Source organism: Scophthalmus maximus, chromosome 8, assembly GCF_022379125.1.
Source record: "Scophthalmus maximus strain ysfricsl-2021 chromosome 8, ASM2237912v1, whole genome shotgun sequence".
In the NCBI taxonomy this organism is placed as follows: domain Eukaryota; kingdom Metazoa; phylum Chordata; class Actinopteri; order Pleuronectiformes; family Scophthalmidae; genus Scophthalmus; species Scophthalmus maximus.
Window position 1 is genome coordinate 24,043,025 of NC_061522.1, and position 72,089 is coordinate 24,115,113.

The 72,089-nt window shown below is 46.6% G+C and overlaps 1 protein-coding gene and 1 long non-coding RNA gene across 3 annotated transcripts; one reads left to right on the forward strand and one right to left on the reverse strand.

Moving 5' to 3' along the window:
- Positions 1-27,026: 27,026 nt before the first annotated feature.
- Positions 27,027-27,574, reverse strand: LOC118313229. Its single transcript, XR_004794418.1, has 2 exons — positions 27,443-27,574; positions 27,027-27,265 (listed from the first exon to the last, which is right to left on the reverse strand). It is a non-coding gene; the product is annotated as an uncharacterized LOC118313229 (long non-coding RNA).
- A 24,656-nt stretch (positions 27,575-52,230) lies between these two features.
- pcdh18a (protocadherin 18a) lies at positions 52,231-60,460 on the forward strand. Of its 2 annotated transcripts, none has more exons than XM_035638105.2 (4): positions 52,231-55,181; positions 55,964-56,052; positions 56,723-56,895; positions 58,739-60,460. In XM_035638105.2, the coding sequence occupies exons 1-4, from the start codon at positions 52,692-52,694 to the stop codon at positions 59,572-59,574; spliced, it is 3,588 nt and encodes a 1,195-aa protein (XP_035493998.1). In that variant the 5' UTR covers positions 52,231-52,691; the 3' UTR covers positions 59,575-60,460. The 2 variants fall into 2 exon arrangements, with proteins under 2 accessions (XP_035493998.1, XP_035493999.1); XM_035638106.2 differs by having other exon boundaries at positions 55,997-56,052.
- Positions 60,461-72,089: the final 11,629 nt, after the last annotated feature.

Consider the following 72,089-nt stretch of genomic DNA (forward strand, 5'->3'; position numbering starts at 1 on the left):
AACAGTAATTAAATGGAAAATGTGAACAGATCCCTCTAAAAGTTTAGTTGTACATGTGTAAAGATGTTTAAAAAAATCATTTCCATCGGTAAACATATTAAATTAGTTTGGGTTTTTATTGAGATCTCTAAGGAACTTTATTTAGTGGACTAAAATGACATAAAGGAATATTTGTATAGGATAGTGTATGACTCATTGTATATGTTTTTTTGGTGTAAATATGTTTTTATGACATTAAAAATCATCACATCTCCCAACCACAAATTCCTCACTCACTCGCACACAGGATAAACCTAATGGGCTGCCAATGTTTTTCGTCTCATTCTCAGTACGCCAAAATCTATAAATGTTTATGCCAATGAGGACAACCAGCCAACCAGAGTGAAGTCTTTTGGGAGTGCGATGAGACAGACAGCCTTGGTTTAAAAAAGCGCCAGCCTATGCCCTTTACCAATTTCACCACAGCTGTTCAGCTATGCCGACCTCTTCCAAACCAACGTTCTCTGTAAATAAGCCTTGTGGCTAACCTAGCATCTCCGCCACCTTGTTGCCTCGTCAGAAGTGAGACAGGAAAATGGTCGATTTCCACAAAAAGCATTTGTTGTAGTCCTGTCTGAGCTCAGCACTGAGAGGTGGTAAGGAACAGTTCCCATGTCATTTTTTTCCAACATTTCATCCTTTTTTCTTTTTTTTTATTTAAAAGCACAAGCGATAGCAAGTATGATTAATTCTCACAGTTGATATTGTAGGCCCATCCTTTAGCCAAATCAGAGATTATGTTTAATTTGAATCTGTTAATTTTTTACTTGAATTCCAGGAGCCACTGACTTTTCAACAGTGAATTGAGGTCGACCTACTCTCTGGCTGCTTGTGACCGGTCTCCATGGTCCCTGCGAAATATAAAGTCCCTTGCCTTTCTCGTTTCATTTATTTGTTCATCACTGTGCATTACGTTCTACCAGTCCATATGCATGTCAGATGTGGATATGATTCAGAGGGTATCATGCAGTTTTGATCCACAAAACCCCCTGGAGTCGCTCACAAATTCTACCATATATGCCCATAATGCGTCCCTGGGTATAATTGGAGCGACCCGACCAATGACTCTTGGTTCTCTTTTATATGCTCTACTTGTGTTGTATATGTCTGGGCCACTACCTCAGATGACACAAACAGCACTTCCTCGCCGCCGCTCCAGTGATCACTCACTTTAAGAACCACTCCCCCCAGGTCTTGATGGATGTCTGTTAAGCAGGTGTCTAAGGACTGTGCTCCTTCTTGTTCTGACTTTAGGCAATGACTGCATCAGTCACACAACTGTCACTCAGACAGTAACCAAACTCTCACGGCAGGGAGGTTCTACCTCGGTTAATGTCTTCCTTTATTTGTCCCCAGCACCCCACGCTTCAGTAAGAGAAAGATCATTTTGAAAACTTTTGAGAGGTGCACATATCTGGTGTTTACTGTATCTGCTCTGATGGCAGAATTCACTGTGCCTGGTCTAAGCAGGCCTGAGCACATCACCTGACCTCATGCTTTCAGCCCATCCCTCTGCAGGTCCGTACGTTTGTGATTCTTTTTTTTTTCAGAATGCAAACAGAAGGAACAAAAATTAGGATGAATCAAAAGCTAGACTCAATTCATAGAAAAAAAATTCTTCACACTTCAGACTCCACTTTACAAAAATTAAAAAGGATTTGCAACTGAACCAAAGACTCATGAATTCACTCAGAAAATGGCCTTTTGACTTTAAATTCTTGATACGTTAAATTGTGCTAAGAACGAGGAGCAGCAGTAGCGTGATGTTACTGCAGCATTGTAAAAGTACATTCACATCAATCATGTCATTTACTGCTGTAGTCCATGTTTATTTCTGTACTGTTTTTGCATTCAATTTAACTTAGGAATGCATAACGCTCAATAAACAATTATCACTCCACCACCTCCATTGACATATAGGGGCTTGACAGTGAGTCAGAGGCAGGGGCAGAATGAAGGGGCACAGTGCAGAGTAGGGTCGCTGAGGTGAGTGATGAAAAAGATCAGACAGTGTAGAATAAGCTGTTGTGCAGACTGTCCTGTCATTATTGTACGGAAATCCGTGGGCATATACTGTAGCATATTGGTAACATGTCAGTCAAGATGGATGGTAATAAGTAGAGATGGATAAGTCATCAAATCACTCTCTTTACCTTTCGCTTGTTAATGCGCTCAAAGATGTTATCTGTGTCCAACACCTCCAACACCTTGTTGAAATTGCAAATTGTAGCCAATCGTTTTTCTCATGCTAGTACAGCAAGGTAAAAGTATTAGACTAAAAAGCACCAGAATACAGTAAAAGAGAATGGCCAGACCCCTGTTAACAATGAGATTAATAATTTCTGTAATTAGACAATTCATCTATTACGCCATCCCACCCATCCATTTTCTATACCGCTTAAACTTGAAGGGGTCTGGAGCCAATCCCAGCCCTAATACAGAGACAAAAATGGTCGATTTCCACAAAAAGCATTTGTTGTAGTCCAGTCTGAGCTCAGCACTGAGAGGTGGTAAGGAACAGTTCCCATGTCATGTTTTTCAAACATTTCATCCATTTTTTTTTTATTATTTAAAAGCACAAGCGACAGCAGGTATAATTAATTCTCACAGTTAATATCATAGGTCCTATTGTTTCAATGCCAATCTGTTGGGTAGAAATATAATATTAAGTAGAACATTGCTCTCTAAATTTAGCCAAATCAGAGATCATGTTTAATTTTTATTTGTTAATGTTTTACTTGTGGCAGCAACTGACTTTTCAACAGTGAATTGAGGTCGACCTACTCTCTGGCTGCTTGTGACCGGTCTCCATGGTCCCTGCGAAATATAAAGTCCCTTGCCTTTCTCGTTTCATTTAATTGTTCATCACTGTGCATTACGTTCTACCAGTCCATATGCATGTCAGATGTGGATATGATTCAGAGGGTATCATGCAGTTTTGATCCACAAAACCCCCTGGAGTCGCTCACAAATTCTACCATATATGCCCATAATGCGTCCCTGGGTATAATTGGAGCGACCCGACCAATGACTCTTGGTTCTCTTTTTTATGCTCTACTTGTGTTGTATATGTCTGGGCCACTACCTCAGATGACACAAACAGCACTTCCTCGCCGCCGCTCCAGTGATCACTCACTTTAAGAACCACTCCCCCCAGGTCTTGATGGAAGTCTGTTAAGCAGGTGTCTAAGGACTGTGCTCCTTCTTGTTCTGACTTTAGGCAATGACTGCATCAGTCACACAACTGTCACTCAGACAGTAACCAAACTCTCACGGCAGGGAGGTTCAAACAACCGTTCACACCTACCCCACGCAGACATGGGGAGAACATGCAAACTCCACACAAGGCCCTGACCAAACCGGGGTTCTAACCCAGAACCTTCTTGTTGCATGGGTGGAGGATGTATTCAGATCCTTTTATAACAAAAAAGTATTAATACCACACCTTAACAAGTTAAAGTTCTGCATTCAAAATGTTGCTGAAGTATAAGTATGTAAGTACACTGTAAACGATTTCTGTAAATTTACAGCAAGATTTCAACAGTATTAACCAGTTATTTGTTAAAACAGCACTTTACTGTTAATAGAAATGCTAATCTGTGAAATGATACTATATTGATGTGTTTTTTTAACAGCAAAATGCTGTATTGCTAAAATAAAGCACTTTACTGCAAAGTAACTTTAATAACAGTGTCATATAGTATTTATTGCGTTCGGGGGGGGGGGGGATCCATTGTTTTCTTCATTTATCCCCATCTGTCTAATTATTTGGTGAGTATCAATTTTATTTAATCCATAAATCTAAAAAAACATCTATCAGTGGTGTTTCCAGGTTGTTTGCACTATCAAATATGTGCATGTGTCATCATAGATTGATAAGGCAGCTAACTTGACTTTCATAGACTGCTATGTCAGACAACATAAGCCCATTTTTATGTCTAAGTTACCTTGTGAACACATATTTTGCCAGAATACAGCATAATAGTCTTGACAGTGTAAACCAATGAAAAGCACTACATCAGTTGAAGTAACTGAAAGCCTTTCATTCAAGACGTTTTGCACAAGTTCACTTTTACACAGAGTCTTAAGAAAACACTATAGTTTTTCAGGCACTTCATTGGAATAAACCCTGAGAGAGGCACCAAGGCTGGACGGGGCAGAGTCACCAACAAGAGTCGGTCCACGTGTCCACTCTGCTGAGGAGACTCGTGGATTTCGATTGGGACTTGACTGGCCCCATGACTCACTTACATGTGTGAAAACACCAGATTTGTCTTGTTTCTCTAATTCTTTGAACTCATTTCTTTCTCTTTCTTTCTCTCTCTTACACAGAGTCAGAGGTGGTCTGAGAGGACCAGAAGTCCGTCACTCCTCTGACATCGTTCAACTCTTGGACTTCTGCACTTACACTTAAGTTTACCTGTTAGAGCCTGAAACAGTTCATATTTGGAAATGATATAATGGTGGTGTTTGTTCAATTCTAGTTCTAATTTGAATTGTTTTTTCCAATGTTATTGGACCAATGCTTTGTCCCAGGTTTGTGTTAGTATTAGTTTAATATGCAATTGTTCTGCATGTGCAGTTTACAATGTTTTATGAAAATAAAAAGTAAAATGAAATAAGAGGTTGTGATTTATTTGATTGAAAAATCTGTGACTTAGCTCTGCACTTTCAAAGAACATTTTGTTGGGTTTGTGCTCTGTGCTTGTAGCCAGATTTTGGGAGGACTTAAAACCAGTGAGCTCTATTTTAGTGTCTTTCTTAAATAATAAACAGCCAGACAGTCAGTTCTCTATAAAATACTGTAAAAATAATAAAAAAACAAGTTCATACCGTATTTTTGAATAACAGTACAAAAATGTAAAATTTAGCGACGGTAGATAAATGTTAATTTGACAGTAACATAATGGCCACCCTGCTGCCAGCTGATTACTGTTTTTTACAGGGAAAATGTACTTTAAATGTTAAGTAAGTACTTAATGCAAAACAAATGTGTCATTAGATAATTATAATTTCATGCAATAAATTAGAAGCAGGCTTCACTTTTGTAGGTGTTTGAGGTGAAACTGGTTTTGAACTAATATGTGTCAGACTGCAGCTGATGATTATTTTTCCTTGTGGATTAGCCTGTGCTTTATTTTCTCCATTATCCAACCGATTGTCTGCAGTTTCTAAATATTGCAAGAAAAAGGCATAATTCCTCAGAGCTTCTTTTCTCCAACCAACAGTCCAAACCTCAGAATTATCAGAAAAACTTTGAAGCACCCGACAGCAACAAACCTTATTCTAACAAATAAATACAAAAAGTATGCTTCTCTATAACAATGACGGCAATAGACATCTGACTGTATATTAGGCCAATGCTGATTATCGAGGCCTTACACCTACACATACATTAAACTGATGCCAATCATGATAATAATCACAGCGCAGCAAGCATTATGGCCACACGGTCTGCAGTCCTCATCCGTCAATACACAGAACCTCTTCAAAAACGTGAGGCACTGGCCTCACTTTGGACTCCCTCGAAGCTGCAGGCAACGACGCACACAGGAAATTTAACAATGAACACAACATTTTAACACGGAAGTTCTCCGACATCTAAAACATTCCGTCGCATTATCGGGATAAGCAACGTCCCTTTCAGCGTGCCGAGAGCACGGTTTGAACAAACGAGGGGCTCTGCTGATTTAATCTGGACGTCGACTCGTATCTTTTCATTGCCAGAGTAACTTTAAGCATCGCTCTCAGTGGGGAAAACAATGTTAAGGCTCTTTAATTGCACAGCTGAAAGGGAAAATTGAGATTAATGCATCGCTTCTGTGGTGCAGGTCCGTTCAAACGTTCCACAAAGACACACAAGCACACGCACACACACTTTATTTCATGAGGCTATGCTTGTTTCATTCAAAATGCTGGTGGGCATGAATGGTGTGTGTGTGTGTGTGTGTGTGTGTGTGTGGAGAGGGGGATCGTCCTGTCTAAAGCCTTTGCTGTGTCATGCCATTCCTGCTCGGGGAATGTAGCCCTTCATGAATAATGTTGAATACAGACTGTGACAAAACCTTGAGGTAACCAAACAAACATCATGCCCCGCAGTTGAAGATCAAACCCGACACTGACACCTTCCAGAGTGTAAACGTGTGTGTGTGTGTGTGTGTGTGTGTGTGTGTGTGTGTGTGGTTATCCATATTAAGTGAGTTTAACCACAGCTTCTGAGTATGCACATGCCCCAGAGAGCAAGAAGAATAAAACTAGCATGACACCGTAACGCTTGCATGATTGTACCGGTCTGTGTGTGTGTGTGTGTGTGTGTGTGTGTGTCTACCCAAATCAAGCGACCGTAGCTCGGCTGTATTTGGGCTACAGCAACAAGAGATGAAAAGCAGGGCACTGGTCTCTTTGAAACGGCGCTATGCTTAAACTCTCCGAGGACCGTCACATACAAACCAGCAAACCAGCCAGTCATCAATAATGGATTAAACCCATTCATCTGAAGCATTATGTTCCTCGAGACTTAACCAGTTCAGTGGGAGTGCAACAGTGTGCATGCTCACAGGATGACGGCCCCTTCGGGGGGAAAGGATTTCATATTGAACAGCGAAACTTTCATATTGATAATGACGGTGCTCTGTTCTGAGCTGGGCTCCTGCGATGAGCTCACTCTCGCCCCCTCCCTATTTTCTCTCTGTTATCCCTTCAGCTATTCAATGAGTGTGCGTGGTGCGCATTAGTAGACAAATGTCATGCATTTGTTTCATTTGAAATAGATGGGAGGGTTGTGGGAAACAAGAACTTTCTAGACTCTGGTGGATTTTGCTCTCCGAGATGTTGCCCAATTGCCGTTGAAGCGTGAAGCCAGTCCTCCCTCCTGGTCCCAGAGTCACCACGCTACATGATATCACCAGAGGAAAGAAATGTGGATGAATTGCTGCACTGGTGAAAAGCCATGTCGCATCCCCTACTCATGTAAAGGAGTAGCAATGGTAATGCTAACCAAGACTGCACACAAAGTAAATGAACTGAACTCTCATTCTGGATATTGTATTGGTACTGTCAAGCATGTACTGTGTGTCTCCTCAAAATAACGATACACCCGATGTGTTACGTCAGAGCAATAGCTCAGATTAGATGACTGACAGGCAAGAACTTCACTTGTCAGAACAGGGTAGTTATTAAGTATTATCTCTCCGCTACACAGAGACTCTGCACACCCATTATTAAAAACATGTTACAATTCCTGTTACAGGAACACACAGGAACAGTGTGAGCTGTCCATAATCTTCAAACTTGCAAGTGCACCACCTTCTTTCAGTACTTTGCACCATATAAAATCCTAAAATCCAACCATCCACGCTGCCAAAGTTAATATCAAATAACGCGCTCCGGGCTACCAAGAGGGCATCCTCAGAGATAGTGAGTATTTTCCACCCCTTATTTTTTGCAATTACCGCAACTTAAATATGAATACTCACTGATGGTTGAAACTCATCTATACTTCCCCCCTTTGCCAATGAGAAACCGGGCTAACACAATCACGGTGTCGGGCCAAGTGGAGGAAGTGAAAGAAAATAGCATTTCAGTTAGATTATCAGTGGAGTGAAGCACTGAGAACTAAATCAATTTCAGCCAAAATGAAAAAAAAAAACATTTAATGGGAAAATGCACGTTTGTCAGAGAAAAATAAAAAAAACTCCCAAGATTTTAAAACTGTGACTGGTCAGTCTACATTTAGAATTCCAATTGAACTTTTTAGATTGTATGGTCATTCCTAAGAATGTGTATTGAATGATAACAATATATTGTGATTTGCTCCTCTCAAAACTAATTTCGGGAATAGTTCTCTACTTGGCCGTGACTATTACAGTATGAGACCTTATTCAACATGAAGCTGTTGTAACGTGCAGCAGAAGACCGAGGCTAAAAGGACGTGGCTACTTATCCTAATCGTGCAGGTATTTGCCAATTGTCTGAGCAATTTGAGGAAGATTACATATTCTGAAATTGTTCTGAATGTTGGCAGGACACTGGCGTTTTCTGACTTCTCTGCGGTTGAATGATTAAAGATTATTTGATTCCGTCGGGACCGACTGTGCAGATTTAACAGTGCCGCTGAGCATCTCCATTTCTCGAAAAATGTCCAAGTTCTAAGCAAACCCTCTTCAGTCGGCACACCGGCTATGGCCAACGGATTGGAGTGTGTGTCAGCTCGTTTTTATGCTGAGAGCGGGAGTATTTCCACCGTGCCCTTTTCAGCAGCACTGAGTTGGAGATAGACTGTCGCCAGTGGCTAGTCTTACCAAGGTGCGCGAACTCAGATTTGCCCTTTTCAATTTCTGTTCCCTCTATAGTAGAATAATGATGCTGTATGCATTTTCTTTTATGGCACACATCTCAGAGTGGAATTTCTCTCTCCTCTTCCTGCTTTTGGCCTTTTTTCCCCGTCCTCTCCATACCCTTCTATTTTTTCCCTCCCGCCATCTACCTCCACCACATCCGTCTTAATGTTGTCTGTCTCTTGTACTTTAATTGCCTCCGAGGTATATGTATGCACGAGGCGAATCAGGGTGAATTACATCCGCCGCCTGCATTCGATCTCGAGAGTTTCATTACGCAATTCTATATTTGGGGAAATGTTGCTCGCTCTTGTCCAATTCCAAGAGTGATCACATCAACTGGTACGTGCACAAGCGATATGTAAGTTTAATTTAAATGCCGAAATTGGCGGTTCTTGATTTTCCTGCAAATAACAATTTTAACTGAGTGCTTGAGATAAAACTTTTCATCTCTTAATTATATCCTAATTCTGCTAAGCCCTTCCTCTATGCCTGTTCTGCTCATCCTTTTTTTTTTTCTTCCATTCCACAGGCTTTTCTTAGAACAATTTCCTTTCTCCACCATTCATCTCACTCTGTTTGCCCGCCCCCCCTCCCTGTTCATCTCAGAGGCATATGAGATACAACACTGGACAAGTCCTCGCCGCTTTATTAATCCTTTAAGCTTCTGAGGGGAGGCACAAACGCAGCTACTCCCATTCAAATCAATGGCAGTAACTCCCAATTGCCGTATCTTTGGACTGCTTAAATGTGCTTCATTTTTACACACTCGAAAATAAAACATACAAAAACACACACACACACACATATGCTACCCCCCCCCCCCCCCCCCCCCCCCCCCCCCCCCCCCCCCCCCCCCCCTCAACCGCCCACCCACCCACCCCCCCATGGCCAGGGCTCTGCTAACCAGCCCACTGCAAGAACAATTCATGGGCTGCTCCGTCAAACGGAACTCTAACCCATGGGCCTTTGGAATAGCCCCGGTCATAAACTATCTAACACGCACATTCACTCAGCTTTGCCCCAACTGACACACACACACACACACACACACACACACTCACTCGCTGTCTTCACACGGACCATAAAATCACTGCGACAGTGAAGGCAGGGAACAGTGTTTTGGTGCTGTTTTGCCCGTCACAGATTTCCATTACAAAGTCTTGCCATGAGTCTGGGAGAGCGAGGCCCCATTGAAAAAGCGGACAGGCTACAAAACGCCGCTCGTCAGGGCCCATCAGCGTGGCGCTTTCCCAAACTCAATGGCTTGTCAGCGAAAAAGGGTGGAGATGAGCTTTGTGTAGAGACGTAGGACTGAGCTGTGTAGGGCCAGACAATGGGCGGCGAGCCGATGTCAACTTGAGAAAGTGCATTCAGGGTTCATCATCTGGCGTGTTATAAAGCTTCTGAAAAAAAAAAAGATTCCTTTCATCTCCTCCCAAGCCCTCCTCTTTGCCTCAGACATTTCAGCTTTGTTCTGCATTTTCAACCACCATTTTCCCCAATCAATGTCTTGTCGTTAGTCTTCTTTTCCTTTCTTATGTCGCTGAAAAGATGAACAGGGCCGTTATATATATTAAGGTTATTTTGCAAAATCTGAGAGCAAATGCAGGAATTCTCTGGCAATCTTGTCTCCTGAGTAGCAGGATTATATGAAGGTCTACCTTAGCTGTCTCTGATTTGTCAGTGCGTTTGATGGAAGCCGGGCGGGCTGAGGAGAAAATAAAGCATACACCTGAGTTTGAATGAAAACAAAATGTTTGCAGAATGGAGGGAGAGCAGGACAATGAGACGTCTCTAAACTCCCACTTTCTCACAAATACTGTGGAGGCATTCACAGACACACTCAGGGACCGTGTTATCCGCTGAAACATGACAGCATCGGCTTTCTGTTTGCTTGAGAATAACATTCAGGGTGTTTTTTTTCTTGGCGAGCAACTTGTTGGATGGAAATCAGTGTGAATGCAAAACCATCTGCAAGAGCAAATAAACATGCGCTTGTAGATTAGCCTAGTTTCCAGACTATGTTCACTGAAAAGAGCCTTGTTGAGGGGGCCGGGCTGGACCCTTGGCAAGGCACTTGCTCCGTTGAACTAGGCCGTCACGGGAATTCATTGTTTTCAGATGTTGTTGGGGTTACTTTATTTCATTTTTCAGAATTTGACTAACTGATTGATGTTTATGCGAGAAATTGCACCACTAAGACCCAATCCCAATTCCCCTCCTTGGCCCTATATTGCACTGGTAGCATGTCCGATGCCATTAAGGGTTTGAAGGGGTAAGGCTCCTGCAGCCTGCCAAATGAGCAGAGCATTTTCAGACATGTGTTACACGTGGCGTCCCAGTGTCGAGGTTAAGCTACGCTTCTATCTCCATTCTGAAAGGCCACAATCCAGTCGAGGGTGCTCCAAAACTCGGGGTAAGGCCAATGGTGGGAAAAGATGGGAATTGGGAGTTGTAATATCATGCTACAAAAATAGAAACAAAAAAACATATATATATATATATATATATATATATATATATATATATATATAGGGGTTAAGCTGAGCATCAACCCTTTGTCCTGATCAGCTTAATTTGCATGTTATTAAATGAATTATTGATTTATCTAAAGAAAGTGCACATAATGGACAAAGACGGGGGAGATGAAAGCCGGTCAGCCTTGGAGTCGCATGTGGAAATGTGGAACTTCAACAACAGATACTCTGGTTTGTATCCTGTCTCTTTTACCAACATGCTGTTTCAGTATTCTTTTTTTCACAAAAAACCTGAACCCAGTACTTGTAGATGCCTTAAGTGAAGAAAGCCTTCGCTGTAGTTGGGGCAAATGAGAAGCAGATGGGACATGTCTAAACAGTTTATCTGGTCATTCATATATGACGACCTCAAATGAAGCAAAGTAAACAACCCCCCCCACCCCCCCCACCCCACCCCGACATCCACAAAAGTTGGAAGAGCAGATCATTTGGTACTATCAGAGTTCCCTGAAGTCATAATATTTCACAGACATAATATTTTTGAAATCCTATTAACCCTAAAAAGGATACCTCCGTGTCAACTGTGGATGTAGGGTGCCAGGGAGGAAACAAACAACATAAATCTGTGTTCTGGATATTTATATATATATATATATATATATATAAATATTGTTAGCGCTGTCAGCTTTCAGCAAGAAGGTCCTGAGTGTGTACGTTGGCTCTTTTGTGGGCAAAAAGTTGCAGCTTCTCTCTTCAGGAGACTCTGAATTGCTTATACTGTATGTGTGAATGCAAATGTCACTGCCCGAGGCCCAGTGCATGCTGGGATAGACTTCCTCCTCCGTCGAACCCTCTATCGATATATGCAGATGGTTGTACTGTGTGACTGAGGGCAAAATCTCCCGATGATGGATGCATCGTGACATCAAAAAAACTAAACAGAGAACGCACAAAGAAAATATACATTTTCACACCGCTCGTCGACCCTGATTACCAATGCACAATAAAACTCCACAGGAATCAATGAAGCTTGTTTGGCTACAAAACACAAACACACACACGCACACAAACACTCCCGAACGATTAACACTCCCTCGGTCTGACATTTATTTGGTTGTCCATACCCAGCGCCTTCCTTCACTCTGTCACCACGCCTTGTCCGAGTGAGAAATGAGCAGCGACGCGCTGATCAATGGGACATTCATAGAGCCGTGTTACAGTCAAACGACTCCCCTAGATCAGATGACACAGCAGCCTGCGCGCCGACATGAATTTGCCTTGTTTCAACACTTTCACCTAATTCTTCTGGGAGGCCGGGCTCTTGTCCTTTGTGTGAGGGGAAACGGATGCGAGAAGGAATTGATGGAGCGACGTTCCCCTGTGAGCACATTCAAGATTTTTGGTGAATTTGTGTACTGTTGCTGGAAAATGTTTAACCTCTATGGTTGTGAGGACCTTTTTGCCTTGTTGAGGGTTATGGGTTCAGGTTAGGGCGAGGGAACGCAATATGTCAATGTGCATCCTCACAAATGTAGAATGGCAAGTGTGTGTGTGTGTGTGCGTGCGTGTGCTGAGGCCAAGACACATATGGAAACCATTCAGATGCCTACTAGACTGCCGACTTCTGTTCAGTAAGAACACTGTGCCTGTGTGTGTGTGTGTGTGTGTGTGTGTGTGTGTGTATGTGTGCCATTATATTTCTTTCATTAGAGGAACTTTCCCACCATTTGAGATTCACAGAGCACAACTGTCGTCCAGTTACATGAGCTGTATGAAATAGAAGCAAGCTGTGGATTATGGTGTTCTATGTACGGTCACTGGTAAGTAATGGTCTGGCCGCCGGACAGAAATATTTTGGGAATCGACAGTTTGCGGCTTGGGTGACTGTGACCGGCACTTACGGGTTGTGCTGCAATTGTGGGAACGTGTGGGAGGGATAATGGCAGCAGGACGGAGGGAGAGAGAATGTATAACGCAATGAAATTAGTGAAAAAGAAGGAAGGAGGGCTAAAGGGCAGAGATGTAGTGATGAGAAAATCGGAATAGAGGGCAAGAAGGGGGGCACTGTTTTTGGTTGCTCTCAGGGTCTTACATCCAAACAGGAACAAGACAGGAAAAAACCGTGAAATTCTTTTTTATGCATCCTACTCTGTGACTTCAAACCACAGTGGCTTCCACCAGATTCACTTTCATGCCTTGTGAAGTGGAAACCCAAAAAACCCCCAAAACCCCCACACTAGAATAATGCCACTGCGCGCCTCCACATCTGGGCTAATTCGAACAATATATTTCTGTCTGAGATACGGGCGAGTTCAAACAGAAGTTGGGGTTTGAAGACAAATAGCTTCAATTTACAGTAGCAAATTAAAAGTCTTATCGTGAGCAGTCAGGGCGTATTTCCATTTCCCTTTACACTAAAGACATTCCCTGAGAAGTTCTCCTGGAAATGGGAGAAGTGAAACTTTGAGAAGTGCAAGAATATCTGAAGGAGATTTGAATGGGGGGGCGGTTATGGGACCGGACACCTTCTAATCACTATGCTGAGGTTTCATATTCCCATTTTCCCATACCACACGCATTGACCCCTCTTCACTTGGATGAATAATTGATGTCTCCAGTTAAAGTGTCAGAGTAGAGGCCACTTATTTATCGTCTTCCACATCATTAACATTGTCCCTTTCTCTCTCTCTTCCCCCGGTCTCTCTGAGCAAACAGAGATTTGCTTTCACAATAAACATGCGGCCGTTTCACACTGACATGGCTCCCATCGGGAACTCGCAATAAATGCTCCGACGAGTCGTTCAGGGAAACGGACTTTATTTATAGCCGAGAGAGAGAGAGAGAGAGAGAGAGAGAGAGAAGTAACGATAGACACACTTAACATTTGAATTTTTGATGAAGTCTGTTGTTTGGAGGTCAATGTACTCCAAAGTTCTGATGCAGGTAAACACTGGATTATAGCTTGTGGCGATGGCTGAACACTCCGTACTGCGACCGATGTGCTGCAGAACTGTGCAGAAGTTGTCCTTGTGCTTTTTTCTTCTTCTTTTCCTGCAAACGGCTCAATTTCCTCCCAGATGCTTTTTAGAAACAGCTGAGTTGCTGCAAAATATAAATCAATCCTCAGAGACTACTTATAAGCATAAAAAAAAAAGAAAAAAACATTATGGACTGGGTGTTCGGTACCGACTCCATCCCCGTGTAATTCTCAGCGAGATAAGCATCACCGCGCCCGACACTGTACATCTTGGAGCCGACTTCACGCCGCGGATGAGGGTGATGGAAGGAGACGGTGTGTTAAATTTGGCATCGGCGCCAGGAGCTGGAAGCAGCGCGGCACAGGTGCAGCTGGCTGGACCGAAAGCAGGGGAGGGGGATACGTTTTTTAGCGAGCGGCCTGTATAGTCTGGAAGCCTTTGAGTGGCCATTTCCCAAAGGCGTTGCTGGGAGATGCACCCTCCAATTAGGTATTTGAATGGTCTGCTCTGCGACAGCGCGCAACATTTGGATCGGCCTATTGTGCCATGAAAGACTAACATGTATTTAACTAACATTAGCTGCCTGTGCCAAGTTGTGATATTGGCAAGACTGGCAGCGATGTAGTCCTTTAACCTCAACAATCCGGAAATGAGTTCATGATTTGAGTCGTGAACTGCGGTCATGTATGACATGGAGTCAACAAGTGGCGTACGTATTGCCGTTTAAATGGTAACAATAGTGGCTCCCCAGCCAGGTGCCTGCCTGAAATTAGGTCATAAACTATTTTAGTGCTCACCCACACGGCGGCTTTGACGTGTCAGCCTATTGCAAAAGTCACGACAACTGTGGGCTCTGAAGAAAAGTAAATAAATACATTTTATTTATTTTTTAGTTTTTATATATAGGTAAAGGTAAAAAAAAAAAAGAAAAACAAAAAAAGATAGTTTTTCCACGATGAACACGGCACGAGCTCAAGCATCCGCTACCTCCTGTTCTTTGTGCAGTGGAGAAATCCTTTGTGGTGTGCTTGAGAGGGAGGGAGGAAGGACAACGTGCAAAGGGGTAAGAGTCAAGGGGTGAAGGAACAGAGTAATGAAAGACGGCGTAGAGGAGAATGAAGCAGCCTTCAGCGTCTAACCTTCACCGAGCTTTGTGAGCATAAAAAGCAACTAAATAGGGGTACCTGACTGTGATATGAGAGAGACAAAAAAACATAGAAATCAGCTTTGACGTATCTTAAACTTCTACTTCCCAGCTAGTCCTGGTCATATACGTATGCCGTTTTCCTCCAAAGTTCACTCTGAAGAGATGAAAAGGGCCCTGATGCAACGCATAATCGTCCACGCAACCGCAATTTTTTCGAGCCCAGCTGTGCCCCCGTGCCATTCGGTCGAGAAAAAAAAAACTCCCCGTGCCAAGCAGCAATGCCGACCTTCTTTCGCGACCTTGAGGAATTGTCTCGAGCTTTTGACGCGTCCCCTTCAGCATTTTGAACTGAACACGTCATGATTAACAAAAGCATGCCTGTATAAAACCCAGCGGGCGTACCTTGGAGGGGGAGGGGGCTTGGCAGAAACATCCGCGGTCAGCACTTCTTCGTATCCTGAAAGCTGTGATGAATAACATCTTCAGCCCCCACTCCCTCCCGGTTTTTTTCTCACCTCCCAGCGGATTACACGATAACCCCCCTCAGACGCACGTGCGCGAGAAAGAAAAAATGTGTGGCATCCCTTCGTGCGCGGCTCGCGCAGACTTCCCACTGACGCCCCCCACTTCATCCCCTGCAACAACGCTCACACACTTTACAGCTCAGGTAAACGGCGATCTCCTAAGAGCTGCAGCTTTGACCCTGTAACAGGAAACTCGACTCAGAAACAAAAGCCCCTCAGTGAAGCATGTGAGTGTGCGTGAGAGATGGTTTATTGTATGAAGGGAGTGTGTGTGGGGGGGGGGGGGGGGTTGGTTCAACAGAGAGAGCAGAGAGCTGCATTTTTTTGAGCTTATTGAATAAGTCGTTGATTATGGCTGGAGCCAGTGGCTGGAGAGGGAGAGAGAGTGTGTGTGTGTGTGTGTGTGTGTGGGGGGGGGGGGGGGGATTTCTGCCCGTAGTTAATGTAATGGAGTGCAGCTGTCGGGCCTTTCTGCACAGAGCTTTGAGTCTGGGTAAGGTCCAGTGTAACGGCGTGTTTAGCCAAGACATGCTTACATAGGGAAACGGAGTGAGAACAGGGCATCTGTGTTCCGTGTGCACGCGCGCGCGCAGGTTAAGTAAAACACACCCCGAGTTCTAAACACTCGCACACATATGCTCACCCACCGAGACTCCCCGGCTGGCAGGGGTGATACATGAATGGAGACGGGGCTTTGCCAGTGAGAACAGCAGTGAACAACTGGGCGGCAGCTGTGCTGGCGGAGCGCTTTGGTGAGAACGGGGCTGATGAACGCTGGAACAGTAACATGAAAAAACCCCTATGGCTTCCAGCATCGTTCACAGCGAAAACAGCATCCTGAGAGAAACGCGGAGCTCATCGCATCACTTTGCGGGAGAAGAAAGAAAAAAACCCTCAAACAGTTTATAATGTACACTCGCTTTGTTTTAAGGTCAAGCATAATGTAATGCACAGCTAATCTGGAGTGCGCACACTCTTATCGACTTTTGCTGCAGCACTGACCTACAAAACAAGAGCGGATCCACTCCCTCGTATTAGGTCAGCAATTTGTGAAACCGCAGACACATTTCCAATATCCTTCAGTCCAATCAGCCCATCTTGATTGTCCTAGTTATTCCATTTGACTCGTGTGGGAGAGAGCACAGAGCCGAGATAAAAAAAAAGAGAAGGGGAGACGGAGGGAGAGGCAGGAACCCCTTCGTTTCAGGGTAATCGCGGCTCCTGTTAGCTCCCCGATTTTAATAGGGCCCAGACGAGCAGGAAGAGAGGGTCGGAGGTTTTAGGGGGGATCGACGGGTCACACATGTGCCAAATAGGATGTGGGTGTGTGCGCGCGTGTGTGTGTGTGTGCGTGTGTGTGTGTGTGTCATCTCAAATGGATATAAGTGCGGTATAGCTGATTCAGGCAGAGAGCGATAATAACTGAGCAGAACACATGGTGAAGACGGGGGGAGATAAAGCTGCAAACATGCAGATGGAGTGGAGGATAGCAATTAGGCTGATTCAGGAGAACGGAGGCGAGGGAATGAAAGGAGGACGGGGCTAAAGGAGAGCAGCCGAAAGGCCGTTGAGTCTGTGAGCGGCGCACAGCCGAGATGTTCAGAGAGTGCCGCGGATGAAGAGGAAGGGGGTGAGGCGTTGGAAGTTTGAATGAGGATGAGGATTGGAACCCCCCCCCTCTGAAGATTGGGGATGGGAGGTGCAAATGATTAGTGGAGAGAACGGGTGCAGCGGCGGATGCGAAGACACGCAAAATGACATGGGAGTCGGAAAACTCCTTCTGGTTCTCATGAACTCAAAGTCCCGTGAGACGCCCATGAACTCGAGGGTACGCCACTTCCTGCAGATCTTTAAATAGACACTGGCGGAAAATCCCACGCAGAGGAGCGAGAAAGTAATGAATTTTGAAAAACCTTTAACTATTGCAAAATAGATGGGCTCAGGCGCAGTGGTCAGCAGAACCTTGTCGGGCGTCACGAGGAGCTTCATTTAGCTGCTTGACTACGCATGGGGAATTGGAGAGTCTCCCTTTTATCGTACGGCTAATGGAGCTAATTTGTTCCACCGAGGGAAGTGTTCCCTTTTCCACAAACGCGTCTCCGCAAGAGTGGTTTCGATTAATGCAATGAAGCGCTCAACAAAAGGAATACTAGGGAGGTTGCTGAACTTGTGGAGGGAGCTGTTTGGGTAGTGTTTGGCGCTAATTAGCACCACCTTCACTGGGAGCATTTTCCTCTTTATGTTTCGGAGTAATTGGCTACATGTCACATAGGGTAAATCCACGGTCTCCGCCCCTTAAATATAAATATATTCCACATGAAACTTTCAGCCCTAAAAATACACTCGGGCAGGCAGAAACTTTGAGAATAAGCTTCGTGAATTAACATTTGGTATTCTCAAATGCTGCCATTGCGTGTGTCGTCGACCCCCCCCCCCCCCCCCCCCCCCCCCCCCCCCCCCCCCCCCCCCGTGTCACAGTTATTTCTTGAGGGCAAAAAAATGATTCAATAAAGCAAGAAAAATGAGAGGAGTTTTTCTTTCTACGTCTGGGGTAGGACGTGATTGTCTTTTAGGGTTATTATTCTTCCTCTTTCTTTTTTCCCCCTAGAAAAGAAAGAACAGAAATCAACAGCTTTTCAGAACAGGGCTGGTTTCTAAATATAGCTGCCATGCATCTTTTTGGCAGAAGGAAAAAAAACTCAAGAGCCATGCGTTTATTTCTCCCCGGGACATAATGGAGAAGTGAAGCTGGTGATGATTTGGTGCGTTTCTGTGTGTGTGTGTGTGTGTGTGTGTGTGTGTGTGTGTGTGTGTGTGTGTGTGTGTGTGTGTTTGTGTGTGTGTGTGTGTGTGTGGGTGGGTGGCTGTGAGAGAGTGCAAAAGAATTTTCACAAGAGTTTTTGTTGTAGTAAAAGGGTCATGGGACTTCCTGAATGGAACGTATCACACGGACACACACACACACACACGCGCGCACACACATCGCTGGAGAGATTGTGGACTTTGTCATTGTTTCCTAATAACACCGTATTCCTCGGGGGCAGCTGGATATCGGTACCAGCTGGAGCATGAGGTGATGCCGGTTTTGTTTTTCGATAAATCCCCAACTCCGTCAGGTGTTGACAAGGAGGAGAGAGACGTCAACGGGAGATGAAGAAAAAGAATTCTGTCCCGAGGTGTTATGTGGTTGAGTTTTCTCAGTGCGAACGTTGAGCTTTTGAGATGTGTAACGAGGACCATCGGTCAAGGGACCGCCTTTTCCCTTCACCACCACACAAATCAAGTCAGCTACATCGCTCTCTTTTTCTTTTTTTTTTAGAAGCAACCACCCAAATAAGAATCTATTATATTCTTACAACAGAGGAGACAATCTAGTCAGTGACTAAGGTAGTAAATCAAAGCCACAGCTTGTGCCCTCAGCTCAATGGATCTCGAACAATAATAGTAAAGCATGCAATAAAACTCAGTACCCTCCATTGATGCTTATAGGTTCATACACCTCTGAATAATCTCCTCTCATTTAACCCAAAATACATCAAAATCAAATCCTCCTCCTGCTATTGCCGCCGCCAACACGCTCCGGTGCACCTCAATGTCCTGACAGCACCGCCCCGTACGGCAACCAGACTTTGCGCCTTAAGGGGCCTCTGGAAGACAAAAAAACCCGGCTGAATTCATTTGCAAGCCATTGCTTTGGTTTGCACTCTGAGCATATCTTTTCTTCCCACAGAGAGGCCACCGGAGTCACCGCAAAGCCATTGGGCCTTGTTTTTTTTGGGTTTGTTTTTTTTTTTCATCATCTTCGCGGCAGTGAAAGTTTACAAAGTGAAAGATGAGACATCAAGCGGCTCATCTGCAGATAAGTGCCTCACCTCCAACTTTTAAAACCCCGCTATCGCCGAGGCGGCTGTTTGCAGTGCTTAAAGTGAATGAGTAGATCAGCAGTTAATCCTATGGGCTTGCGCTGCTAAGTAGCTCATCGCTGTCTGGGTGCTAAAGAGGTTTTGAATGCTGATGTTGTCAGATGCGGACAACGGGGGGGGGGGGCTATTGTTTTCCCAGGGAGCGCAGAGGGCTCGGCGTTTGCCGCGCAACGCTGATGCAACCCTCCGAAAGAGTGGCCGCCGTCGGTGTTCTTTTGGCGAGGGGATTTCACCATCCACTCACACGTACGGACGTGCTGCGTGTTTACATGCACAAGTAAACCGGGGAGTGCTTGTACAGTACGCTGCAAGGGTTCATGAACACAGATGCACACATGCAGCCGATCTGCGCAAGCACACACACACACACACACACACACACACACACAGTATTCAACTTCTTGCCTCAGCTCAAGACGGTAACTAAAGGATGTTGTGTGATGGAAACATGTGATATTAGAACGGAACATGAATGCGCTGTACTCAACAACCTCTGTCGTCTGCAGTTTCTTTGATTCGCTTCAAAATACGAACCCATATTAAATTCTTTTTGATATATCAGCCAGCTCCAAACATGTTTTGCGTTCTCTCTTATCAGAGACATCTCTTTGTTCATTTTACCCCATTCATTCCAATGCTCATTTTCTGAGGAAGAAATAAACTTTTTTGTGAAGCTCTGATGATAAATGCTCCTGTAAATATGTTCCTACAACTCGATTCATTTCCTCTCCTCTGACATAAACAGATTGAACAGCGTACCTGGTTCCAGACCTAATGGCATTTTTTTATGTGCCATGATACAATGACAACAATACACTGTTACTTATGAAACACTGAGCATTTCACATTGTCAGCAATTAGTTCAAGTAGTGATAATGTTGTTAATCACGATTGTGACTGTGAAAACCACATGCCTCTTTTTCCTCTTGGCTACATGTAGAACATAGTTTTAACATACTTTATATATTTCTTGCTGAGATTATATCAGTGTGTCCAGTTAAAATAAGTCACTTTAAATGAGCGTTTAGGTTAATTCATCGTTTTATTATTAGCATAAGGTCAAAGATATCTTAAAGGTATGCCTGCTTATTGTTCAGGGAGGAACAATTGTTGTGTCTTCCCCTTTAAGAGAGAGAGAGTGAGACACGCTGTATGTTCAGGCGGAAGCAGATCGTGCTCGTATTGAACTGTGGTGTTTTGTTATTAAAAAGTTGCTTAAACGAAGATGATCGTGCTTATGGCACTTCATTTTGAGGGTGCAACGTACACAAGGCCATCGCTCCCAGTGACTGCAATTACATGGACAGCAATATTCGGCTTATTGACTCATGTCATCCTGGATAAGACATTATTTCGATCATGATGTTTACATGAGGGGCTAATGGAATATTCCATTCATATGCCAGTTCACGTGTTACAGAGGTTAGTCCGATGACGACGTCGAGCAGTTGGCAACCGCCAATGTTCATGTACATGTCCAATAAGAAATTAGAATGCGGTTAAGACGTATATGTGTCTACATAATGTGACTAAGATCAGAATACTCCACGTGTTAATTTGCTTATTGCGTATTCTGAGTATGACCGTAAGCAGGTGGGGGTGATCAGAAATTGAAGTTTACGTGGCAGTGTCTTATTCAAAAAAATTTCACAGGTTTAAGAAAAGAAACTCTTTCATATCCTTTGTAATATTATTCAGGGTGGGGTGTAAGGCTGCAAATGGGGTGTGATTTTAGATGCTTTAGATGGTGTATATTACATGCAAAGAATTCAATGTTCTGGCCCGCTCACAACACCTCTATCACAAAGGAAGCACACCTAAGTAAGTATCCAATGGCAAAGATACAGTAAGGGGAACAGGATTCCTTTTGTAGCCGCTTTAAAAGAAGCTGGAGTCCGAGTGAACCATATCAACCATATCACTCGTGAAGGATTTTCAGGCAGCGGCAGAGTAAATAAAAGGCAGGTCCACCAGACTTTGATTTGACCCTCAAGGCACCGACGACCAAATACCAGATGACCTGAGAGTTTTGAGAGGCTCATCGCTCTTAAGCGGATCTAACGTGCAGCGTGGAGCAAGGCCAGGCGGCGCTTCGTGGACAAGCAAGAGACGCTCGCGATCGATTGTGGTGTTTAGCGGAGGCAGATGCAGGGACGTGAGGACAGGCGCGGTGTGCTGGCTGCTTTTAGTCCCACCGTCGACCGCGGTTATCTGACGGAGACCGTGCAGAGAAGCAGTCGTCTTCCCTGAGGTCTTCATGAAATGTTCATCAAAGATTTTTTTATTTTCCTCCCAAGGAATAGATGTTAACCACCTGCATACTGATGTGAAAAATAGGAAACCTAAATTTGACATTTTGAGAAATACACTTTCTTACCAAGAGTTATACAAGATGATTGATCATGAATCCAATTTTTTCCCCCACTGAATATGAAGCCGTGGCCCCTGAATGGTTATCATATAGGCTACAGTTTTAAAAATGCATTACTTTTGCTACATTTACGGAAAAGAGATGTCTGGAAAACATTGATGCAGGCGTCCACGGCCGCTTCCTGATTGGATCTTTTTCTGCCGCGACTCAGCCTTCTTTTAATTCGTCAGGCTTCTATCACGTGAGCCTTTTCCATCAGAAAACAAACATTGTCGAGCATCACCCTTGACTAGCAGTGGCTGATGCACCGCGGATAATGAATTATGAGCGTTGCTGACTGCGTTGTCATTTGGTGTCCGTTAAAATTCTGCACTTCATAATTCAATGGCCCGCTGTACACGAATGGTCGCGTGATCGGTGTTTTCAGTGTGATGTCGGTTTGGACCAAGATTATTATTGGCACGGAGTTAAGAAGCTCGCCAGAAAGTGCTATTTTGAAAGGTGAAAATATTTTAGGGTGTTGGATCAGGAGCAACTGGACTCGGTTATAATTCCCCAAAGACCTTTTTCAGTTCAGAACTGAAGAAGCCTCTTGGACGAGAGGTGGAACGTCTTCAAGAATCCAAGTCCAGCTGCTCCTGATTCAACACCCTTGTGCATCACTACGACCTGGATGACAGCTGGCCTGGGTCAGTCCAAAGGTCAAATGCCATCATGTCTTCAGTGCAGTTCAGTTCACGGATTAACAATCCATATATTTCATGGTTCATAAAGTGTACAGAAAAAAAAGCAGCTCAGGTTCTTAAGTCATCGCACCTCAGATTTGTCTATATCCATAAATATGGCTACGAACATGAAAGCCATGAATATGGATATACTGAAACGTGTGTAGGACTTATGAGAAATTAGGTTTGTTTGAAAAAAAACAATACTATTAAATATTTATTATTTATATACATTTCGATCTTCCTTATCTAAACACAGGAGAGTAGCTCCATGACATACAGCACTGTTGAGAAGGACTGTTTTTATTTACTTGCATATAGTTACAAATGTCAGTGGCATTTGGAGAGAGTTTTTCTTACAGAGCCAAGAAGATCTGGTTTCACATTGACTTTCCGTTAGTTCTAGTCTTTTAATTTTTTTTTAATTTTTTTGACAACTGGCCAACCAGCTGTTTGCTGCAGCTTCGTATATTTACCGTACAGACGCGAGAGTAGCGTCCATTTTCTGCACGGGCAGGTAGACGAAACAGGTTAACAATAGGAAGTATTTCTTAACATGAGATACAGTAATACGAATTCAAGCTCGCAGACAGATTGAGGGACAGATCAAGACACTGGGCAAGAAAACTCAACGGCACACGTCCCAAAGTGTAGAACTATTCCTTAAAGAATCTGTGCTCTTGATGGAGAACATATTTGCTTTTTTATTTTTCTTATTCTGAAACAAGGCTTTCCATTTGCGCTGTCCACTCGCCCGCCTTGATGAATCAATTGTTTCTGCTGACGCAGTCCGAGTAAGTACGGGCCGTTCAATGGCTGTTAATGCGGACAACCCAGGTGCTCCTCCGCCGACTCTCCGCCGCTGCCTTCCCGAAACCACTTGTTTGCCGAGGGATTTGACCAGGCAGAGACGCAGCTGCTTGGGTGAGAGTTTGTAAGAGGTCCTCGGTCTAAACGGAGCCACCGCTGTGTTCTTAATAAAGAGGTATTGAGAGCATATCGCAAGACGTACAGACGCGCACACAGGAGATTACCTTCCCTACCAAGTTCCCCACCTGTTCCCGTGCGCCCCCTGACACACACACACTCACCCTACACTCGCTATGCTCCAGTGGACTGGCTCTCGGGGAGCCTGTTGAACTGAGAGACTCAGCTGAAGAGTTCTGCCAGTGTGCTTTTGGCTGGGGGTGAAACAGATCTTTCTATGCATGCATGCATGAATACATTACTTCCGCTGCTGTTATTATCCCTGGCAAGGCTGCGGCATTTGGGACCGGCGCCCTGTTGGCTTCCTGGCTCCGTGTGCTCCCATTGTCACCGCCGCACAATAAAGTGGTTCTGAATGTGAGTTGTGAGGGTTTCCACTTGGATACGATGCTTCTTCATCTACAGGCACTCATAGATGTTTTCTCACCATGAGTAGGGGAGGGAGGGAGGGAGGGAGGGAGGCTTACATGATGAAACATTCTCAAAATTGAAACTGGCTGGCTAAGGCTCTCTAAAACACTGAATCTCTCATTCTATAAATACAGCTCTGAACCACAGAGAGCATTTCAGGCGCAATGAGCGCCGCGCCAGTCTTCTCTGCCACCGCTCGCATTCATGTGTTGATGGGTTTACTATGCGGTGAAACCCTCAGCTAAATGGAGCAGAGGACAGTGCTACATTCTCCCGATCATCTGCATTCGGCCCCCCCTGGATGTGGGCCGGAGCCCAGCGTGACTTTGAAGACACCCAGACCTTGAAATGTACAAGCGCCAGCTGCACACAGTCTTCTGTCAGGCAAAGCTTGTAAGGAATCTGCCTGTCTGTCAGCCTGTGTCACCCCCTCTCTGTCATCAGCAGCCTTAAAGCAAAAGAAAAAAAGTTTGTGTGTGTGTGTGTGTGTGCGTGTGTGTTGTTACTATGCAAGCGTGAGGATGATGTTTATGAGCATCCCGCATGCACCCATCAATCAGTGTTTAATGTGTGCACACCTCTTGCCGACAGATGGAAACCTCAGGCGCAACGCCGGGGGTCTCTCTTTTGAAGCGCCCTTCCCCCAACCCATCTTCCCCTTCCATCTTGTCCTCCCTCTCCCCCTCCCTCGCTCTCTCTCTCCTTCCCCCGTGTTCCCCTTGCTCTCACCGAGCAGAGAGGGAGGCTTCAGTCGTACACAGGCAGACCCCAGAACCTGGCTGCCGGCGGTGGAAGCCCTCTTCTGTTACCATGAAGACACAAATCTCGCCCCGCATTTGACACAACAGCCGCAGACTGAGAGGTGCAGATGCAATATTCATATGGAGATTAACAGGCTAGCAGCGACGTAACGTGGCACTGTAGCACTTAGGAATGTCATGGCAGTTTGCATTTATGAGCACTTTGAGATATTTTGTCTGGGGCGCTGCGGTGTGTTCGAGAGTGCACTCATACTGTTTGAATGTGATATTCATCGAGTCCATGTTGTAGCACTGTAGGGTTCAGTAAAAACGTGCCATGAGCAAACTTTTTCAAGTGGAATGAGGCAATAGATTAGTTTTTAAGTAGTGTTGTTTTTGTTTTTTTTTAGATATTAATGCAGGGTAGGAGTTTATTTTAAGATTAGACCAGGGACATTCTATAACAAGGTCTCCTTGCCATGAACGCAAGGACTCATTCCTCATGAATGTATAGACTCAAGAATACGGCTTATGTAACGAGCTCTTACATAATCAGTTGCAGCGCAAAATAAATTACAAAAAACAGGTGATAATAGCAGACTGCAGATGATAACACTTTAACAAGCAGGCGATGATGAACCTCGTTTTTTATTTTCTCTCGAATGAAATTCATTACGCTTTTCATTCATGTGTTTAATTCTCACCTTTCCCGCCTCCCACCACACTGTATGGCCGAATATACTGCGAGCCCTGTGGATTGGTCTCGCCTTTCTCGCCTGTACCGCCTTTTGGTGCCACCTGTCAAATAACACAGCGGCTGGTTTTTCATAAAGAAGCCGTACTGTTAAACCCGGATAATATAAATAGATCAGAGCAAAACACTTGAATTTCATTGAACTACGTCAAAGCACAAATGCCTTGATCACCTCGAGACAATTACAGGGAGTGTGGTCACTTCTTGCTGGGCTCCTTCGACCGCACCGTCCTAATCATTCACGAGAGGAGCTGGTTGATATTGCTTTGACTTTTTTGAGATCAAAAAATGACAAGAAAGGAACAAAGGCATCTCAAGGATTGACAAAAAAAAAAAAGGATTTGAATCTTCAAACAAGAACAAAAGAGCAAATTTCAGACAAATCGTTATCGGTTGCATTACTTAGTTCAGGAAACAAAATAATGAACAACATGGAAGAAGATCTTTTTTCAGTTTTTGTTTGGTTTTTGTCGAGACTGTGCTCCTGTAAGAGTTTGAACCCAAACCACAACCTTGTCCAAAACCTAACCAAATCCTTTTTGGCCCTAAATCTAGCCAACTCGCTTGTGTGCGCGTCCACGGTCGTTACCGTGGTAACAAGAGTCTGCGATTTACATATTTGACAGGAAAATGCCCCCGTAGAACCGCTACTGTTTGACCCTATAGGATAACGTACCTCAATGACAAAGACAAAAACACGAGGTGCTGTTTGCAGCTTACAATGAGATGTATTAAGACATTTTTGATGACAGTCATTTGCTGCGGCAACTACCATTCAATTCCCTGCTCTTTTAAACTAAAACAATGAGGGAAAACCAATAGGCAATTCAAAAGAAAGAAAAAAAATCTAAGCATGCAGGGCGACTCATCAGTTCACAATTACCACAAGACTGTTCTTCACATGGACAAACACAAGCTCAACAGATACAGACACCCACATTACCATGTCCCCTGAAAAGATGATCAACTAAATGAATACGGTAACTACATCCAGATAAAATCAGATACAAACTCAGTCAAAGGAATAGCTAAACGCTTTTAAAAGTCTGAAAAGATAAAAAAAACAAAAAAACATTCAACCTTCAATATGAAATGTGCACATGCCGTCGATGTCCCAGAGCGGACTGGGCAAAGAGACAACAGGTCAAGCGGTCACTTTCCGAACACACGGGAGGATTCTCGACTGCTGCAGAAGTTTTAACCCAATTTACACAATCTCATTAAAAAACAAACCCACAGCCAATCTGAATTTCACCCGAGATTGCGGTAACCCCCAGGGGAGGCTGCGCAGCCCCAGCCCTGCTCACTCGCGAACCCAGTCAGCTGGAAAACAACAACAGCCCTTTGAAGGGGACGCCGACTTTTCCTTCAGTTGAGCCGACGCAAAGCACCCGTGGTGTCGGCTCCCAGCGGCAGCTCACCTGCAGACCCGAAAAGGACGGAGGCGCAGGCGGCAAACGCTGATTCAGCTCTGACCCCGGACATGATTATTGTCAATCTTTGCAAGTGGTTGATCAATAAGCTGGAACGTCCTGCTTCAGTAGAGTAAGGTGACTGTATTAATCCTCCGCTCTCACCAGGTACAACATTAAAATTCCGCTTACACATTAATGCGTCAGTATTCATAATGTAATTTATTACATCAGTCACAGGGTCAAGTTTCTGCAAAACAAGTACTTTTAACTTTTGCTGATAATGCTTCTGTACCGTTGTGGGTTTTTGCAGAACGGGGGGATTTTGAACGCAGCGCTGCTTGTTATGCAGTGTTTTTCACACCGCTGTGTTGGCACTGAGCTGAGTGTTTCTTCCATCACGGGCACAGAGTTGACTGGAGTGCACACACTGTCCAACTATATGGATCCAAAGCATATTTAAAAAACTTACATGAGTCTAATGTGGCACTGATTCTCCAGGTGAATGCTTATAAAAGTGTATCGAGTCAAGAGAACCATGCAGAAAAACCTGGAAATATGACATTTCATCTATAACATCTCTTAATACCAACACATTCCATGGTGCAGACATACCTTAGCCGTGTCACAATTTCAGATGACCTTCGCGGGCAGAGTAGACCGCCAAGCCCCAACTGAAATTGCATTGTCTGGTCGAAGGAGGGTTTCCTATATCTGTGTCACCAGCATTACCTTTGTCACTGCCCCACAATCAATCAATGGGATAGATCGTCCTGAGAGGGATCCACCTGTTGGATCCTTTGTTTGCCCGGGAATGAAAGGACGCCTATGTGTTTGAAGGAGCCTTTGAAAAAGGACAGCCCAGTCACGCCACTGTGACGCAATCGGTCTTCAGATGCAGCCTCCGAAGGATGCGGCCCCCGGATCGGTTTGTATCTGATGTTTGAGCCTGACCCCCTTTCCCCCACCTTTCAGTGGAGCAGACGCCTGAGTGATCGAGTCTTCTCCTGTCTTACCTTCATCCATATTGATTTTTTTTTCTCCCTCTAAATTTCAGGATTCCTCATATATAAATGAAAGATGCACATGAAAACAGGTAGATGGAAATGCACATATGTTTTCCACTCATCTATATGATTTAGGTCTGTATAGTGAATCTAGCCAGGGAAATATGTTAGTAGCTCTACAGACATGAAGTGAAATGGGGTGAGGTCGAATTGTCACATTGGTTTAGGACGTTTCCTGAATCTTGAAGTGACCCGGAAGTATTTGATCAGCAGCCATGATAAGAACTGTTTGGATCCTCTAAATGCATAGGAAAGGAGTTTCAATGCTTCCTTTCCTATCTCCTTTGGCATAGGGTACACTAGAGCTTCCTATGCGAAAGGAGAGGAGATATAGACGGCCCACAATTCATTGCGGCAGCGATATTTACCCTGACGCGCCATGCACGGACGTAAACGATTCAATCCGTAGGTGGAGAAGAGGTAGAAGAGTATGAATATGTCCCAGCACTTCATCAACTAAGCTAATGTTACATATGAATCATTTACATCTGATGTCACACGGCGGTTATACCCACTGAAGAATGCTGATGAAGTTTTTTGTAGTTCATCTTCGGACATTTGTAGTTTAACCGCGGCAGTTTAACCATGTCGATAACATCCGTCGTAACGTAATTGACGTAATGAAGTGAAAGTGGAGTCAGGTTCTCTGAGCAGCGCTGTCGGCTTTTCCTATGTCCGATCAGTCCTCCTTTACACCTCTCCTTGACCTCATGACGTTTTCCACTGAGGTCAAGGAATAGTAGATAGGAATTGTGGATAGGAAGGACATTTCTACCGCACCCATGGACTGTGTGTGAGGTCATCATGAGAATGATAAAACACCTGTCATTAGGGGTGGACACAGTGCCCAGCGGCAGGTCGGGACACTTCCAGTCGACTCTCAGAAAAACTCCCAACAACATTGAGCGGCCTGATCCCACGGGGGCCTGGCCACCGTCTGCACACATCACCCATCTATGTCTCAGCTGTCCCAGCTTCCACTTCTCCCAGTTAAAATAGAGGTAACGGCACGGCTTCTGTGCCTCCAAGTTGGATCCCTGGAGCTGGGAGCTACTCTGAGTCCCACATTTATCATCTCCAAGGCGGTGGTCAGTGTGTGTGTGTGTGTGTGTGTGTGCCGTTTGTTTCAGTGTTCCCCCGCAGCAGAATCCAGACCCTTGTAGTTGCCCTTCGTCAAGCCCTGTCACACACACACACACACACACACACACACACACACACTGGGAGTAAAGCTTCATTACGACCACCAGCTGGAGACACACCTCACTCCATCCATCACGCTAGTGCAGTCTGGGATTCGAGGACACACACACACACACACACACACACACTCTCACACACACACAGAAGCTCTCCTTTCAAACAGTGCACATGCTCTCCCTCACACACACACACTCACACACACAAACACACTCATATACCCAGAGAATCAGCGCAGAGGTCAGGAGAGTCAAAGTTTGTTCTCCAGCCAACAGGAATGATACAGTACAGTGATTAGACCGAATTATGATCTGATAATAACGGCGCGTCACAACACGGAGACGAAATGACTCCTTCTCCTCCCTTCAGCTAAATGCTGCATCACCTCTCTCTCATACTATGATGATTATAGCCTGACTGTGATACAGCAGCGGCCGTTGCAGTCAAATGAACACAACTGCGAATATAATTCAAAATTCAATACTTTCGCACATGAAGATCACTGTGGATAGTCCTTGCCATTCTGTATAAAAACTCATTCTGTATCAAAATAATGAATTTGACGTATCCTGGGGATCCGGGGCAGAAAGTAAACCTGCCGACGTCCCAAGGATGTCATCGGGGTTATCTCAGTTTTGTCTTGGAGAGACACAAATTCTTAACACAAAGGCTCAGTTACAGATTCGACAGACATCAAAAATGTTAATATGATGCTTTGGGGTCTCACCCAGACTATAGGGACTAAAAATCAATAAGTCTCTGCCTCTTCTGTTTTTGAATTTGACAACTATTTAAAAAAGATCTGTCTCTTTGAAGTCCACCAAGAACGGCAAATATGCAATTGAACCTTTTAATGATCTTTCACGGGAGACCAAAGAAATGGCCCTAGTCGATTAAGCATAGGCCACAGATTCTGGATCCTACATGTTTATTTAGCCCTTCCCTGCCTGGTGACATCCACCCCCAGGGCTTACCGCTTTGAAAATCAGACGTCTCGAAGCCTATGCCGGGACTACCTAGGTCATGTGGGTTCTATTTCTACGACATGAAGACAATACACTAAACAGCTGAGCGAATGGAGCGTCATCCTTATATTCAGCGAGAGAGCCAGACCGTGGATGAAAACATTCACTTCCAATTCTAAATGAATTTGAAGAGAATGTTTTCACCCAGGGCCATTACGGTGGGTTTGCAGTCCTGAGTAAATTCCGCTATCCTGTTGTGTCACACTATTTCAACCCATCAGCGAGAAGCCTTTGAGTAGCTTTTCAATAGCAAACTGACCTGATTCTGACAGTCTAATGCACGACACACTGTCACCAAACAAGCCAAAGCTGAGCTTTTTTTTTGGGGGGGGGGGGGGGGGGGGGGGGGGGATCAGAGTGTGTTTTCTCTGCAGAGGAAAAGGAAAATAGAGCACGAACAACATCTGGATTCCTTTTTCTTTCTTTGTCCCCCCCCCCCCCCCCCCCGCCCCCCTCCTTCTTCCCCAATCCACGGCGTGTCTCTGCTCCACAAATCCGTGTAATGTTTTGAATAATGATATCATCATTGCACTGGCTGACATCTTCGGCTGCCAGACAAGCAAAGCAACACACAGGTGGTTGGAGAAATGGGCTCCACGCCCGCACATACATCATCCGGATGAGGCCTCGAAAAAGAGGGGGGGGGGGGGGGGGGGGGGGGGGGGGGGGGGGGGGGGGGGGTGAGGTGAGATGATCACGTTTTGCTCGGCTCTGCTGACAACTGCAACGGGGGTTTTTTTTTCGGGTCAGATTCCACCCCTCTTCTCTTCTCTTCCATCCTCTCCTCCTCTATCCCGGGAGCATTGTATGACCAAAGGCTGAACTCGTAACGTTTCTCGCACGGCTTTCAACACGCCAGCAACTAATTAAAAAAAGACAGAGTGAGAGTGGAGGGGCCCAACAGGGCAGGAGACCTTGTTTGGCCCGGCGCACACATGGGATTCGCTGCAAACGTGAATGGGTATACTGTACACTACCAAAAAGAGAAGGAGGGCGGTTTTAGAGCTGAAAGTGAAAATGGGGCATGGACTCGGGGTGAAGGAGACGGGAACAGGACAAACCGTGTCATTGTCCATTGAGTGTCTCTGAAAGATCTGCAGAATTTCCCAGAAAAACACCGTTCTGTCAGCTTGTCACTTTGTTCCTGGGATCCTTTTTTTTCGAAGGGGGAACTATGCCGCTGCTCTCAAATTGTCCACGTCTACAAAGCTGTTGAAATGGGGAATGGCAGCGAAACAAGCAGCGAATCAGAAACTCAAAAGGGGGCGAAAGTGAAAACGTGAAAAAGCGAGGATGATGGCGAGGCAGAGATGCCAATGTTAAAACCTCCCCATCCTGAGTGCACATTTGTTCTTTGTGGGTTTTTTTTTTTTTTTTAAATTGCGTTGCCTTGACAACCAGAACAATGCTGAAAGGCTCTTTCACTCTGATGCTGGCTGAAAATGATTTTCTCCATCGTGCATTTAGCGAGCAATTAGCGAGACAGACAAGGAATTTCGCTTAAACCCGGTGTATCATTCCTGCTTTCAGAAAATGGAGGGGGCAGATGAGCGAGTGGGGGGGGTACGGAGAGCGGAGTGGAATTTTAATGCACACCATTAAGCAGTGCAGAACGAGAGAGGGAAGCAGGAAGAGGAAAAATTAATAAAGTTGAAGGGCAAATTGAGTCGGATTTAAGAGGGGAAACACAAACACAAACGATGTTTGGACAACGTGTGTGTGTGTGTGTGTGTGAGAGAGAGAGAGAGAATGTACACGACATGAGTATATTCATCACACTCAGGTCGTAGTGCCTCTCTGTCTTTGTTACCACGCTGCTCCTCGTGGACGGATCATCACGACATATTTCTTTTTTTGCCCTGTCTGTCCTCTGCGAGAGTCATTTTGAGGTCATTTTCTGGTGACAGTGATGTTCTTCAACAGATCATACACTTTGACTTTTCTTTTCTTTTTCTCATTCAAGTAACCCAGAGAGGACCTGGCTCTGCTCTAAATGCTATGTTGTCTGCTCTTCCTCCTTGTGCCCCGTTGGCGCTGAACAGAAACGAACCGGGGACCTTGTGGGATTCAGGAATTCACCCCGTCTGTGTTTAGTGCGGCGGAACCTCGCCGGGAATAAACGCAGCCTCTCCTCCGCCCACTTGCCGACAGAATCCCGGGGACTATCTCGATTGCGACGGGTCTCCGTGCGGACGAGCCTCTCGCTCGGCCTCATTAGTGCGTTCCCTCTGCAGCCGGCAGATTCTTTGACCTGTAGTGCGAAGGAAGACAGCATGGAGGGAAACCACAGGAGAAATCATTTGTCTTCGTGTTTGTACACGGAAAGCTTGCAAGTATTAGCTGCCCCCCCCCCCCCGCACTCTAATTAAAGAGCTTTAATCTCCATCCCTCTTGTGTAGTGTGTGTCCTTTCCAGGTCCGGTCATGCCTCACCTGCCCACTGGAAGCCTTCGCCGTGGCTGTCACTCGGGCTCACCTGTTCCCCCTCCACCGTGGTTCACGCCAACTCGCAGCTCTCTGGCTCATCAGGCGCCTTGTTTACTGTGAATGGAGTATTTACTTCACACTTTGTGTCAGACTGTCTGTGCTGCTGGCTCGCAGCCGCTGCTCTTCCCGTTGCCGTTGTCTTGTTCTGACAACTCCGTTGGCTCCACTGTTCTCCTTAACGATAGCCCTTTGTGAGCTGTATGTTTGCTCAGACACCAAGTGAAGGCAAGACTATCAACTATATATCCCATGTATCCTTACCGGCGAAGAGGACAGAGATAATTTGAAATATAAAACGTCACATTTCTATTTTATTAGTGTAAAAAAATAATAATAGAAACTACGTGGATGATCGCTGAATTGACAAGGATCAACTTGTGGTCGCATGGTCATTAAATTGATATCACTTTCATGTCTGGATTTCAAGTGAGCTATAGAGCCAGGAGGCGATTATACGGTGGCCCTGAGAGCTCACTGCAACTTAAGAAAACATCTCCATCAATTTGACGACACATGTGCAGCAGAGACCGCTACACAACACATGAAGAAAAAAGCTGCAAATAGGCCGCAATGACACGGAAGTGTTCCCGGAGGACACTTAAAAGCGACGCACACTTCTTGACACGCTTGTTGTTGCGGCGGACTTGGACTCACAGCGCTATTAAGGTTCTCTTTCCGTCGGTGGTGAATGAGAAAATGAGAGAAATCATTTCTGCAGCGACAGCAAGAGTGTGCATCACTTTTAAGTGTCCTCTGGAAACACTTCTGTTTCGTTGCGGTCTATTTGCAGCGCGTTTTTTTTAAACGCTGTGCATGTGTTGTCAAATTGATGAAGATGTTTTCTCGAGTTGCAGTGCTGCGAGCTCCCGGGCCCACCATACGATTAGCTTAGCATAGCGTCGAGATTGGAAGCTGGGAGCAAGAACCTGTCTCACTTACAGGGTTTATAAAAGTGCACCTTCACCAGCTTACTCATTAACATGGAGTATCTACAGTATATATGTGTGCACAAAGTTGGAAATGTATAAAGCAACCAACGCAACCAACGTACCCTGCTGGTTGCCTGGCAACCACAGGGCAACTGTTCGTCAAGCATTAGTCAGAAATTAGTCGCTTTTTTTTACCTTATGATTCATGTACTGGTCAAACAAATGGTAAATAGTGAGCTCCGAAACCGAGTGGCGGTGACACTGTGCAGAAGAGGGACGTCGGCATTTCACATTTATGGTATTCCAGTTGTTTTTGTGTGTGTTTTACAAAGCATGAATAAGCTTTGCCACTCATTTAGGTCTGGTGGCAGGTGCTTTATGGATGTATATATGCAACCCTCTAGTTGCTGCTGCAATCACATATTTTTTTAAATGCCAGTCCAACCAATCTCACAACTCAACATGCCAGAATCATCCCACAGACTCCGTCAGATCGTTCAGTCTCCATTCCACGGCATTGTGAAAGTCGACAGTTTGTTTGTTCCCAGTACTTTAATACTGCATCTATCTGTCAAGGTTTCATGCAGCTGCCTTTCCATTCACTTCAGCCTTTGCTCGAATCCTGATTTAGAGACTGTAGAACCCGTTTGGAAACCCGTTGTGCTCAGATCCCCTGGCTGGCCTGTTTATCGGAGCCGGTCATATAGTTTACGAGAAATCTTTTAACCTCCTCTGTATCGGCGCCTGCATTTCCACGCGGTGTCCAGAACTTTTATAATAACATCGTTAACCTTTACCTGTTTGATTCGTCTGAAAGGTCACGAGAATGACAGAATGATTAACAGCGTATTTAAGTTTCCAAGACAACATGTTACAACATCAAGTTTTACAGATTATTTTCAGAAAGTTGTATCTTTAAAAAAAAAAAATTGCATTTGTTTGTCTGTTTTTGGAAAAATCCACTTTTTTTTCATTTTTATTCCCAGTCCAACTACTTCTGCTGAAAAAAAGATGACATTACACAGTAGTCATCTTTTATTACGATGAAGTTAAGAACAGCCCCAGAGCTCGCTGAGCCCGCCGCCTTTTTAATCATATAATGTAGTTACATATACGGTTCCTCTGATAGCATGAAGATTGTTATGGTGATATAATATGATGATAATGAAGCCCCGGCGAAACCCAGCTATTAATCTATTTTCTGCCTCAAAGGCTAAATTACAGATCTAGTTATTGTGAATCATAGTTTTATCTTAATCTTGTCACATTTATGGCACGTGACCTGTAAGTTTGCATTGATGCAAAGTGAATGGCACATGATACCTGCCGTGTAATACAGTCAGCCAAAATGGGATCACATGAAAACATAATTGCCTTTGCTCAGTGCTCTATTTTCTGTAGTCCTTCCTGCATTCAGATCAATTCACAAAAATAATATTTTGCCCTATGTGGTGTGTGTGTGTGCGTGGTGAGGCATTGACAGAAAAATCGACACACCAAACTATAGGCTATCAACTTTTAAATTAGGTCAAGACTTATTTGATCTTTGCAAAGATCAAATAAGTCTCGACCTAATTTTGACACGTAATGAGCTCCTCTACTCACCACACGAGACATTCAGACATGCACAGGCACACAATGGAATATATCATTAAATGTGTGTAGGCAAAAATGAAACTTGGAATGGATCTTTCATGGCTGGCGGCGCAGCAGAAGGATTCATTGCGCTCCGACTGGGTAAACAAATGACCATTCTTTCATACACCGGCTGCACAGGCACACACACACACACACACACACACACACACACACACACACACACACACACACAGGAGCAGACAATAAACCGACCAACTGCCCCGCTGTCTGTTTAGCAATGTCGGGTTTTGTCCACTGTAAAAAAAAAGGCTGTGGCTCGGGCCAGTCTGCCGAACAAAAGGCAACAGAAGTCGGGGAGGTGGGCCGTCGCGGAGTTGTGTTCTGCTGATAATGGGGAGGAGGTTGCTGGCATTCAACCTCGTGGACCAGGGCCACAGAAACAGATGTGAAGGAGGTAGTGGGTTGGTGGTGTTGATGTGTGTGTGGGGGCGGAAAGCTGGGATAGAGAGTGATTTGACTGCAGAGGAAAGCACAGGAGATAAGAATTAAAAGGCAATAGGACAGAAAATAAATGATAGTCAAGCGAAGATATGGGAAAGGTGATGCTGGGGCAGAGGAAAGGGAAACGGTACAGCCACAGCCGCTGAGCCGAGAAAAGGGATAGAAGGTAGAGAAAGGTACTTTAGGTTTCTGAGAGAGAGAAAAAAAAGATACAGGCGAGGAGTCAGCTAATACGTTAGTGTTGTAGAAAAATAACGGGGGGCTTAGGCTGAGACAGGGAAAGGAAACTGAGCAGAGTGAGGAAGGGGGAAGCGGGGAGGAGCAGAGGCTGTGAACGTGAAAGGGCTCTTTGTTTCTCCTGGTGCTCTGTCATGACGCCGCGGTCTGAACCGTTCGTTCCAAAAGGCGAGGGTGGCCGGCCAGGATGCTCTCTCACACACACACACACACACACACACACACGCACACACACACACACACACACACACACACACACACACACACATACAGTAGATGACAGGGCACAATCACACCTCCCTCCCAATGTCCCCGCTCTCATCTCTCAGCTCATCTTGTACCACTTTCATACAAAGTCCCCCAGCTACTGTCAGTTCACACACACACACACACACACACACACATAACCAGCAGCTAGTTCTCTCGGTGCAGCGAACATGCCCCCTTGTAAGCCTTATCTATCTTATGCAACGCTGTGTAACAGTGTGACCATTAGGGAGCAATGCCGTGATGGCTGCACCGGGTTAGCGGGGAGCAAAACGAGGAGCGATCCCTCATGTCTCCGTCGCTTTTGGCTCGGCCTATTTTCCTCTCCACCGTGCTCCTTTGCCGTCTCACACTCCTTCAGCCGCCTGCTGTCATTTTGGTCAGAGGCAGCCGTGTGTATAATGTGCCGTTATAGAAGTCGGAGGCACTTATCAGAGAAATGAGTTTTAGTTCTTTTTTTGATACTCGCTTATCTGCACTTATCTGCCCAGAATGGGAGCGGTGGAAACCGTCAGATCGGGACTCTGTGGAATTATTAAGAGAACACTTGTGCAGTTTCATGCGTTTGTCCACGAGGGAAAACGTTGCCTCGACCAACTTCACCACCCGCACACACACACACACAGACACAAACTTCAGAAGCAATAAGAGGGTGGTCCGTCACACTTCCTGACCTGCTACCTGACTGTTTGCTCCCTGCGTTGGCTGTCAGATGCGGTTAATGATGATCTCCAGTGTTCCTATAGCAGAGGGCAGCCTGCTGGGACGCACGCACTCGCACACATGCGCACACCCGCGGACCCTCGCGCAGGGACCCTGGGAGCCCCGTCATCACACAGAGAGTGACCTGCTGGCCTGTTGTAGATCCCCGTGCCACGGGGATCACCTCTTATCCTGTGCGAGCACAAGGCACACAGCGGGTGAGGCTGCACACGCACAACACACAGTCCCAAGTACACATTTTTCGCTTACATCTCACGTGTGCTTTCTCTTCAGCTCTCATTTTTATCACAGCACTTCCTCCCTCCCCCTTACCCCCCCCCCCCCCTCCCCTTTCTCCAGCTACCCCCTGTCTCTTTCATTTTCTCCCTCTCTCTTAATCCCGCCTAGCATCCATCTTGCTAATGCACCCAATCCTCCAAACACCGGCAACCCCTCCTCTCTCTCTCTGCCGCCAGCTTCTCCGCGGCTTCTGCTCTCCCATTCAGTCGAGCTTGTCCTCATGTATTCATGGAGATCACTGATGGAGTGGGGAGTCTTTGTCAGCGGGTCAGCCTCCTATAACCCCCTTCTGACCCCACAGTCTACTATCACACACACACACACACACACACACTGGATCCTTCTCACTTGCCATATGGCGTGGGCAATGAAGGGCTAACAAAAGAGAGCTAAAGAGGTGTCAGGGAGGCTGGTGTGTGTGTGTGTGTGTGTGTGTCTGCCAATGCGCACTCTGCATCAAAAGAAGACTAAGCAGCCAGCCATGGGGCAGGGTCTAATAGATGAAATTGATTTCTGACTTTCTCCTTTTTTGGGGGGGGGGGGGGTTGCAGAGAGGCGAGGGAGGGAACTTTCCACCTTTTCTTCCGCCATCAAACTCATTGGCTCAATGAAGAGTAATGAGAGGAGGCGCTGATTGGAACACAATGGGGGCACACTTGATGGAGTGTTGAGCAATGCCGATCTGTCTCCATCACCGCATTGGATTTTTTGTTGTTCTGACAACAATACCGTCGTCATCGCCAGTGTGCCATCACCGTCACCAGAATTTCCAGCGCCAGTGAGTGTCGACGTTTCACATCATCCTCTTCGTCAGTCCTCATCGCCACAGTTTGGTACTTTGGCGTCACTATGTCTTTAAATTCCACAGTCACAATCTGTCTTGAAAATGGAAAGTTCAAAATAAGTTTGAGCCACTACGTTCTCCAAACTAGTTAAACATAGCAAAGTGTGACATGACCCAAACTGTCTTTTGTGCCGTCACTTTCAGTGTCAGGTCAAAATAAAGTGGTTTGGATGTTCCCAGATCAAATGACATTGGTGAGTACAATGTCCCTATGACAGAAAAAAACGTATATACATTTTTTTTTAAATCCCAAGTTGTAACAAACAATAAATATCCTTTAAATCATTGGTTCCACAGCACAATGGGAAACTTTGATGAAGGTAATCCACTGGTTTGCACTGGGGCAAGTCTTAAAATTGATTCAGATTTTCTTATTCCTTGTCAAGATCTGGTACCTACATTACCCACAATGCAACTTAACTGCCAACAGTTGGAGATTTGGTTGCATTATGATAGTGGTGCCCACTGCAGTCCTTAGCTGCTAACCTGAAGCAGAGATGAAGACTGGGCTACAGAGGGCTGCAAATTCAACAACGCCCCCAGAATTTTTCTTTGTTGGCCTCAGCCAACATCACTTGAGGTAGACCCAAGACTTCCACTCAGCTCCCTCTGGAGCCACAAACTTTGTACGACAGTACCACTTTCCCCACACTCGCCAACACCTGTAAAAAGAAAAAGACTATGACACTTAAAATAGGTACTGTTCGCCTTCAAATATGCAGTTGTGCCACAGTTCGGATCCATGACGACAGCTCACGGCTGGTGGTTGTCATAGTAACACAAAACATTTTATTTTTTTTATTTTCTGCAACCCAGGTTTCCAAATGCGCAGCAGTCGTAAAATTACAACTGCCAGTGATTGAGTGATGGAAAAATGTGTCATCTCAACCCTGACCACGGTCTGAGGACCCCCAAAAGGCGAAGTGCAGTTGAAGTTGGATGGCGAAAAATGACTTTTCACTGGGGAATGCCTCATCTGCAGCGATAAACATATGACATAATGTCACATGACATCAAATGCCAAATAACATGTGGGTGTAACCAAAAATGCAAGCTCATTTTACTTTTGAACAGGCAACAAAGAAAAGCCTTTATGTCCATGTGAATCGTTGCCATGGGGAAAAGGGTCGCCTCGGTTTAAAAAAAGTTGTGGAAACCAGCGCTCATACCTTTCCTTAGTTCCTGCAAGAGAAAGAGTCTGTTTTTGTGTTTTGCTTTTCAGAGAAGCCGAGTAAACCTGCCTTAACCCCACCTACAGAAAGATAAAGTGTGTGTGTGTGTGTGTGTGTCCACAGCAGGGTGAGCTCCATGCCCTATTTCAGTCAGGCCTGATATGGTCAGACGTCAGACCGTGAGCCCACCGTCTCTCTCTCTCCCTCTGGCCCTTGGCGTTTCTGCTCGGAGGTGAGGAAAGGTCTAAACGCTGACACGGTGCAACACTGCCTTTGATACCCGGATCCACTGCAAACAAAAAAAAGCCTCAACAAATCCACTAGTCGGACACGCAGACGTGCGGCGGTATCTCATTCAAAGAGAAAAAAGAGTCTGGCTGCGCAAAAGGTGGCAGGAAGGTCAAGTGGGCTCCGACAGCTTTTGGTGGACATAAATGCTCTGGGAGGTACATGTTGCTCATTATCTTCTGAAAATCCCCAAATTTCCAATGACCATATTAAAGACGACTCGCCTCGTGTCCTTTTCCTCCTTTTAACAGCCACTACGGCACACACTTCGTTCCCATGTTCATCCCACAGCGGCGGAGGGCTCCTGGTCCACACTGCCGCCAAACGGAAGATCCCAACGTGTCTCCTTTAAGCAAACAGATGAGGGGCGGGTGGGTGGGGGGTGGTAAGTATCCACAGGATGTACAGTTGGTAGCAGATGTAGCCCTCTGATCACAGTGCTGTGGCGACTTTGATGACAACGCACCAGCGTATGCAAGCCGACCCCGTTCAGCACAGGCTTACGGTCTCACCTCCAGCTGCACGCGCTGCACCACAACATGCACACACACACACACACACACACACACACACACACACACTGGGAACGCAAAACGAGGATTTATTGGCATAGGAGGACAGTCGGACGTCAGATACAACTAGGGCAACCAAAGACGTGGACATATATCCGATAAAGTGCTTCGCTTTTCACGTGCCGTCATCGCAGCTCATTTGGTCAGCTGCTGGTGACCAGAATTTGAAAAGAAAACGGTGCTGGGATATGAATGTGAGGAAAATATTATTGCTCAAGAGGAACGGCAGACTTCAATCCCTTCAGATATCCACTGCAGGGATTCTTCTCCCCATTTCCTTCTACATTTCCCACACATAATACCATTTAGCCCAAAATGTTTCATGTGACTATTTACAGTCTGGGATTATTCAATCCCGCACACTTTACACAATTTCAATTCGCTGAGGGGAAAAGAAAGAGGGGCAAAATTAACAAAAAATGTGACATGTTATGAGAGGCGCAGCACTTGTTCGGATGACGAAGACGCTCTTCAATGTTCACACACTTCTTGATTCTCACTTTGTCTCTCTTTGCTCGTTTAATTCCCCCCACCCCCATGGACTTGAATTTAAACAATCAACCTCCTCACAGAAATCCAATTCCCCACCCCCCACACACACACATATGTGCAACACTTATCGGAAGCTCTAGATAAGCACGACGTATTGCAATACAGCAGCTGACTATTTAGCATTCCGCATATGCGACAAATATATGCATGTGCACTCACACACACGCAAAACCACAAATCACAGGTCTCATTTAGTTCCCTTTCTGTGTTTTAATTAGAGCCGAGGCAGGCTAATCACCTCCTTAGTAGACAGCATTGCTAATGAGACAGAGAGGGAGGAGCTGAGCGGGAGGGAGGGAGGGAGGGAGGGAGAGAGAGAGGGAGAGGGAGATATACACATGATTGAGAGGAGCAAAAAAGAAGGATAGCGGAGGAGAGGATGGCAGGGAATAAGGAAGTGAGACGTGAGAGGTTGTCGGGATTAAGTAGATTAGATGGAAAGGAGTGGGGAAGGGAGAGCGAAGAGTGTGTGTGTGTGTGTGTGTGTGTGTGTGTGTGAGAGAGAGAGAGAGGCAGGTGGATGAAGTAAATGGGGGGGGGTTCGTGGATAAAGTGAAGCTTGAGTTGACAACAAATGGATCGACTCAAAGAGGGGAACGAGTCTGAAGGGACACAGGGAGATGGATTTAGAGAGGACGGAGGCGCAGCACGAGAGACCCCGGGGAAACTTGGAGACAGTGGCGGCAGAGTGAGAGTGGAGCCTGAGAGAAATAATGAGAGTCCCTTACCTCCCACAAAGACAGCCATGTCTGGCCTACCTCCCCTACCCCCCCTCCCTCCCTCTCCGTGGCTGCTCCTTTCATGCTGTCACTATGTGACTGTCTGAATAGGCCTTTATTATTCAACAGCCTGGGCAGGTCGCGGGGGTCACGGCGCAGCCCACCACCCTGCCACCAGCAAACACCCAAACATGAACACGCGCGCACACGCACACTCTCGAATGTGACCCTGTACGCGTTCTCGTGCACGCACAAAAGAGGATGGGGCGGTGTGGCGTGCGGGGCTATTTGTTGCATGCAAATACACACACACAAAAACTGCAAAATGGCGGCCAGGAACCACGCAAAGCTACGGCATGCCGACTTGACAACGTGTCACCGGCCCTGATGCGTTCGTTATAACACTTGTCCACCCCTTGTTAGCCAGCTGCATCTATCTGAAGCCCTGTAGCCCCCGGAGCCAGTACCCCGGCCCCCCGAGCGTACAAGCTCCTGTTGTGGATCAGTTGTGTGTGTGTGTGTGTGTGTGTGTGTGGGAAGCTATATGTCTGTCTGTGTGTGACAGGAGGAAAACAGCGATAACGGGAAGCCTGGCGCTATCGGCTCCATCTTATCTCTTTCACAGCCAGAAGCGGGTATACAAGCTAATTGGAAAGTGCCAGACACGCGGCAGACTGGTGAAACACATGCTCACCTTTCCAGGCGAGCGCAAAGAGGCAGACGAGAGAATTGGCGACCGGAGAGCGACGCGGAGGAAGACGGGGAGGGAAAGAAACAATTGATGGGGAGAGGGGCGGAAATGATAAAGTGAAGATGCGACCAAAGGAAAGAAGAAGTGGAGGGAAGAGGAGTGACGGAACAAGGGGAAGAGATATAGAGATAGGGACGGTGTGTGTGCGGGGGGGGGGAGACAGCAGAGCTCACAGATACGACATCAACAAGACAAACGGTAACTAAGGCACATTTCCCTTCTGAAATACCACAGGCATTGTGTCTATTCTGTCTGTAACTGTGCTGTCAGCACTGAGCTTTGGGGAAACGGGGGAACAAACAGCAGCCCCCTGCATTACTCGACAGTATGTGGCTCCTTCCACTTCACTCGGTAATGAGTCACTCTTGCCAAATGCTCCCTCAAATGTCAGGCACCGACGCATTTCCAATGTGACACCTCGTCCCGTGCACTTTCCCCGCGATGCGCACGCGACGGACGCCGCAGTCGATCCAAAGCGAAAGGACATCTCGCGCCCTGGAACAGCCCAAAACCGGAGAACACACACACCATGGGACGTACACACACACACACACACGCACATATATTGGCTTCTGTGGCTGTCCTCAAGACCAGATTGACTATGGTATATTATCGGATTATTGCAATTGTTAGAGGAAAATCTAGTTTCAACTTGGAAGATTTGACATAAATATGGTCCCCATTGCTGTATGGGTCATTCTGAACTTTCTAATGTTTGTAAAAACCATCTCTGATATGCAGTATATATTGCAGTTCCTCGTGTCCATTTGAGAGAAGTTCGTAGTCCATCCGGCCCAGTTGCTTCGGACTTGCAGGCCATTCTCATCATCCTGCCTGACAAGTCACCTTTTTGTGTTTCTGCCATTAACCTCGTGAAGCCGAGAGGGCGATCACAATATAATATTAATGATGACATCCAGGACACGTACGGCAATAAATGGCATTCAAATAAAATGCATTTGGCTTATGGCTGCGCTGCTGGCAGATATACATTATTCTATATAATAACTACACAGCCTAATAGTTAATCTGGAAAATCCTTAACGAAGACTTTAGATGTAATGGATTTCAGTCATTTCTGCTTTTTCTTCTAATGTGGAACTTTTATGGTATTTTCCAGTGCAGGCTCGCCAGGGAGCAAGTTGACATTTTTTGCTCGTGTGACAATTAAAATAGATTGCTGTTGGCACACGCGTGTCTGATGGGATGACGGTGCCCACCCCCCTTAAAAAAAAAAGACACTTCAAATTGTCTGTGTGGATGTTTGTTTGAAACAGTGCGGCGCATCCATCCCTCAGCCTCTCAGTCGCATGAGTCATTATGTTGCATCTCCTGCAAATAAATCACCAGGCGCCGAAAGCAGAAGCTCGAAAGCAGGTGAGAAGTTGTGATAATGTTCATTGATTAGCGCGCCTAGGACAGTGTGTCCCATTTTAGTTTTAGTTTTTTTTCATTACAGATGAAAGCCATTGTCCCTCCGAGGCAGCCCCCCCCCCCCCCGTGTGCCCACTGAAGGGGAATGTGTGGGAGAGAGATGTTAAACGCGGGGCAGCCACTGCTATGTACAAAAGTAATCAAGCGTGAGCGAACGCTGGTGTTGACGATGATGTGGTGCATGTGGGAATTAATTTGGCTAATTATGAGGGATGCTGGTCTAGTGAGCGTTAAGAAAGACAGAACGAGGGAGAGAGAGGGGGGAGATGTAGAGGGTGTGACAGTCAACAAAATGTGTACATGTGTTTGTTTGGAATTCTCCAGGATTCATACTGTAAGTGTAACTGTGTAACCTTTGCGTGTGTTTGTTCCGCGCCGTTGTACTCCCCCCTCCACCTCTCCTGCCTTTGATGAGGCCCCCGGGAGCGACGCTTTGCACTTCAGCAACATGGTTTTCTGTTTTGTTCCTGTTGGTTTTTTTCCCTTCCCTCCATCTTGTATCGGCGTTTGACGAACTGAAACCACGAGAGATGCCGTTCGCTGTTTATTGGGCGGGGGGGGGGGGGGGGGGGGGGGGGGGGGGGGGGGCTCTGATGTGAATTAATTGCTTGTTAGCTGAGAGGGGCCAGTGATGATAACAACAACCTAGTGATGCAGACTTGACAAGACTCGTCTGATGATTAGCGGCGGTGGTGAGCGCTTCATTTTTCCACCGTTCATCTGCTGTGGAGGATTTTTTTTTTTAAAGCAAAATACCAAGGAATAAAAATGACTCAAATTTTTTACAGCTAGCGAACAAATTAATGCTTACTTTACAGTTCATTGAGTTTTCTGCTACACCCGCTAATCACTTTGAAAATAAAATTCTATAATTTTTGACATTTATTTGATCTCCCCCCCCCCCTTTCACTGGATCAAACCATCATGCTATGAAACAGATTGAAAATAATTGCCGCGCCGGTTAATAAGCAGGGCTGATTTCGGAGAGCTGGTGAACGTGGTCTTTTACAGGCTTATCTCTGGGCAAAGTCTTCCACTCGGTGTGAGCGATTGACACTCATCAGACATCAAGCACACACATGACCCCACTCGGTTGGGCGAATTAAAAAGCAACAATTCAAACCCCATTCAAATCAGTCAAATTTGCCTGAAACTGTAAACGCTCTTCATGCTCTTCATGCTCGCCACCGTCATCGTCCGTCAGTCAGCTTTCCCACATTTCGTCCATTTCCTATTCCTCGCCATCCCCCTGGCGAGCGTTCCCCCTCCTCCCGTCTCCGCTCCGCAAACCCGACGCCTGCTGAGCTGATTGAACATTTGCCGTTCGCTGTTTGGATTCTGTCCCAAATCCCCGCCCCCCCCCCCCCCCCCCCCCCCCCCCCCCCCCCCCCCCCCCCCCCCCCCCCCCCCCCCCCCCCCCCCCCCCCCCCCCCCCCCCCCCCTGCATAAAGTTGAAACGCCGTGTTAAGCATTCCTCAGCAGAGTCCAACAGCTTGTGAAAATATGCAGCCAATTTGTTCGCGTTTGTAAGAACGCGGCGTCCCAGAGCGCTCCGGCAAAGAAATGATTATCTAAATCCACTTTATCTCTCTACTTTCTGTAACCTTTGCAAAGGTCTTTCTTTTTCTGTCTCTTCTATAAACAGAATCAACAAGAGCTCAGGTGTGGCTTGGGTGGTTTATAACTAATGAATTCACTGAACCACACACACACACACACACACACACACACACAGAAGCCATGCCGAAGCGCGCCCGCACGTTTTCAAGCAACCACTTTCAAGGTTGTCACAATTCAATCCAGAGTTTTTATTTTCATCAGGCAAAGGTGCGGAGTGCAGCGTGTGAACGGTAGTGGGAAGAGTTTTTTAATAAGGAACATCTGAGAGGCCAGAGGCTGTATATACCAAAATAAGTCTCCATCTGTTTTTCGTCCTTTTTGTGCTTCTTTGCTCCACTTCTACGCCTCCACCTAACCTCCCACGCGTCCCGTCAGCCGCTCTCAGACCCTCCTTTGTTTGCCCGCCGCGTCCACTTCCACGCTCCCTTCCAACCCCACCACCTTCTCCACTCCACACTCCCTTTGGGCAGCCACTCTCCACACTTCCCCGCTCCTTGACCCTTCCCCGCTCCTCCCTCCCACTCTCCCCCAGCGTCTTCGCCCAGGCTTTCTAGCATGCCCGGACATTATTCAGCCTTTTGCCTCCACCTTTCCACGCTCCGCGTCACTCCATCATCCCTCGCTGCCTTCGTTCCCCCTCGCTCTTTCAGCCCCCTTTTCCACTAGTCTTCTATTGTGACCCCTCGACCATTCCCCCGTTCCACAGCTGCCGGCTCTCAAGAACCTCAAGGACCGTAAATCTGGTGCTATACCCCAGGAAGTGGGTCACCGGGGGACATTTAAACATGTAACACTCTAGTGAGGGCCTGACCCCTGCTAGAAAAAAATCGCCTCGCACATGCCCACACACACGCATACTTGAGTACACACACACACACACACACACACACACACACACACAGACATATTTTATGGATGTCTGTGCTTGAAACAGAGCAGCCTCAGTAGCGGCCTGTGTTATTACTGCCCATGTTTTTACCTCTAATCAATCCAAGTTGTTAGGATTTGTTCACCGGGGAAACAACGGGGGCTTTGTGTCGCACAGACCAGGCGTTGCTGCAGCACTTTTCCTGCATGTGCCTGGTTTTGTCCGACATGAACCCACACCCATCAAAGTCTGCTGTGTGCCAGCAAGTGTCTGCAGCTAGTTATGTTGTGTTTATGTGTGTGTGTGTGTGTGTGTGTGTGTGTGTGTGTGTGTGCGCGCTCCCGGGATCTCTGGTTCGAATTAGCTTGTGTGCTCTGCGGCGGCTGTCCCTATTTGTTCTACCTCTTAAAGACTCTCCTACTTACAAGTCAACATTTCCTAATTCGAACATGATGAGAAATACCGGCAAAAACCTTTAGATGTTGTTTTTTTTCGCGTTTTTTTCGGTCTGCAAGTCTTGGCGCACATGGCTCCCACCTCATTACGAGTTCTCGTGGTCAAAACCCCACGGCCAAAGAGAAAAACTTTTGCCGATGTCTCAATCAAAAGTGATTGGCTGCAGCGGCCTTAAGAAGTGCTGTGTGCAAATGTGCCGGACGCCGTTCGCACATGTTTGGCGACGTGTTGTGAAAGCAGCTGAGCGCACACGAGAACGGGGGGAACTCTGGCTATGATGGCCGCCTCCGTGTGAAAGAGCTCGGGCCTGTCCTCATTACCGGCCGGACACGCGCGCTCTGTCAAAGAAGTGTTCACCGAACGGGACCGATCCTGTTTAGATGCGGCGCGTCCCCGAGAGAGAGAGAGTTCCTTTTCTAAAACACTAATCTCTGGACCACAAATTAGCTGTCAGTCATCAGCTGGAGGCAGACATCGTATCGGGGAAAAAGACAGCCCCCGACGAATCAACAACATGTCAATCACACGCGCACACACACACACACACACACACACACACACACACACGCACACACCCATTGACACAAGAAGGTACATGCTCGTCCTGTGCTTGCGCAAGTACACACAAACACACTGGGGGAGTAGAGGATGTGCCTTCAATGCAATCGCATTTCCTCCTTTATACGAACACAACCTAGGACTATTTTCTTCATTAATTCAAGGTGACTCCTGCAAAGCGTTAGAAAAAAGGGCTATGAGGGCTCTCAAATGCCCGGCAAATGAAGAGCCGATGCATTCGCAATTCACATTGCCGCACTGAATTGCGATACAATTTCATAAAGGCTTGTCTCCTTGAACAAAAAAAGAGGAAACCATTCAAGAGTCAGTCAAACATCTCGCGGCATCCAGTCGACACCCGTGTCCGCCGCCGTGAAGACGGCGTCTCGGTAGGCTGTGGACTTTAATGGCGTTGAGTCCGCATTAGAATTATGAATAGAAAAGTTTTCCACCCAAAGCGAGGCAATGAGAAGGAATCAGAGAGACGACACTGCGCGGCACTGATCTGTCTGACGGACACATTGTTGTGGCACCTCGTCGAGCGATAGTTAAGGTGATAGCTTCCTCGCCTCGCTGAGAATACGTAAGATGCCGTCTGTCGTATACTGGGATGTGCCACGACGACTCGTTTTCACACTTAATTATTGAGGTACGTGGACGCGGCGTGGTCATTTCACGTAGTTGTCGTGCATCTGCCGCTGCTTTGTGTCTCTTTGTCGACATTTCATGTCACTTTGTAGCTGCTGCGCGTGTGTTATGATCATTTTTTTCTTCTTCTTCTCAGCTGTTTTGCTTCTCCTTTTGGTCATTTTTAGTAATTGTGCGTGTATTTTTACTTGTTCTGTGTCTCTTTATAGTCATTTGACTGACTCTCCCAAAAAGGGGCAACAACAGTCTCTTGTTCGACGAGGGTCTGGTCAAGGGGGCCCCCTGGCCTCTTGAGTCCCAATGCCCAAAGGGCCTGTGCAGTAGCCAATCTGTGAGTGGACACAGATTTCCTGTGCAATTAGGATTAGAATTTATTTTTTTTCTTATAGCAATGTCAACGTTTTTCTATTTCCCATGAAAATAAAGAAGGAAATCACAGCAAAACAGAATGATCTGGTTGTGACCTGAACGCTGGATCCACGGATTTTTATAGTCCGTCGGAGCGACGGAGTGATGGATTTATAGATAGCTTTTTATAGACGTATGGAATTGCCTTGACCATGATGGGGCAATTTATGTTTCCTGTTATATGTGAGGCTGAGTCTTACTTTCATAAAGACTGAGAGGAACAGCAAGAGAGAGAGAGAGAGAGAGAGAGAGGTGCAGTCCAGAGAGTGCTGTGGCGCTGATTACTTGTGAAGCCTTTGTGTTTCCCTGTGCCATGCCTTGGTGAGGGCAAAGCACCTCGCTGTCAGTGCCGTTCAGTCAGATAAAGTGTGTGCGTGGGCGCACACTTCGTGCATGTGCATGGAGAAAGCCAGCTAGGTATGAATCACAGAGAGAGAACGAGGCCAGGGACGGAATGAGTGGATGATTAGACACCCAAACTGCTCCCTCAAGCCAGCCAACAAACATGACAGTCCCCATCCCAAACACCACACTAGAACAGAATCGTGTAGAATGAAAATAAAATGAAATAGAACAGGGGGCTTCGCCGTTCCATTTGAAAACAGCGGGGGAGAGGGGGCAGCAGGAAATTTAACTGCCAAAACTCCGAGCGAAGCACTTGACGGCTCGAGAAACCTCCAGGCACTATAGGGGCTTCCAGAGTAGAATGGAACAGAATGGTAAATGCATTGAACAACGATACAGTACAGTATATATCCGTGCCAGTGATAAAACTACACTTTATACTGGTTTTTGCAGAGCAACTGTATGAATATTTCATACACCTCTCCAACAGCATGAGTCAGTATATCTATTTGAAAAAAAGAAAGAACTAACAACGGCATGTTCTTTTCAGTGGGTGCTGGGGGGTGACCAGACCAGACACATTCTTTCTGCGCCCCTATAGTTCTGCCCGGGCTGTAAATTTGTCGGCCCCAACTGTTGACATCGCTTGCAATATGCTGCTCTCCGAGTGTGATCGCCGCATGCACCGTGAGCAGGGACAAGGCAGTGCACTCTCCCCTTGTCCGCTCACACACACGGATACACACGCGGACAATGGTGGCCAACCAGTCATAAAGTAATAAAGCTCCGTGGAGCCGCAATGAAAGCAGAGGAGAGGGGGTTGGAAAGGGAAGAGGGGGGTGAATAACAATCATTGCTCTGATGGGGGGTGGTAGTGTTTGTGTGTGTGTGGGGGGGGGGGCATCAAACTTCTCTCTCCAGCAGCGGAGTGAAAGCAAACTCTCTCTCTCTGTGGTCCAGCTCCTCCCCTCCTGGAATGGGATCCACCAAATCGCGGCTAATTGAATAAGTGACAATGAGCGCGGCAGACGAGGCGACAGATGCTCGCGTGCCTTTACAACCAAACCACCGGGAGCTCCGCCGCGCCCGTGCGCACGCACGCACGCACGCACGCACACATTCCTCTTGACTCCGATCTGAACCTACGGTGTCCAGAGGCGCAATCGTCCTATACCAGCGCACATGCCGCTGCGCCTATTCACTGCGCGCGCGTGTGCGTGCTGCGTAGATTGCCATGAATGTTAGGGACAGACGTTTATTTCACACTTATCGCTTTATGGCTACAAGGCCATCAGGACGCACGGAGCCAATTGCTGGGCCCTGCACAATTGCAGAGAGCTGAACCCATGCCATGCAGGAACTGGAGCTGCTGGTGTTTGTGTGTGTGTGTGTCTATCTGGCCTGCTGTATCTCAGAGCCGCAGGTGGATCAATAACAAAAAAATACATCTTTTGGGAGCTGAAAGTAGGAGAGGTTAAACAAAACCAAAAAAAAAAAGGTAAATCCAGGAGACGTCGCGTCTATGGCACCTGCTGCACGCGGACGCACAGTTTCAGCTCAATCATCGCGGTGTTCTTAAGCATTAAAAGGCCGCGTTTGTTCGGCTGCTCTGGTTATGTAGCGTGCCTAAATGTATTAACCCTCCATCTGCTTTTTACTTAGATTATACCCCCTCTATACCTTAATTGTTTAATTCTGGGCAGTGTTTAAGATCCCGGCGCAACCCCCCCTCCTCCAACGCTGCCTCTTTTCTTTTGCTCCCGTCTTCCATAAACTCCGGAGCTGACTTTGTTCTCCAAATGTGATTAGCTTCTCTGGGACGCAGGGGAGTAATTGCATTACCGCATTGTGTGCGCTTTTGGAGCTATGGAAACTGCCGGGCGCCCGTATCAAACCTGTTTAAACCAAGCGCATGTGAAAGATGTGCAAAAAAGAGAGGGGTTGAATGCAAAACATTTTGCATACATGGCTCTGGCGATGAATAGGCCGCTGGGAGCATAGGGAATAAAGGCTTTCCGCCAATTTTCAGTCCCCGGGTTCAAAAGGGAGAAAGGTTCTGGTTGGTGTCCACGCACGTTTTTTTTTGAATATCTCGCAAACCATTGTTTTTTAGGCAAAAGCGCTGCGAGCTTTGGAGTCCGCAGATGCTGTTTGCGTTCAAAGATCAGCCCACGCTGATACATCATCGGTTTATATAATATTTCTCACCCAGAAAAGTCAATATAGCAGCTGGTGGCAAATCATTCATTCGTTGTTGTTTTTATTGGTTGTTTTTTTTTTCAGATTATGTATGTATCTATTTCTCCAGGTTAATTGTGGTCCTCGGGAACAATTCTGAAAGTGTTGACGACTCGACGCCTCTGCGAAGGCGAGCGGGGCACTACCGGCCATGTATTTTTGAGAGGGAGGGTTGTCTTCTCGCATTCCTGCTCCAGATGGTCACCCTTAGTGGTGCCTCGTCTCCAGCTCCCATAATATTTGAATTGGATATGTATGAGGGGTTTTTGGGAACCTGTTACTGCGATAACTGAAGTTCCCATTAGTTGAGCTCTCTCTCCCTCTCTCCTGTCTATCTTAAACGTGCGCACTTGGCACGCCGGACGCGTGCGCGCGCGCAAAACGCGTGAATGGGTCTGGAAAAGCTGCTTGGGAGCCCCAGCAATCCCCCATGACGACTCATTTCCTCACAGTCTGTGTGGGGCTCGGGGCTTTCGCTGCAGTCTTGTTTGGTCGGTAGTATAATCGCCGGGTCCCGGTGCCAAACAAACAGCGCCAGATGGTCTCCAAAAAATGCACGGCTCCCAGTTGTGCACATTCGTTAAAGCTCAGATCTATCTGTCCATCTTTCCCCCCCCCCCCCTCATCTGTTTCTTCTCTTTCTGGGGGACTATACATGCATGGCCCGAGCTGGTGAGTTTTGTACTCGTTATCAAAACAGCACCCCGCCGGGAGTTTCGAAGTGATGTTCAACAGATTTGTGCACGCGGGGACGGAGCTGTTCCTCGGCGTGACCAACTCTTTAAAGGCATTCATTAGAGTCCGGCTCCCCTTCAACGCGATTCGCCACACAGCTCACCCCGGCTTATACTCCCTCCCCCCCATACACATGCCACAGATGAGACGCATGTGAAAAAAAGACACACAAAAAAAACTAAATATATATTTATTTTTTCCCATTTACAAGAAAAAGTGCCCGTGCATGGAGAAGCGGGGGGGGGGGGGGGGGGGGGGGGGCTCGTCAGCTGCCACTTGAGAGAGCATGAAAGACAAACTACAGTAGAAGCTCGTGGCGTGCGTGGAGACGCACTAATGCCAAGACATGCAGCGAGTCAGTCATACAGGAGTGAGTGAGTGGTGACAGCTGCTTGTGGCTGTGCTGAGTTATATGTCATATATAAAGGGTGTCCATATTAGAGCTTTAAAAGTGGCTGTGGTGGTGGTGGGGGGGGGGGGGGGCTACTGTATATCTTTGTCTTGTCTAATGAGAATTAAGACCCTAACCCTTTTCGTCTCCACGCTGTCTGGGGAGAACAGACCCAAAGCGAGAATGTCGTAAACCCTCCTGTGGGTTTATAGCAATAACAACAACGTTGGTGACATTTGAATGAATATATATTTTCTCTCTCTCTCTCCAGTTTATTTTCTCCCATTGTGGCGGCATGGTCGTTACTCTGAAGACTGGGGAGAGTGAGCCCCATGAGGCAGGGTTTTTTTCTTTTCTTCTTTCTTCTTACCCCCCACTTTCTGTTTTTCTTTCCCACTTGCGCCTCCCTCTCGTCTCCTCTGCTCTCCTCTGGACTTTGAGTGGCCACCAGCCAGCTTTCGATTTAAGGAGCGTTTGTCTTTCCCGGGATGTGAAAAAAAGGGGTGGCCGTGGTGGCTCATGTGCAACTTGCTGGTTTGGGGCGGGTTTATTTTTGGGCAAGTCTGTGTGCAGAGGCAACTCAAACGGAGTGAGGGAGCGTACGAGAGCGCACGGCGCACAGACCAGACGCAGCAGGCAGGAGAGAGAGAAGGGCGCAGAGATTTCAGTTGCACCCCCGCGTTAGATGCGCGCAACACCATTCTGAACGACGGGGAAGGAAAATATAGAAATACGCTTTAATGCTTGTATGGAAATTAGCACAACTTGAACCTGCTTGTATTTAACAATCTGAATATTTGGGGGTTTTTTTTTTAATCATCGCTCTGCAGAGAAAGCAATGCAGCTGCTGATTGAGGGAGGAGAGCATTTACTAAGTTGAAACTGGAAATTTCCGCGCTCTTTAATTTTGTGGTGGGTTTTTTTTTCGGATCTGCTTTTGGCTTCCACAGAGATGCAACCAGGAAAAATGAAGGGACTCTTTCTGACAAGAGTGTGGAAAGTTCTGGTTGTTTTGGCGCTGGCAACGCAACACATCGCCGGCAAGACGTTGAAATATCAAATCTTCGAGGAGCAGAAGGTTGGCACGGTTATCGCCCGCTTGAAGGACGACGTCGCGGACGTGCTGGCCAAACTTCCCAGCTCCGTGTCGCTCCGCTTCCGAGCCATGCAGAGGGCCAGCTCGTCGTTCCTCGCGGTGCGCGAGCAGGACGGAGAAATCAGCATCAGGACCAAGATCGACCGCGAGAAACTCTGCGAAAAGAATCTCAACTGTTCCATTCAGTTCGACGTGCTGACCCTCCCCACCGAGCACCTGCAGCTGTTCCACGTCGAGGTGGAGGTGTTGGACATCAACGACAACGCGCCCCAGTTCGCCCGCGCCGTGATCCCCATTGAGATCTCCGAGAGCGCGGCCGTGGGGGCGCGCATTCCCCTGGACAGCGCCACGGACCCCGACGTCGGGGAGAACTCGCTGTACACGTACGCCTTGGAGCCCAGCAGCTTCTTCAAGGTGGACATCCAGTCCAGGACCGACGGCGCCAAATATGCAGAGCTGGTGGTGCTCAGGGAGCTGGACCGGGAGGTGCGCTCCAGTTTCGAACTTCAGTACACGGCGTCCGACAGGGGCTCGCCCGCCAGAACGGGCACGACCCTCCTCAAAATCAGCGTCGCCGACTCGAACGACAACAGCCCGATTTTTGACAAGTCGTCGTATGTCATAAATCTCCCGGAAAATTCACCTGTTGGCACGCTGCTCGTTGACTTGAACGCCACGGACGCGGACGAGGGCACCAACGCCAAAATCGTCTACTCGTTCAGCAGTCACGTGTCCCCCAAAGTCATGGAGACGTTCAAGATGAACCCCGACAGTGGCCACCTGACCCTCATCCGGCGCGTGGACTACGAGACCGTCAGTTCCTACGACATCGACGTGCAAGCGCAGGACATGGGTCCGAACTCCATGCCCGCCCACTGCAAGATCCTGGTCAAGGTGGTCGACGTGAACGACAACAAACCGGACATCAGCGTCAACCTCATGACCTCTCAGGGGAACGGGGATGCGGCGTACATATCCGAGGCTTCCGCTTTGGACACGTTCGTGGCCCTGGTGAGGGTGGAGGACCTGGACTCCGGCTTGAACGGGGAGGTCGAGTGTAAACTACACGGACAGGGCTATTTCAAACTGCAAAAGACCTATGAGAACAATTACATGATTCTGACCAACGTGTCCCTGGACAGAGAGAAGAGGTCAGAGTTCAGTCTGACGGTGGTGGCAGAGGACAGGGGGACGCCCAGTCTCTCCACAGTCAAACATTTCACAGTGCACGTGACCGATGAGAACGACAATGCGCCGCGTTTCGAGAAGGGGCGGTATGAGATCTTTAAATCGGAGAACAACGCCCCCGGAGCATATCTGAGCTCCATCATGGCCACAGACCCCGACCTGGATGCCAATGGACAGGTGAGCTACTCCATCTTGGAGAACTCTGTTCACGGGAGCTCCATCTCCACCTACGTCACCATCGACCCCTCAAACGGCGCCATCTACGCGCTGCGTACATTCGACCGCGAGGACGTCAGCCGCATCTCCTTTGTTGTGCAAGCCAAGGATGCGGGGAAACCATCACTCCTGAGTAACGCCACAGTCATCCTCAACATCCTGGACGAGAACGACAACCCCCCAGTCATCGTGGTGCCCCAGCTGTGGAACTTCACCGCTGATGTGCCTGCGTCAAAGTTCACAGAGGCCGGGCACTTGGTGACAGTGGTCCGAGCGACCGATCTAGACACGGGGGTCAACGCGGAGCTAATCTGCTCGATTGTCAGCGGCAACGAGGAGGGCTTCTTCCTCATCGACCCAAGAACCTGTGAAATCCACGCCAACGCCAGCCTGGAGAACTTCCCCCATGAGAACGCTGAGCTGACAGTCGTGGTCCGAGATCAGGGGAGCGAGAGCCTCAGTGCCAAGGCCGTGCTGAAAATCACTCTCTATGAGAACATGGAGAACCACGTCCAGGTGATGGACCAGGGCGAGTCTCCACTCGACGCGTCCCTGATCATCATCATCTCCCTGGGGGCCATCTGTGCCGTGCTCCTGGTCATTATGGTGGTGTTCGCCGCGCGCTGCAACCGCGAGAAGAAGGACAACAGGAACTCCTACAACTGCCGGGTGGCTGAGTCCACCCATCAGCACCACCCCAAGAAGCCCTCGCGCCAAATCCACAAGGGCGACATTACCCTGGTGCCCACGGTGAACGGGACCCTGCCCATCAGAGCCCACCACCGCTCGCCCTCGGCCTCGCCCCCCATGGACCGGGCCCAGATGGGAAGCCGACAGAACCATCACAGTCGCCAGTCCCTGAACAGCCTGGTGACCATCTCGTCCAATCACATCCCAGAGAGCTTTGCCCTGGAACTGGCTCATGCAACTCCACCAGTGGAGGTGAGCTCGTTCACACCGTCTCTGAACCACACGCACGCACACACACACGCACACACACACACACACACACACGCGCGCGCGCACACACACACACAAACACACACACACACACACACACACACACACACTCAGAAGTGCATTCATCTCAGAAATTTAAAATGCAATCCCTCAGCCCCGTTCCAAATTTTCTCTCATCTCTCTCTCAGTTTCTCCATCTTTCTCTCTCTCACACACACACACACACACACATTCTCTCTCTCACACACACACACACACACACACACACACACACACACACACGCGCGCACACACACACACTAGCCTTCCCATCCTCACACAGCTGTCTCCGTTGGAACAAATTAACTCATCTCCATGGGTGACAGTGACTTAATCAACACTGCCCTGCAGTTCAGACTGACTCTCATTAGAAATGTTGATGATTACGGATGTGTCTCTGTCTTCACCTTGTTTACACCCCGTCACCACCATAACCACAACTCACCCCTCAGTCATATGTCTCCATATTCATCTAGATTCGACCCCCACCACCCATACCTTTTTTTTTTTGTTATAACGTCATCCATTTTGTCTCATCCATTTTCAGCAGCCTCTCCATCATCCATTTTGTGTTTACTCATCTATTATTTTGTCTTGTGTTGTCTCTCTCTCTCTCTCTCCCTGCCCCCCCCCCCCGTTTCCCATCTGTTATTCACCCCCACCCCTCCTTTTTTTGTTTCTTTTTGTTCATTTTATTTTGTTTGTTTTGCTATTTTTGGATGTAGCAAGTCTCACAGCTTCTGTCCATGCTCCATCAGGGCCAGTACCAGCCCAGACCCAGTTTCCGTGGCAACAAATACTCCCGCAGCTACAGGTAATTTACCCCTATCCCCCACTAGCACCCACCCGCCCCCCAGCAGAAGAAAACAGATTCTCTTTTGTTTACTTTTCAAACCACTTGTGTTTCATTGTTTTCCACATGTTCCAACAACCTGTTGTACAGTTGTACCCGTCAGTTGGTCAGTTACATGTAGATCATGGCTCAATGGTGTGTAAATGTTTTGTTTTTTTTCATATTCCAGCTGTTATCATACCGATGCCATTCAGTTCAAAAGTATGCAACTCATTTGTCGGAATGTCACAACAATTTCTTTTGGTACTTCTCTTCTTAAAAAATGGGTCCCGGGGACGTGACTTGTGAATGCATTACTACTTTTGCCATAATATCCCCCCTATGATCTCCACGCGATAGATTCATTGATGCCGTAGTGGCTGTTGTGATAGATTTATTGATGGGCTCTACCTGCATGTGGAATTTATGGCCGCGGCCCCGTCTGGAGATTTGAAAGATCCCAGCCTAAAGTTTATTTGACGGATTTATTTGTCATTAAGTCCCCTCTACGAGGAGAGATGGATCGTTTCGGCCCGCAAAACAGAATGCACACAGCTGTTATTTGCAAAACTGAGAATATGCATCATAGTTTTTTTTCCGGATGTGTTTGTAATCTGTTTTTTGTTTTTCTTTTCCAAATGGCTCCCTGCAGGTATGCATTACAAGACATGGACAAGTTCAGCCTGAAGGACAGTGGCCGTGGGGACAGCGAGGCGGGCGACAGTGACTGTGACATGGGGAGGGAATCCCCCGTGGACAGACTGCTGCTGGGGGAGGGCTTCTCTGACCTGATCCACCTCGAAATTCACCATCGACTCCACCCCGGTGAGCTTTGCTCTCTCTCTCCCCCCCCCCCCCATTGACCTCCCTCACCACGACTTGGAAATCTATTGGGCTGAGTCACACACCTGACTACTTGTCACAGCCCAACTTTGACCTCACCCTCAGAGAGCACAGCCGTACCTCCACTGCAAAAGTTGCGGCCAACGTTGTGGCGAGAGATTTCCTTCTCCGGACTGATCCAAATTAGAGGATTGAGTTGTTGTTGTTTTTGTTGTTGTTGTTGTTGTTTCGTCGGTTTCTTTGGCTCACATTCCCAGACCAAAATTGAAATTCCGCGTACAATCGAGAGCCCGTGGCGTCTTCCGGACCACACCCCACTCTCGCGCGCTGCGCCTCCTGCCAGGCACATTTCAGCACCACGGACAGCGTCAGGCCTAAGCCCCATCATTTGTCTGTACACCTGCCTATACCGCCACCACCCCCCCCCCCCCCCCCCCCCCCCCCATTGCTAACACAATCCCCATTGTGCTCAGCCCCATTCTTCCACACAGCCCTCATTTCCACGCTCGTTATCGCACCGGGAGAGGTTACAGTGTGTCAGGCTGTTTGCACTGCTGTGTGTGTGTGTGTGTGTGTGTGTGTGTGTGTGTGTGTGGTTGTTGTGCGTGTGCGTTATCTGCCCCTTGGATAGAGTCGTGTCTGTAAAATCCTCCCCGGAGCGGAGATGAGTCGCCTGTCACTCATCGGTATGCTTCTCAGGGTGCAGTTTTTTTTTTCTTTTCCCCCCTTTCTTTTTCTTTTCTCTCTCCTTTTTTTCTTTTCCTTTTTTTTTGAGTGACAGTGGTGCGCTTTCATGTCTGAACTGAAGAGAATTCATAGTAATTGCTTTTAGAATGATGTTATTCTCTCTCTCCCTCCCTCTCTCTCACTCACTGACTGCCCCTCCCTCGCTCAATGCTACATGCCTAAGAGCTCCTCAACACCCCCCCCCCCTCCCTTTTCTGTACTTGTTAATGTATTCTCTACCTTTATTGAGATATATAAAAGGGAGGGTTGGTGGACATGGACAGTCTTTCACTATTTCCTTATTTCTCCCTTTGACAAAGACCTAGAGGTGTTGCACCCCCTCCTCTTCCCCCATTCCCTTCCTCTATCTTTTATGCTAATATGACAAAAGGGGGGGGGGGGATAAAAGGCCGGGAGGGAGGATTTTCCCTGTTAATCTCCAAAAGATTTAATTTGTTTAGATTTTTCTATTTAGATGGGATAAATGTGCCTATTCATGCTAGAAATGAAAAAAAAAAGACAAAAGAAAGAAACAAGCAAATCCCTGCCTCAGCCTTTTTAGTCAGGAGATGTGCTTATGCTCGGCAAATCAGCCAAATATTGCATTAGCATGGTTTTTATTTACTTATCTGTGCTGTTCCTGTGATTGTTTACACACCAGGGCAATACCTGGATAGTCATGCTGTAAACTGTAAATACGCAAAAAAAATGATCCTCCAAACAGCAATACGAAAAGATCAGGAGAGAAAGAAACGAACCACTGCAAGGCCGAGCTGTGATTTCTTCTTTCTTTAATGACGGACTGAGGCACTTCTGTATTAAATATTAACTAGGTATTGTGCATGAAGCATTCCGAAAGCATGAGGCGTTGTTTGCCTGACTCAACAGCATCCCCGCCCTTGTTTCCATGCGTAGAAAAAACCCCTGGAATATTCCTTTGTAATGAACACTTTATCTCGTGCAGTACAACACTACTCTTTAACATGTCTTTCGAATGAGTTTTGAACACTGTTGCAGTTAAGATTTTGTCATTATTATGTCATTGAAAAAAAATCCTTGACCTGTTCCTGACTCTCTCCATGTCCTTTTGTTGCCTTAGCTATGAGACTGTGCACGGATGAATGCCGCGTCCTGGGACACTCTGACCAGTGCTGGATGCCCCCCCTCTCCTCGCCTGCCTCCTCCTGTGACTACCGCAACAACATGTACATCCCCGGGGAGGAGTCCTCCCAGCAGCCACCGCTCGACGATGACCAGTCCTCGGTTGACTCGGAGCGCCGCAAAAGCTTCTCGACCTTTGGCAAGGAGTCCGGGAGCGAAGAGGCCGGCGCAGGGGGGGTCGTCGCCGGAGGAGGAAGTGATGCGTGTGCAGCCGGGGGAGGGGCTGGCTCCCTCCTCACGGAGATGAACTCTGTGTTCCAGCGGCTCCTCCCCCCTAATGCGGACTCGTACACAGAGTGCACCGAAACAAGCCCCCCATCGTCCTCGTCGACCGCGGAGAGGGGAGGCGGACGTGGCGGCAACGCCGCTGCTAACCACAGTAACAACGCCGTTCCGCAGGACAACCGCAGAGGGTTGTTGCCAGGTGGGAAAGGTCCCGCTTATCCCCCAGGTGTGGCTGCATGGGCGGCTAATACCCACTATCTGAACCCTGGAAATGGATCTGTGGCGACCAACCATGTTTCCCCCGCTTCCTCTTCCTCTTCATCCGCAGCCTCCACTGCCGCCTCCACCAATGGGCAGCCGCCACACCTCAAATGGCTGCCGGCCATGGAGGAAATCCCAGAGAATTACGAGGAAGATGACTTTGACGGCGTCTTCCACCCGGGTCACCAAGGTGGTAAGCGCAGTGAGGGCCGCCACGAGGCCGGCATGGACTCCAGTGAGCTGGTGCACGAGATCAACAAGCTGCTGCAGGACGTCAGACAGAGCTAGAGAGGAGCAGCAACAGTGAAGGCATGGTTTCATGTGTATATGAGGGTAGCGACATTTCAACACACTCTGGCAAATGCTTGCTCCTTGTGCCAACATAAACATACAAACTACATGATGACTGTTTCGTGTTCACAGTAACGCTTGTCTTGTCTGTTTTATCCAAATATCCTCTTCGCCGCCCGGTGCCGGGAGACAAAGAGTGAAAGTGAAACGTGGCACCGAATGTCACGATCGAGGCGACTTAGCGGCATCAAAGCGAGCGCGCCGCGAACAGATTGCTCAGTTGTCATTAGAGCCTCTCCGATTTCAAACAGAAATCCGCGCGCGGAAACGGCACCCTTTCTTCATTTGTGATGTTTACAGCAGCGTGAACAGACGCCGCGGGGAGAAACCAACAGCTGTGTGATCTGATTTCTGCTTTTACAGTGTACAATATTGTACAGTGTCTGTGGGGGGGAAAAAAAGGCAAAGTCACTTGAATATCGTGCTATGTCTCCTGTTTCGTTATCATGGATTGTAAACTGTACAATTTGACCTTTGTATTTTAAAAATACACTCTTTTTCTACTTCTATATATATTTATATGTGTCCATGTATGTTTGTACAGAAAAAGAAAACAAATGTCTATTTTTTATATTCGTCACTGCATGTCTTAATATCATTCAATGTGTCTCCCCCCCCCCCCCGCCCGCCCGCCCCTGTTTATTTGATAAAAGCAGCTGTATTTAATTTTGTTATTGAATGCGTGTGTGTGTGTGTGTGTGTGTGTGTTTGTGTGCGCGTATTAATAATAATCACATTCCAATGCAGTTCCATGTTGGAATTTGGTTTTGTATGGTAACATTGTGACCAGTGGATGGTAAATAAAGTGGGAGGATTCATATCAGGTTTGTCTCTGAAAATCTATTTATTTCTGTAATTTGTATGTGCAATTTCATTGAAATTGTCTTTCAATTTCATTTAATTCCTCCTGCTGTCCTCACTAAGAGCTTCCATTTGCCCTCCCTGTCTCTTAGCACCCCCTAATGTCCAGCATCGAAACTGCAGCACCCGGTGCATGCACAGTCAAAATCTGCTGCATGCTCTCCAGAAAACCCCTCCCCAAACCTCATTATACCTCATTCCACTCTGCTAATATACATGCCATTAGTCGTGAATCTATTCCCAAGCAACCTCTTTAGATTAAAACGCATTTAGGCATTCATTTAGTTTTTCGAGCAGGGATCGCTTCGCCAGCGCTCTCTTCCATTAAAGCATCGAGCCTAAAATATGCAAAGAAAATGAGCAGCATGTGATAATAGCGAAATGAGGAATCAGTAGCATGATACTATGAAGCACAACCGTATGGCCTTGTTATACTGTTAAACAAAAAAGTGGGAAGTGGGCGCATCCCCTAAGTCACCGTGCTGGTGATCGTGGGGGCAGATATTCGGCTGACACACTCACAATAGAACACACACACACACACACACACACACACACACATACACGTGCCACGCACACAGCGGAGAGAGGACACTGAGTTGTGTTTCAAAGAGGGAACATTCAACAACTAAGGCTTAACGAAGCACTTAACCTCATAGGACAGAGCATTCCTTCGAAACAAGGACACACCCACCCACCCACACACACACACACACACACTTGGGGCCACATACAGTAGACTGGCAGGTGCATGTACACGCAAAAACACAAACACACACTTACTCAATGTGCAAACGCCTGCTAATGAGCTAATTTGTCTTCATCATCACAGAGGCCAAGCCTCAGTACACAACAAAAACCGTATCTCTCTGTGAGTGACGGAAACTAAAGCTTGCAAAATGCCTCTTAGCCTCCTGCAAACCAAACTACTATCTAACTGTGGCAGGGCAGTAGTGAGCTGATGTACTCTTCATAGACGGTTATGAGGTATGGTCATGACGGGATTTCATTATGGTTCGACACCATCACATCTGTATGAAGCCGTAGCCTTAGCTTAGCATAAATCCTGTCGAGGGTAGGGATAGGAGGGATAGGAGGTCGGAAGGCGTTAAGGATTCTTTGACGACAATTTTCTTTACAGATATAACGGTTTCACGAATGACAATGAAATACTTTTTGTGAAGCAGCTTTCTTTCCATTAAGCAGCACCTTTCACCGAATGCGTCTCATTTCGAAATAACATTGGCCACTCATGATGGATGATCTTCAGCATGGCAACTGTCTTTAGCATATGGTAATGGCATGTGCAATAGGGAAAAGAGGAAACAATCCGGCGGCGTTCATTTATTACCACTCACATAATTAACTTTGCACAAATACAACGCTGGCACTGATGTGATGTTGAAATATGATCTTCAGCTTATTATTGCCTGAGCAAATCCGCCATTAAATTGTTTGTCAGTCTCACTTGACTTGACACTCATTTTTCATCCTCAAACCTGCTCTGCTCCACCACTTCCCCCCCCCCCCATGCCTCCATATCTTGCTCTCATCTTCTGGCTATTTCTGTCTGTCCATCTGTCTGTTTGAGACACACACACGCACACACACACACACACACACACACACACAAATATTCCCCTTCACACACAAACAGGCAAACAGGCTCATCCAAATTCCGGCAACATTCTCAGCTCATTTGACAGCCCCATGTCCCCACAGACTCGAGAAATGTTTTAATGCTCCTCTCGACTTGATCACATCTCGCCTCCCGTCTGATCATTATTAGTTCGCCGGTAGTCTATTTTAGCAACAGCACTGTCACTCAAGCGTCAAAATCGCACCCAATGCTTTCATTTGTTTTGCTCGTGACAGACCACCAGAGATCCGAACCGTCTCCCTGCTCATCTCCTCGTCTGTTGATCGCTATTGACAGGAAATAAGAAGGTGAGGGTCCGGGTTACGCGCGGCTGTTGCGCCTGCTGAGAGGAAGTCGGCCTTCATCCCGAGTCGAGCCACGCCACGGTGACCCTCGGTGCACACACACGCGCACCGCTAGTGACAGGGGGAGGAGGATATTGGCAAGCCTGTAATATAAACAGAAGTAAGGGGGATGTGAACTAAGGGATTCCTTGAGGGCACCCTTATTGTTGATGTAATATCATACGAATATATTTTATTCAGGCGGTCCCGTCGTCTATCACACTTTCACACCAACCCAGCCTAATTACAGGGGCCTCTCTTGTCCATCACCCAGCTTGATGGAAAGTGCCGCGGGCTGAGAGAACCAACCCTGGGCAATGAAAGTCTCAACAGCCGCCAGACCTCAACAGAAATCGTTTTAGCGGTCGCTGTCGTTTTTGTTTTTGTTTTTTCCGTAACGAACATGGAGAAAGACAAAGGAGAAAGATGGATGTCAGCGTTTAAGCATTGTGCTGAAAAGGATGATAGTTTAATGAAATCCCACGCCTCTCCGGGTATATTGATCATACGCAAGAAAAAAGGCGGCCACATAGTTTGGACTTGAATAACACGCATCACTTGCTTTTTTCCTGTCAAAATGATATTTTGTCATTGTGTTGTATCGTCTTTTGGCGTCTATAGCTCTGGAGGGTAGAGAGGGTCAGCCACTGACCAGAAGGCCAATGGTTCGATCCCCGGCTCCTCCAGTCCGTGTGCCGATGTGGCAAGACACTTAACCCCTGAACGGCCCTAAACTGCCCCTGGCGGCTGTGCTGGCAGTGTGTGAATGGTGTATAGAAACAGCTCTGTGTAAAGAAGCACTGTATGAATGGATGAATGTGGCTTGAATTATTAAGTACTTTGGGTTAAGAGAGAAGAAAAGCTGGACATACAGTCCATTTACCATTTTTAGGCCATAGCCAGAACAGCAAATTCAGTAGTCTGACACATCTACACACAACTATTTACGTTTCTTTTTTTAAGTCATTGTGTCACTGTTTTTGCTCCCAACTGATGGTTTGTGATCCCCTTCAGCAATATGCTTGATGATTATGGATTTGAATTAGATCACGTAATCCAATCTTGGTTTTAATCCGGATCAAACCTTCAGTTTGCGTTGTTCAAAACTTTTTGGAAGGATTAATCATGATTATTCTGATCCCAGCAGAAGGGTGGTGGACCAAAATGTTATGTATCTTTCGAATTGGTCAAATCAACATTTATGTCATGTAGTATATTTACATGTATTCATATTTTGAACCTGAATGATAACCATTACAGTGATAGAGTAGAGTAGATGAATTAGAAATGTGGCTTTTGGTACAGCAAAGTTACACTGAAGGAGTTTGTTCCCCTGAAATGATCCTCAATATCAAGAAAAAATGTATTCAATTGAAACTTTAATTCATCACTTGTTTTTTATTATAATCACACAATTAAAAAAATGTTCTTAACAATTAAATCCCTTTTTGCCTGTCCAGTCAGTTTTTTCTGAGTCTTCAACAGGTAAATGAATATGTAGTTACTTTTTTATTTAGTTGTTGTGGGTCAGATGAGAGATCTGACAATTTAAAAGACATTGTTTTCTGATTCTTTAAAAAAAAAGAAGAAACTTGACTCGTGACTCCACTGGCTATTCTCACTGTTGTGGGTTACATACCTAGCAGCCTTCTGTGGGATATGCAGTTCCATTGAGATCACTGGTAATCCGGATTTGGTAATCCTGAAAAGTTTCTCTCTGGATCAGGGCGACCCAATCCAAATGTGCTTTGAAAAACCGTGACGCAAGTTATCTGGATTACGTGATCCTGGATAGCAAAAAAAAAAAAAAGATTGCCAAATCCGGATCATTTTAATCCGGATAACATTTTTTTGAACAACTGGGCCCAGGGCTGAGGTGGAAATGTCCTTCCTATCTACTGTCCCTTGACCTCAGTGGAAAACGTCATGAGGTCAAGGAAAGTCGTAAAGGAGGACTCAGAGAATCCGACTCGACTTTCACTGTACCACGTCATCGCGCGGCGGCGGATGTCATTTTTCGTGTGTCTGCCGCGCCGAAGATGAACGACAAAAAGACGCAGCCGCTCCATCAGCATGTTTCAGTGTGTTTTGCCGCCGTGTGGCATCAGATGTAAATTACTCATATGTAACAGTAACTCATGATGACGTGCGTCCCTTCTGGGTCATATTCATGCTCTTCTTCTACTTCTTCTTCTTCTACTTCGGATTGAATCGTTTACGTCCGTGCACGGCGCGCCACGGAAGCTCCGGTGTACCCTGAGCTAAAGGAGACAGGAAAGGAAGCATTGAAGCTCCTTTCCTATGCAGGGAGAATCCAAACAGCTCTTATCATGGCTGCTGATCAAATACTTCCGGGTCACCTTGGAAAGGTCAACCCCCCCCCCCCCCCCCCCCCCCCCCCCCCCCGTGTGAGAGAGTGGGTTTTTTAGTTCAGAGTGGCTTGCAACTGGTCCAGGCTGTTTGAACCTTAAATTTGAACTTTTTTATTAGTGTGGTGTGACATTAATTATACAATATTTCACCCCAAAAAAAAGAAAAGAGAACAAACTTAATCACAAGATATTCGTGGTGTTCTCCTTCTCTTGTTCTGATCCTCTCGTTTTGGGGCGATGTTGCTGTGAGAGAAGCTATCAGAATTAGGATTTGTCCAGCAGATGGCACTGTGGGACCTATCTTCCAACGACCAGGGACCTGCTTCCACCATGACACTCGCCCTCGCCACGAGACACTGCCACACTCTCAACAAGCCCTGCTGAAGAGCAGGAGGGAGGGAGAAAAGTGCGAAGGCCCAGTCATTAAGTCATTCCAATTGCATCTGGGCTCATGCTTTCTGCATCATATAGGTTGGTTTTTTTTTCCCCCTTCCATTTTTGTGCAGCCCGGACTTGATGTGATGATCTTCTTTTTTTTTTGGTCGTGGTTGTTGCAATAATGTGTGAAGATTGTGGGCGTTTGACTCTGTGCGTGTGTGTGTGTCTACTGTATGTGTTGTGTGTGGGGGTGGTTGGGTGTGTTGGCTGTACTCTCACCGTCTAATAGATATCCTCATCCAGCTTGCCATTTAGAACTGGAGAGCAGCCATTTGTAGACTGCTCTCTCTCTCTCTCTCCCTCTCTCTCTCTCCCTCTCTCTCTCTCTCTCTCTCTCTCTCTCTCTCTCCCTCTCTCTCTCTCCCTCTCTCTCTCTCTCTCTCTCTCTCCTCGCACAATTGGATTAGTGCAGAGTGATAGAGTAAAGACAGAATCTCACTGCTACAGCCAGTAGCTTGGCCTCATGCCACTTCATATACACATGAACATGATGCCACATTCACACACACACACACACACACACACACACACACACCAAGCCACTGCTGCTATTCTACCCCAAGGCTAAGCTATAGCTAGTTTGATATCCAGATGGCTTAATTACTGCAAGTGTTTGGACAGTCACACTACTGTGTGTGTGTGTGTGTAGGTGTGTGTGTGTGTGTGTGTGTGTGTGTGTGTGCGTGCGTGTGTGTGTGTGTATGTGGTTTGGGACTTTGTTCAAGGCCTTGAATGCATCTAAAAGGTATCAAAGTGACAGAATAATGAGGATGTGTGAGTTTGATGCAGATTCAGGTTGTACCTCTGGGTTGTCTTTCAACTGAGAGGAAATGTACGAAAGAGAGCAAAGGAGCAGAGATTCCTGTTTGTTATGTCGGAACTAAAACCTTCAATCCCACGTCTAATTGGGCCTTATGGAGAGCTGAAGTCCCGGCGTCAGTTTTTTTTCCTGTGCTTTAAGACGTGTCCCATCTCCGCTGTCCAAAAACAACACGTGCTGCTTCTGTTACACAGCCACAGTGACTCTAGTCTGACAAGTTTGACTTGTACAGAGCTTGGGCCTGTTGGAAATGAGTGCGTGCCACCGCAGACGCACTTCCAGTCAAAAGGTTTGTTAAAAACACCTCCACTCTTCAGTCTGTTATTTAGATGGACCTTCTTGTTGAACTGAATTGAACGCAAGACTTTGACTGCACATTCCCGATGTCCTCTCTAGAACGGAGATCAACCGTTGTTCAGAGAACTCCGTCGGGGAGGATCCCACAAATGTGCTGTCGGCTCCAGAGCAGCTGCATGAGGTTTAAGTCTGGGGGCTGTGCTGCTCTTCATCCGCTCGCTATGTTGCTGTGGAATGAAACTCCGACCGACCGGTTCGTCTTAATGTCTTACTTCCTCTCACCAGTCTGATTAAAATGCTGCACGGCCTCCTGCGGTACAGCATTTTTGTCCCTAATGAAGCATCAGGAAACAAATACATGCCTGTGAACATTTGACTGAGATGTTCTGCATCAGTGTATTTTCGGCTTGCCAAATATGCAAATTTTAACACTTCCTCATTATGTAAATACAGTAGAAAAAGTCCCAACTACATTTCCTGAAATTATGAGCTGGTCCACATTGAACACAATAATTAACATGATTGTTTGTTTAATCTTTCTCACCACCGGATATTTGAAAAAACATTTGTTATTTCTAATAATAATAATTGTAGTTCGAATACATTTTTGGCATGATGCAGCCAGGAGCGTTGACGCTTGCCATCACCTGAGATTATCAGCAACCGGCTAAGACTCCAGGATGCTGAGGCAAATATTTCCAACAGTTTCAATTCCTCTATGTAAATTTGGAGAAATATTGGGTTTTTTTGGTTTCATAATATCTCTCGACACCAACAACATGTATTGACATAATACGTTTTTACAGCTGCAGTCTTTATTGGGGAGGGGATCCAACCAAGATCAGCTGGTCTTCCAGCTGCCATTTGTCTTAGAAATGCAGTTTTTTTGTTTTTTTTAATGAAGCTTCAGCAATATGCCGTACTGGCGCTGCTGATAAAACAATCGAAACGGAATTGTCGTAAAAGAGAAGGAAACAATATATAAGGCAACAAAGACGATGAGGGAAAAAAAGACAATGACTCCGAGGGAGGGATACAGACGGAGGGAAAGGTAGTGCAACTGCACTGATATTTCCCTGATGACCTGTCTCCCCCATGTGACCTACTTCCACTATGGGTTACGTCAGATCCCATCCACTCAGTAATTCATCTCCCTTTGGTGTGTGTGTGTGTGTGTGAATGCAGGGAGACGCATGCCTCCATGCTTATATCTAGTATTTTATACCTTTGTAGCAGGATACATATCCATTGTCTTCTTGTGTGTGTGTGTGTGTGTGTGTGTGCATGTGTGTGTATGCACGCGTGCGTGCTTGTATGTGTGTGTGTGTGTGTGTGTGTGTGTGTGAGTGAGTGAGTATTCATATATTCAAAGGAGTAAAGTGATACCAGAGGCCATTTATCCAGAGATCACAGCAACCCTGGGTCTGCTTGTACTGTCTCATTTTTACCAAGGAATGTGTGTGTGTGTGTGTGTGTGTGTGCGTGCAAAGAATCAAACAACCTCAATACAGTGCTCCTCTTTTGTCTAGCTGAGGATGCTTCATGTTCCGCTACAGCCCCAGCACGGTGTCATGTATTCCTCAAGCGAACAAGTGAAGCTATTTTGGACATTGTTTTTCTGATTCTTTTTTTGATTTTTTTTTTGCCACTGCACATGTCAAACATGTTAGCTCGTGACAGTTGAATTATTTAAACATGTAGTAAAATGTCATGTCCCATTTTAAGCCCGAATGAGGAAACTGCGCATGAAACAACGAAACTCAACGCAGTTCACAGTCGACGTATTGTGATAAGAAAGGAACTGTGTGTTGTTACCAACAAGATGAAAGAGATGTTTTTTAAGGCGAGTTTAAACCTTGGCTCCACTGCGCTTAGAGATGCCAGTGGTTAATGATGTGCGTTTTAATAATCGTGCCATTTAAATTAACGTGTATCATCCACAGGGGGCAGCAGAAGGATGACTCCATTAGCAATGAAAAGCAAAGGAGGAGCGACGCATACAATCACACGTTGAATATACTAGATATTCACTATTTATATATGCTTATTTGTCGCGCCACAGTTTCATAATAATACCAAAAAAAAGTTTTCACAGAACAGAAGAGATGTCGAACTTAGTTTTTGCACCGATACCACCTTTGCTGTGTGCGTTCATGGGCATTGTCAGAGTTAGACTCACATTCACCAGATTGCCCGAGCACAACGCCAAGGGGAATGATGATGTGGCCCTGTAGCTTCGGGTATTAGTAACCATAACTGTCACGGTTCGGCCCACAATTCATTGCGGCAGCGATATTTACCGTGACGCGCCATGCACGGACGTGAACGATTCAATCCGAAGTAGGAGAAGAAGAAGAAGAAGAAGAAGAAGAAGAAGAAGAAAAGTATGAATATGACCCAGAAGAGACGCGCGTCATCATAAATTACTGTTACATATGAATCATTTACATCTGATGTCACACGGTGGTAATACACGCTGAAAAATGCTGGAAGGAGCCGCTGCGTTTTTTGTAGTCCGTCTTCGGGAAATTTGTAGTTCCACCACGGCAGACGCACGACATTAACATCCGCCGTCGCATAATGACGTGGTATAGTGAAGGGGCGGCTGGCCTGTAGAGGGCGATAGGGCGCCGCCCTCCTTGAGCCACAAGAAGAAAAAAAAGATAAGACAATAATTCATGTTCATCACCACCATTTCTTTTTTACATTCGTTCAATGTACTGACATTATTTTCATAATTTTCTCTTGAGATGGTTTCCTGCCTCGGACTATTCAGTCAGCAGCGGTGTCAAGTCGTGTTCGGTGGAGTTCCGCTCCTTACGGGGCGATTTCAGTTTCAGGAGCTCGCCCCGACGCCTTTTACGTCATACGTAAACCTGGTAGTGGCATCAAGGGGCTCCTCGGATGGTCCGATTTCCTGAATTGAGACATCCCTCTCCCCGCTTTGGTGTGTGATGATGAGCTTTTCAAGGCGTATTATGGATAAAAAATGGACGAATTAAAACACATCAATAAATGTTTATCCGCGGTTATAATACTTGACGGTCTGGAAACTCATTTCTCCGATTACCCATGACAGGGCGAAGGGAGGGAACTGGTCAAGAACACGAGTGATGTTAATTGAGAGGGTAATTGACCACTTTGCCGCTTTAAAGGAGAGACGAGCGAGAAAGGGAGCAACGAAATTGAAATGGGGTTAAATTTTCGATTTTCATATTGAACGCGCCACCTCATCCATCATCAGAAAAAAATAGTTTGCACTTTTTTTCAAGCGTACTTCGGCCACGTACTACCGCGCCAAATCGCCATAAGGTTAAAATATAAACTACGCAAAAGCAACTCACACAACCCCTACTTCAAAATCTCTGAACTATCCCTTTAACGTATAACAACTTCATGAGGCGATGGTAAGTCAGGGGTTGTGTTTACAACTATTGACGACATTATCATTATACCTTCAGACAGAAAGACAAACCAAATGAACACTGTGTTCTTCTGTACATGTAATGGTGAAAGGGACAAGGTCACACACGGCGCAGTCGTTTGCTCGTACGACCCTCTGAACCTCCTCCTCCTCCTCCTCTCCGTTTGCGAGCAGCGCTTCTTTGTATGAACAAGTTTGACGTCTGACTAAATGACATTAATGCCCCTCTGCGCTGACCCTCAGTAGAAATTTCTCCTTTCACATTGAGTTCTCCTTTGAGAAACCACGACCACCTTTCACGTTCAGACGGGAAATTTTGGATTTGAAACGTTACACGCTCCGCATTTATTTTGTAACGCAGTCTACGCCAAGGTTAGCTCGCCGAGGAGCGAGGCTGACGACTCTACTACCGCCTCATCTTGAAGATTAAAATATGAGTCTTTTTTTTTCTCTCTCTCTCTCTCTCTCACTGTCTCTCCGTCGCTCGCTCCCTCCTCCCTGCTCGCTGTCAGCTCCCTGCCGTCAGAGATCTTTCTTAACAGTACATGTCAGAAATGGAGGCTGGAGATGAAGAGGTGGTAATGGTGGCAGATGCTATGTTTGAAGGTGTGTGTGTGTGTGTGTGTGTGTGCGTGTGCCTGTCAGAGGGGTACAGGTGCTCTTGCAGTGTCAGAGAAAACGGCAGGCTCAATCTGGGGCCGGCTGATTGGCCAATTAGGGGCTGTTTCCATGTGACATGCAGCAGTCAATTCACTCTCCCTCCACTGTCCTCCGCTCCCTCTCCTCCACTCTCCCCCTTAAGTGCCCCTGTCTTTACCGCCATTCTGTCCGTCTCTTCCAGGATCCCTTCCCCTTTTTCTTCTTCCCATTCAATTTGTTCTCTTCTCCCTCGCGGACCTACCGTCTACTTCACTTTTCACACACCCCTGAAACCCCCTCCACCCCAAACCTGCTGCTCCCTCCTCCCTGCTGCTCCTTTGTCATTTCCAGGATACATCTCTATACCTTCCAATCGTCCCTCGCTGCTTTCAACATCACCCCACCACACACACACACGCGCACACACACACACACACACACACACACACCGAACTGAACAGGGAAGTGAACTGTTCCCCAGCATTTGAGAAACCACATAAAAATACAACGCTATAATGCACACTAGTTCGCACAAAATGTATGTCAAGTCAGTCAAAATGCTGTTCAGTTAAAATAATATTTATTTCATTCATCGCTCACAAGGTATTAGGAGCCAAGCAGTTACCGATTAATTTATACACATAAACGCAATCTTAAAATACAAACATTACACAGAGTTAAAGTGTAACGCTATACTTATTACCTGACGGAATAAAACCGAACCTCTATTCTTCTATTTGTTCTATAAGACAAATTCAGGATGCCGTGAGCCACTGCAGACAAACCCTTTAGATTCAAGAGCACGTCACCAAAACAAAATGATGTCTGTTGCCATATAACATTTGGCCAATGAGAGCTCCTGGTGCCTCCCTGTGGATTGGTCTTCCTTTCATGGCAGACAAATGAAAGGTCATGGCCATGGAAATGATGACGAGTAATACATAAACCAATGGAATAACAAGTCAAATTCAAATACTGAAATATGTTTTATTTTTTATTGAACACCATGGGCTACGTGCACTGGGCTACAGTTACTGTGTTTACTCAGCACCTCATTCAGAGTTTGGTTACGCAGGAAAAATGTCAACTACGGGACACTTTCAAAACAGATCAGATGGTCAGAGCACATGCTGTGTCCCACCATCGAAAGTTAGCAGCTAACGAAACAGCGCCATTGTTGAACCGGACCGGCAACTAAGTAGAACCCGTGAATGGTTGTGCAAGTAGCCCATTCAATCTAGAACGGCACTCTGCGGAGCTTGTATTTCTGCCAAGGCCCAACAGTCCCCTCAAATCCAATCGAGCTGCACCAAATTGCACACACTCATAGATCAGTCCCCTAGATATGCAGTGAATTATTCCCTGGCAAATTGGTGAAAATTAAAGGTGTGTAGGGGGGGCTAGACGAGGGAGGGAGGCAGAGGGTGTTTTGCTCATTGCAGCCACTGACTCTCAAAGGTCCTGATCCTTGAGTCGCTTCAGCAATTTGCGGGCAGGTGAAGCAATTTCATCCATGTCGAGGTGTGCACAGGAAACCGTCTGAGAGATTAAGACGGGGTGGAGGGATTACAGCACCAATCTTTACATCCACCAACCAGCTGGTTATGTGCCAGTTAAG

What these genes read in the sequence shown, in the direction of transcription:
- pcdh18a (XM_035638105.2), top strand. Translation starts at nt 52,692, where the DNA reads ATGCAACCAGGAAAAATGAAGGGACTCTTTCTGACAAGAGTGTGGAAA. An exon ending in ATGCAACTCCACCAGTGGAG is followed by an intron (nt 55,182 to 55,963) that starts GTGAGCTCGTTC and finishes TTTTGGATGTAG; the next exon opens with CAAGTCTCACAGCTTCTGTC. An exon ending in AAATACTCCCGCAGCTACAG is followed by an intron (nt 56,053 to 56,722) that starts GTAATTTACCCC and finishes GGCTCCCTGCAG; the next exon opens with GTATGCATTACAAGACATGG.